The 72,089-nt window shown below is 34.6% G+C and overlaps 4 protein-coding genes and 2 long non-coding RNA genes across 7 annotated transcripts; 4 read left to right on the forward strand and 2 right to left on the reverse strand.

Annotated features, from left to right (window-relative positions):
- Positions 1-20,784: 20,784 nt before the first annotated feature.
- LOC140820183 (serine/threonine-protein phosphatase 7 long form homolog) lies at positions 20,785-22,898 on the forward strand. The gene is made up of 4 exons (XM_073180508.1): positions 20,785-21,543; positions 21,621-21,733; positions 21,818-21,905; positions 22,002-22,898. The coding sequence occupies exons 1-4, from the start codon at positions 20,785-20,787 to the stop codon at positions 22,896-22,898; spliced, it is 1,857 nt and encodes a 618-aa protein (XP_073036609.1).
- Positions 22,899-29,100: 6,202 nt separating this feature from the next.
- On the forward strand, positions 29,101-35,966 carry LOC140818996 (cellulose synthase A catalytic subunit 6 [UDP-forming]-like). Its single transcript, XM_073178976.1, has 14 exons — positions 29,101-29,624; positions 30,117-30,312; positions 30,628-30,836; positions 30,938-31,040; positions 31,130-31,280; positions 31,573-31,839; positions 32,132-32,477; positions 32,648-32,785; positions 32,876-33,001; positions 33,089-33,301; positions 33,380-33,653; positions 33,763-33,959; positions 34,057-34,407; positions 35,064-35,966. Exons 1-14 carry the CDS (start codon positions 29,547-29,549, stop codon positions 35,643-35,645), a joined length of 3,231 nt encoding a protein of 1,076 aa, XP_073035077.1. The 5' UTR covers positions 29,101-29,546; the 3' UTR covers positions 35,646-35,966.
- A 380-nt stretch (positions 35,967-36,346) lies between these two features.
- Positions 36,347-39,526, forward strand: LOC140819634 (uncharacterized). Of its 2 annotated transcripts, XR_012115250.1 has the most exons (5): positions 36,347-36,881; positions 36,962-38,659; positions 38,740-38,886; positions 38,948-39,013; positions 39,093-39,526. It is a non-coding gene; the product is annotated as an uncharacterized lncRNA (long non-coding RNA). The 2 variants fall into 2 exon arrangements; XR_012115249.1 differs by having other exon boundaries at positions 36,348-38,659.
- Positions 39,527-39,736: 210 nt separating this feature from the next.
- On the reverse strand, positions 39,737-41,352 carry LOC140820184 (uncharacterized). Its single transcript, XM_073180509.1, has 4 exons — positions 41,319-41,352; positions 40,556-40,695; positions 40,426-40,491; positions 39,737-40,346 (listed from the first exon to the last, which is right to left on the reverse strand). The coding sequence occupies exons 1-4, from the start codon at positions 41,350-41,352 to the stop codon at positions 39,918-39,920; spliced, it is 669 nt and encodes a 222-aa protein (XP_073036610.1). The 3' UTR covers positions 39,737-39,917.
- Positions 41,353-47,511: 6,159 nt separating this feature from the next.
- LOC140819348 (uncharacterized) lies at positions 47,512-48,131 on the forward strand. The gene is made up of 2 exons (XR_012115207.1): positions 47,512-47,632; positions 47,827-48,131. It is a non-coding gene; the product is annotated as an uncharacterized lncRNA (long non-coding RNA).
- Positions 48,132-52,469: 4,338 nt separating this feature from the next.
- On the reverse strand, positions 52,470-56,659 carry LOC140819631 (protein LIKE COV 2-like). Its single transcript, XM_073179800.1, has 7 exons — positions 56,434-56,659; positions 55,462-55,514; positions 55,262-55,371; positions 54,786-54,953; positions 53,571-53,668; positions 53,347-53,473; positions 52,470-52,924 (listed from the first exon to the last, which is right to left on the reverse strand). The coding sequence occupies exons 1-7, from the start codon at positions 56,572-56,574 to the stop codon at positions 52,824-52,826; spliced, it is 798 nt and encodes a 265-aa protein (XP_073035901.1). The 5' UTR covers positions 56,575-56,659; the 3' UTR covers positions 52,470-52,823.
- Between the last annotated feature and the right edge of the window lie 15,430 nt (positions 56,660-72,089).

A 72,089-nucleotide genomic window follows, 5' to 3' on the forward strand; every position in this document is an offset into this window, starting at 1 on the left:
GAAAGAAAAGCAAGATAATTGCACATATTAGAAGAGCGAGTAGATACTCCCTTCGATGGGCTACCAATGATGAGGTCCATGGGATGATCCTTGTGTGTAGTCCACTCCTTCGGAAGAGGTGCGTCCTCTTGATCTTTAGGAACATCATCTAGGCTTGTGGACTCCAACTTTTCGCCAAGGATATCTATATCATCATCATCAGAAACAACAGTTCTAGGCAAGCAAGGGTTAGTTTCATCAAATATGACATGAATAGATTCTTCAACTAGTAAAGTACGTTTATTAAAGACTCTATATGCTTTGCTAGAAGTAGAGTAACCAAGAAAGATACCTTTGTCCGATTTAGCATCGAACTTACCCAGGTTGTCCTTACCATTGTTGTGGATGAAGCATTTTGATCCAAAAGCGCGGAAGTAAGAAATGTTAGGCTTTCTCCCTCTCCATAGTTCGTATGGAGTTTTCTTGAGAATTGGCCTTATTGATACGCGATTGATAATGTAACAAGCAGAACTCATTGCTTCAGCCCAAAAATATTTTGGTAGAGAATGCTCACATAGCATGGTCCTTGCAATCTCTACTAGGGTCCTATTCTTCCTCTCAACGACACCGTTTTGTTGAGGAGTTCTAGGACAAGAAAAGTTCTGACCAATGCCTTTGTTTTGACAAAAAATTGAAAAATTTTCATTTTGAAATTCCGTTCCGTGGTCACTACGGATTTGTTTGATCAAAAGATTTTTCTCATTTTCAACCTTTTTGACAAAAATTTTGAAATGATCAAAGGCATCATTTTGTGGGCTAAAAACAATGTCCAAGTAAAACGTGAAAAATCATCTACAATGACAAAAGCATAAGATTTTCCTCCTAGACTAGTTGTCCTCGAGGGACCACATAAATCTAGGTGAAGTAATTCAAGGGGCATAGAAGTGGATACAAAATTTTTATTTTTAAAAGATTCCTTTGTGTGTTTACCAAGTTGACAAGCATCACAAAAAGAATCTAATTTTAAATTCAGCTTTGGCATTCCGGAAACTAGGTCAAGTTTTAAAAGTTTTTCTATGGTGCTCATCCCAACATGACCAAGTCGTCTATGCCAAAGAATGTTGTCATCAACATTTAATGTTACAAGGCTTTTTATTTTTGAAAAAGATGAAATCTTTAAATCGACCTTGTAAACATTTTCACTTCTATAACCTTTGAAACTAATGGTTTTGTCAGTTGTGAGTGATACAGTGCAATCGTGTGGTGTGAATTTGACTTCATAACCCCTATCGCACAATTGACTAATGCTTAGGAGGTTATGTTTAAGCCCTTTCACAAGAAGTACATCATCAATAATAGTAGAGTTAGATATACCGATTGAGCCGATGCCTTCTATGATCCCTTTGCTGTTGTCTCCGAAGGTCACCGATCCCTTTTCTTTTGGTCGAATGGATTGTAGCAGCTTCTTTTCTCCCGTCATGTGTCGAGAGCATCCACTGTCAAGATACCAAGTGCTCGATGACTTGTCTCCCCTTTGTCCCTACAAGGTTGAGATACAGTTTGATAGTTGGTACCCGTTTCTTTGGGTCCTTTGGGGTTAGTAGTAGTTGGGGATTTGGGGATCCATTTCCAATAACTATTCTTGTTGTGTTGGTGTCTAAGTTTCTTGCATTTAGGTCTTATGTGGCCTATCTTACAACAGTAAGTACATGTTGGTGGTGTTCTTGGTTTTGCCTTTGCGATAAGACTAGCGAAGTTGACTGATTTCTTTTCATATCCTAGACCTCCTTTGTCGAAGTTACACCTTTGCATGCTCAAGAGGTTTTCTAGTTTACCGCTACTCACATTGAACTTGTTGAAGGCTTTCTCTAAGTCTCTTAGGTTTGTCTTGAGCTTAGTGTTGTCATGCATCCTAGCTTCTAGTTCAGTTTTAAGTTGCTTATTCTCATTTCTAAGTGACTTAGCCTTATTGTACATACTAGTGTAAGCGGAGAGTAATTCATCGTAAGAGGGTACCTCGTCGTCATCCGAGTCGGTCAGATGATCTTCCTTCGCCATGAAGCATAGGGTAGACTCCTCTTCGTTGTCGCTGTCGCTCCACGTGGCTAGAAGGGCCTTTTTCTTGTCTTTGCTGGCCTTCTTCTTGGAGGGACACTCGTTTGCATAGTGACCCTTTTGTTGACAGTTGTAGCAGGTCACTTCCTTCTCAAACTTTTTGTCTTTCTTGTTGAAGTTGGAACTCCGCATGAATCTTTTGAACTTTCTAGTGAGGAGTGCCATTTCTTCATCGTCGCTATCTTCAAGTTGACTGGTCAAGGCGATCCCTTTCGCCTTTACTTTGTCGTCATCTTTCTTTGTCTCCTTCCGGGTAGATACTTCAAGTTCATGGGTCTTTAGGGTCCCATGAAGTTGATCAAGGTCGTAGGATGCCGCATCTCCCTTGTTGGATTCAATGATAGCCGTGCGCTTTGCATCCCATTCCGCCGGTAATGCTCGAAGGGCTCTCCTCCACACTTGTTTAGTTGGGTAGTTCTCACCAAGTTGGGCAAGCTCATTGATGATTTGGGTGAGCCGCCGGAACATGGTGTCGATATCCTCCTTGGGTTCCATCTCAAAGGTCTCGTACTTGAGTTGGAGAAGGTCTATCTTCGTTTCTTTGACTTGATTGGTTCCCTCGTGGCAAATCTCCAATTTGTCCCAAATCTCTTTGGCGGAGGTGCAAGCCGAGATTCGGTTGTATTCATTCATATCTAGAGAACAATGAAGAATATTCATAGCTTTAGCATTTTGAGAGATAAGTTTCATATCGTCCTTGGTGAAGTCATCCATTCCCTTAGGAATTTCCTTATTATCCACCGTTTTCATGGGGATATAGGGACCTTTCACCGTTATTTTCCAAAGGTCGTAATCGACGGATTGGATGTATAGAGATATTCTATTTTTCCAATATCCGTAATTAGTACCATTGAAAAGAGGGGGACGATTTGTGGATTGTCCTTGGGCATACTCGCTTGCTAGATTGGCCATTTAAAAGATTTTGAAAAACCTTGCTCTGATACCACTTGAAGAACCTAAAGGGGGGGTGAATAGGTTCTTTTAGGCCCTTTAGCGTTTTTAAAACGAGTTTGCAAAAATTGCAAGCGGAAGACTTGAGGGACAATCACAAATAAAATGAATGCGTAAAGTAAGTGCGTAAAATAAATGCGTAGTAAAGTAAATGCGTAAAGTAAAGAGGGATAGAGATGTTTATGGAAGTTCGACGAAGAATCGTCTACGTCTCCCCTTCTCGATGAGGATCGAGGTATCACTATATCGACTTGGCTTTAGGAGCTCCAAGCTAGCTTTTACAACCACGCCTCGATGCGTCTACTTGGCCTTGAGGGCTCCAAGGATAGCCACGAACTTTACAACCCACTCGGGAGTATTACTTTCACTCTTTTTCTACAACTCTTTTGATATTACAACTCTTTTAATCAACTCACACAAGAGAGAGTAGAAAGCTTTGTAAGAGACAAGAGAGAGTGGAGTGAATTGATTGAAAATGCATCCTCAAAGGCCTATTTATACTAGTCTTGGACGCCAAGGTTCGGATCTTCTGTTTATGCTTCGGAACGTCCGATGTGATTGAAATCAATTTCCGTAATTTTGGGATGACTTCGGATCGTCCGTTCTTGACTTCGTAGGGTCCGAACATATGCTTCGGAGGGACCGATCCAGCTTCGTATCTTCCGAACAGTTCTTTCAGACAGTGTATGACAGCTTCGGAAGGTCCGAACTCAAGTTCGTACCGTCCGAACATTCCCGCGTTTCCGGAGATTTGAAATCTTCAACACTTCGTAGCGTCCGAAATGTCCTTCGTAGCGTCCGAAATCTTACTCGATCAATCAGTCATATCAATTTGTCTCCGCATTGAAGTGATTTGATTGCTTGTGTTCGGAACGTCCGATCACGTCTTCGGAACGTCCGAACGCTCTCCTCGCAGCTTCCGAACAGCTTCTATTTTGCTTCTGAATTGCATAATTTCGGACCGTCCGAACCGAATGTCGGATCTTCCGAACGTAACTTTGTTCTTAATTTCCTGCATACCTCAATATAAAACATTAGTACATTTTTAAGCCAAGTTTTGGTATCATCAAAACAAAAACTTTGGGATATGTTACAGCATTAAAAACATTAATCTCATCCTCGAGATTTGTATGCGTTTAAGGCGTAACAGAACACAATTGCCAAGATGCATAATTATAGAGTTATATGTCTGTTCTAACATATCTGCCTTTTTTCGGAGCTTAAGCTTGATGATAATTTCTCTTCTCCCTCAAGAGCTATAGCAACCTTCATTTGTACCAAGATAGCTCTCGTCCTCTTTCTCCAGATTGAGAAACCGTCTTTCGATCAAATCTTTCAATGTCTACCTTGGTCACCCCCATTGGGGACATCTTCGTCGAATCCTAAGCCCGATGCTCTGATACTAGTTTGTTGTGAAACCATCCCAGAATTTCTCGACCAAGATGAATCCAAGAACTTGATCCAACACAACGGAAAGACTAATTAAGAGTCTTCATAAATGCGAGATTTATATATAGTGGTTCGGCCAATAACCTACATCCACTTCAGAACCAGAAGCAATAGATTTTATTATCACTCTCAATAGAAGCAATATATTTATTTATTTATTTACGATGAATAGTAAAATAATCTTGTTAATATTTCCGCTGAAATATACCATCTCGGGACTCGGTTATATAAATATCTGCAAATAAATTTTATTTCATATGAAATTACGTTATTATATTGGAATTAATCATATATAAATTAGAAACAGAAGATGTATATTTTTCGTTATAAAGAACTACTGGAAATACAACATGAAAAACGCATGCAAATTGGTATTTAGATGATGAATCATAGATTAATATTGTTAAAACCACCGTTGAAATATATTAATTATCTGAAATATATAATTATTCGCAAATAAATTTATTGCATATGAAATTACATTATTATTATATCGAAATTAACCATATATATATATATATATATATATATATATATATATATATATATATATATATATATATATATATATATGGAGTAGAAGCCTAATCATGATGATGCGGTGAAGGAGCATGGTGATGCTTCGGAGGCTCAGCATGGTGATGGTGAGGAGCATCAGCATGGTGGCCTTTGTGGCCGTGATGGGGTGGATGAGCAGGGTGGCCGTGATGCGGGGGATGACCGTGGTGGCCGTGATGGGGAGGATGAGCGTGGTGGTCATGAGGCGAAGGAGCATGGTGGTGGTCGTGGTGGAGTGGCTCGGACGTCGTGATTCCCCACACGATATCTTCATCTTCTAAGATTTGGTCATTTTCATTAGTGGAATCCAAAAACGTTAAATCTTGGTCATTAATGATTCGAGTGAGGCATGGAGTGGCAAAAACCAAGAGCCCAACAAGCAGCAACAGAGAATGGACACTTGACATGTTTAATTCTTTGACAATGTTTGTTGTTGCAAATGATGGGGATGTCGACCCCTTTTTATAGCCATGAACAAAATATAAATGAGTTTTTGAGATTAACTAAATTTATTTTTTTGCTTTGATTATTCATGCATTTGTTTCAAGATTTTAAAAAGTGAAAGAAAATCTAGGTGTAATTAATTTTATTTATACTGATAATATATTTATGAATCTTGAGCATTTATTAGAAGTGTAAGGAATTTTGACTTGTAATATAATCTTGATATTTTTAATCTCAACATAAATTAAGGAATCTGGATGATATTAATGTTATTCAAATATAAATGATATGTGAAATATTGAATAATAATTATTCAATATTATTGAATTTGAATGTTGAAATTTGAATTTAATTAATTATTTTCCTTTACAACTGTTATGATGTAATTTGTTGTGTGATTTCAAATTTCAATAGAGAAAACAAAGTGAAGCATGGGGAATTCTCGCTTCTATTTCTCCCAAAATTCGTTAAATATATATCATACAAAGTTTATTTCAAATATAGATAATTAATTTTCATAATAGAAACAAAACCAAAATAAGTTTTGGATAAATGAATTGAATTAATGATCTAATTATATATATAAACAAACTTAATTTAATATATATACGAAAACCTTCATAAATTAATACACGATAGATTAATAATTTCTCTAAAATAATATTTTTTCTCAGTCTCGACTTGGGCCAGTTTACTAAATTAATAATTTTGGTTAATTGATAATATGATCATTTTGTGGAAGAATCTTATATAAATCTATAATTATCATAAATTATCAATTATCTAAAATTATTTACATAACAAGAACATAGTAAAATATGATTTTTTTTTTATTGTTAATTTTTTCTTGAAATTTAAATTTAGTTGGATTTCATCTCCAACTTTTCACATTACATTCAAAAGTCCAGGTATTGTGTTCTCGAATTACAACAAGTCCTTACCCATTTTCACATATGTCACATATCATATCTCCGCCCTTGTCACCTCCATTGGTTACGATTAGCAAGTACAACTACTTCACCCACCCCCCACATCCCAACTCCTTGGTAGCCTCTAACCCCTCTACCATGGCTCGCCTCGACTACCAGCCCACCCTAGTGGACCAGTTCTCCGACTTGGAGACGGACCTGATCTCGCCGTTTGGTTAGACGCGTGTTGGTCTCGAGCATGTGACAGATCAACTTTCGGGGTGAGGTATCATTATTAAAATAATCATTAAAAACAATTAATATCACTTGATTATATATGTTTAGAAATATATAATTAAAATGAATTTTATTTTTTTATATTAATTCGAGGAATATGATACATGTATTGGCGAAACACAACGATTTTTTAATATAATCAAATTTATGCTTGGTGGATCGACAAAGTACTCTGGAGATTTTAATAATTTATGAATTTTATTTTATGTATTGATTACAACTTTTGTGGACTATGGCTCAAGTGAAGTAGATTCTGAAGTTTTAGTCTTGAAGAGAAGAAACGTCGATTTCGTTGGTAGGTATATTTATTTCATAATAATTAAAATTTATAATTACTTCTTACACAATGATTATATCCAATTTTAGCTCCTCTTATAGCTGTATTTTTGTATTTTTTAGGACAAGAATCAATGAGCTTCCTTGAGCCGATGGTTTAAGCTTATGAGCTAGGGGTCTCCTCCTTTGAGCGACGACACTTCAATTCTTACGGTTTTGCATTGCATCGATTTCCTTTGAGCTACTTTTCGAGCTTTTTTAGCTGAAAATTTACGTATATTGTTGAGTTTTTTTAATTAAAAGTTTAGGATATAAAATTCGGCTTTTTATCACATATGTGATTTGCTTCGGAATTTCGGGTCTTCACAAGATGGTTTTCCACATTCATTATTTGGACTGGAGGTTTGGACAATGAGAACCAAGACTCCAAAACATTTCGAATTAGGCGAAGTGCAAGGCCTAGATGGCACGCTTCGTGCTCGCCTCCCACAATATAAGATCTGAACCTGTTGTTGTTGGGAAATGGTATTGCCCCTTCATATTTGTCAAGCAAGAGAGACTAAGGGATCAGGTGGAAAGGTCGATGAACTATGGAATGACATTGATTTTCACCTGGTGGAAACTCAATGCTAATCGACATTTTTCTTGAAAATGAAGAATTTTTTTGTTAGTGGGATCAAGTTCACGTAATTTAGGAGGCGAAATGAGTTTTTATGTGATTTTAGTAATCGGATTATAGCTATGAGATCATTAATTTTTTTTATCATTTTTTATCAAATTGATGTTGGTGAAATAAATCATTTAAAAATTGGTGCATGCGTAAATCGACTAAAGTTGTATTTGAATTGATGAATGTATTCAAATATATTTTTGTTGTTTAGAGAAGAAATATTATAAACTTCAAATCAATTTAAATATGTTTACATAGTATTTCAATTAATTATGATGAATTTCAAATTTATCTAATAATGATGTCATTTCAAATACATTCTACTTTGTATTAATAATGTGTAAATATGTCAGATGCAGATTTAAGATTTGTACTCTTATTTACTCGAAATCTATAGATTTCAAATCCATCTTTCCATGTGTATATATATACCCTAAGGCATAGTTTGGTACACATGATAGGATAAACATGTGATATATAATATGAGGATAAATTAAGGATAAATAAGATGTATGATATTATATTTAATGTTTGGTATGATTTTAATAATAGTGATTAAATTTATATATTAGATTGTAATGACAAAATTAACCTTATCATAATAAATTTTATAATTTCAAAGTTGTTGCTTGAGTTCATATTTTTTATATGTTCATGCGTCGATAGTGCTTGCATGATTTATTTATTTTTACCTAATTTTATATATTATATAATATGATAATTGAGCTCTTGATTTTGTGAGTCAAGTCAAATATCAATTTTTAAGGTTAATCGAGTGATACTAATAATTTTATAGAGATTTATAAAAATTATTTATATAATTATCTCGAATTCATTTATATAATTATCATAGTATATAATATATAAAAATAAATAAAATATTTATTTGATTTTAATTTATACCTACTAGCATAGATTTATAAAAATCATTTATAAATTGAGGGTAATTAAGTCATTTGTAGTGTATTTTATCATTAGACTAAAATTATCACACCTAATAGAAGGGATAATTTATCCTTCTAAAAAATTATTTATCAAGGGCCCATGATATTATCATGAGCTTTTTAAAAATGTACCAAACATAGGATAAAGATGATTATTTATCAATCCCTCCCTTATCCCATGTACCAAACTATGCCTAAGTCTATTTACAATATACTGAATATCGGAAAGTATTACATTGAGATATAAAAGAAATACCACGAGTATACAATAAATTGCCATATTAGGAACTTTTGTACCATCTTTTGGTTGCAAACAAGATTTAGTTTCGTAGGAAAATCAAACGTTCAACAACCAGTCATACCGAAATTGCATAAGATTTCAAGAGTAGTTTCAGATTGGTATACTTCGATTCCTAAAAAATACTTAACATTGTCAGGTAATTTATGGAGAGAGATTGAGCAAGAAATTGTTTGAGAGTAGGTCTCTTGTGAGACGGTCTCACGAATCTTTACTGTTAGACGGTCAACCCTACAGATATTCACAATAAAAAGTAATAGTCTTAGCATAAAAAGTATCACTTTTTCATAGATGATCCAAATAAGAGATCTGTCTCACAAAATACGACCCGTGAGACCGTCTCACACAAGTTTTTGCTATTGTTTGATGTCGCAGTTAACTAAATTTCATATGAAATTACCCAGTAGATTTGATTTTTTAGTTTTGGAGCAAAACTTGTATATTAGGATAATAATATTGCGCTACGTTTGGTACAAGTGATTAGGTGGTTTATGGTTTTTTAACCCATATAATCCCATGTTTGGTAGGCTTTTTATTTAACCAAGTCAATCCCTCCTATAAATGATTAGGTTATATTAACTGGGATAAAATAATCATTCCTCACCCCCTAGAACTATTTATTCAACTCTTAATACATCTTATTTTTCCTATTTTACCCTTCTCATATATCCAAACTCACCTCCACTTCCCGCCCCCGACCGCAACCGCCCACCTACCACCGCTGTCGCCGGTCGACCACCGAAGTGGATGGGCAATTTTGTCAATTCATCAAAAAATTCTTAATTATCGCATTCTTAACAATCAAACCAAACATAATATTATTTTATCATTATATATTATATTTCTACTCAATCATTCTTTTTATCATTTCTCTCTTAATCATTTCTTAATTTTATCCTCCAACCAAACGTAGCATTGATATATTGTTGTCGATGAAATATATTATTCTCAAATATATATTCACGAATAAATTTATTCATATTAAATTACATTATTATTATCTCGAGATAAATCACGTATTGTATAGAAGCTTAAGCATGATGATGTGGTGGAGGAGCAAGGTGATGCTTCGGAGGCTCAGCATGGTGGTGGTGAGGGGCATTAGCATGGTGGCCTTTGTGGCCGTGATGCGGGGGATGACCGTAGTGGTCGTGATGGGGAGGATGAGCAGGGTGGCCGTGATGGGGAGGATGAGCGTGGTGGTGCGGCGAAGGAGCATGGTGGTGGAGTGGCTCGGACGTCGTGATTCCCCAAACGATATCTTCATCTTCTAAGATTTGGTCATTTTCATTAGTGGAATCCAAAAACGTGTTCGTGCCAAAATTGTGAAATAATTTGAAGATGTATATTTTTCGTTATCAAGAACTATTGGAAATACAACTAATGAAAAACGCATGCAAATTGGTATTTAGATGATGAATCATAGAATAATATTGTTAAAACCACCGTTGAAATATATTAATTATCTGAAATATATAAATATTCGCAAATAAATTTATTGCATATGAAATTACATTATTATTATCTCGAAATTAACCATATATATATATATATATATGGAGTAGAAGCCTAATCATGATCATGTGGTGGAGGAGCAAGGTGATGCTTCGGAGGCTCAGCATGGTGGTGGTGAGGGGCATCAGCATGGTGGCCTTTGTGGCCGTGATGGGGAGGATGAGCAGGGTGGCCGTGATGCGGGGGTTGACCGTGGTGGCCGTGATGGGGAGGATGAGCGTGGTGGTCATGAGGCGAAGGAGCATGGTGGTGGTCGTGGTGGAGTGGCTCGGACGTCGTGATTCCCCACACGATATCTTCATCTTCTATGATTTGATCATTTTCATTAGTGGAATCCAAAAACGTTAAATCTTGGTCATTAATGATTCGAGTGAGGCATGGAGTGGCAAAAACCAAGAGCCCAACAAGCAGCAACAGAGAGTGGACACTTGACATGTTTAATTCTTTGACAATGTTTGTTGGTGCAAATGATGGGGATGTCGACCCCTTTTTATAGCCATGAAAAAAATATAAATGAGTTTTTGAGATTAACTAAATTTATTTTTTTGCTTTGATTATTCATGCATTTGTTTCAAGATTTTAAAAAGTGGAAGAAAATCTAGGTGTAATTAATTTTATTTACACTGATAATATATTTATGAATCTTGAGCATTTATTAGAAGTGTAAGGAATTTTGACTTGTAATATAATCTTGATATTTTCAATCTCAACATAAATTAAGGAATCTCGATGAAATTAATGTCCATGAAATCTTGAATAATAAATATTTTGAATATCATCATTTTTTAAGTCAATATTTCGTTACTAACATATTTGAATTTGAATGCTGTAATTTGATTTTAATTATTTTCCTTTACTAATATTATGTTGTAATTTGTTGTTGATTTCAATAGAGAAAACAAAGTAAGAATGGGGAATTCTCGCTTCTATTTCTCCCAAAATTTGTTAAATTTATATCATTTATTTCAAATATAGATAATTTTCATAATAGAAACAAAGCAAAAATAAATTTTGTATAAATGAATTGAATAAATGATCTAATTATATATATATATATGTAAACAACCTTAATTTAATTAATATACTAAAACCTTCATAAAATAATATTATTTTATTAATACACGATAAATTAATAATTTCTCTAAAATAATATTTTTTCTCAGTCTCGACTTGGGCCAGTTTACTAAATTAATAATTTTGGTTAATTGATAATATGATCATTTTGTGGAAGAATCTTATATAAATCTATAATTATCATAAATTATCAATTATCTAAAATTATTTACATAACAAGAACATAGTAAAATATGATTTTTTTTTTATTGTTAATTTTTTCTTGAAATTTAAATTTAGTTGGATTTCATCTCCAACTTTTCACATTACATTCAAAAGTCCAGGTATTGTGTTCTCGAATTACAACAAGTCCTTACCCATTTTCACATATGTCACATATCATATCTCCGCCCTTGTCACCTCCATTGGTTACGATTAGCAAGTACAACTACTTCACCCACCCCCCACATCCCAACTCCTTGGTAGCCTCTAACCCCTCTACCATGGCTCGCCTCGACTACCGGCCCACCCTAGTGGACCAGTTCTCCGACTTGGAGACGGACCTGATCTCGCCGTTTGGTTAGACGCGTGTTGGTCTCGAGCATGTGACAGATCAACTTGCGGGGTGAGGTATCATTATTAAAATAATCATTAAAAACAATTAATATCACTTGATTATATATGTTTAGAAATATATATTTAAAATGAATTTTATTTTTTTATATTAATTCGAGGAATATGATACATGTATTGGCGAAACACAACGATTTTTTAATATAATCAAATTTATGCTTGGTGGATCGACAAAGTACTCTGGGATTTTAATAATTTATGAATTTTATTTTATTTATTGATTAAAACTTTTGTGGACTATGGCTCAAGTGAAGTAGATTCTGAAGTTTTAGTCTTGAAGAGAAGAAACGTCAATTTCGTTGGTAGGTATATTTATTTCATAATTAATTAAAATTAATAATTTTTAAAGTTATATAATAAAAAAATGTGAGAATGAAACATTACTTCTTTAAAAAAAAAGTTGAAAATAAAACATAAATTAAGATGAAAATTAAAGTTACATTAAGGAAACAATTATGAAAAACATTGAAAAATAAACCATATATTAAGATGAAATTAAAAGTAACATTAAGGAAGCAATTATGAAAAACTAGGCATTTTTTGGAATTGATTGGGTTAGATGTTGAACAATTTGAAATTCTCGTTGAGCTAATACCTCTCTGTATAATGAATTTAAGCATTGAAGTCTCTCTGTCATATTTTTTTAGCATGTAGGCCCATATATCTATGATGTGATGACACTTCAAAAATGATCATCTTCTTCTACAAATCAAAGTTTTCCCACAATTGTTTTCTTTAAATCCTACATTGCAAAAAAGAGTGAAAAACACTAAAAAAAACGTTGATGGGCATTTGGTGTAATTTTCTCATAGATATAGAGGTCTGTATGCCAATAAAATATAAGAGATAGACTTGATATCCCAGGGATGAACCCATCAAGATCCGGCCCAAACTCTCGGCCCATATCTAAGGGCCGCAGGTGAATGGCCCATGACAAGCCCATGTATTCTCCTATAAATACCAGGTTTGAGCGTATGATTATAAATTCACTATATTGTTTTCAACAGCACCCTTAGCTGGTCCTCCATACATCCTCAGTCACTGACTTGAGCGTCGGAAGGGCTACGCCAGGACACCCTCTCGGCCCCCTCTTAACGGTCTTTTTCGTGATTTCAGGCTCGGGACAATTTCAAAATCATGCGTCTGTACTAGTGACACTTGCTGGGAGCGGATCCTAAATTTCTCGTGAGTATCAAGACTGAAATACTCAAATTCATTAAAGACCTCAGGAAAGAATAAAGAAGAAAGAAATGAAATTGGTTCTTCAATCCAGTGACTTTGAGACGACAATTCATTCTCCAGACCCTTGACATTCGAAAACTGAAATCGGAAAATTAGCAACATGAAAACCGTAAATCAAGCACTAAAAAATTAATTTGACGAGTTGATTTAAGCCAATGGTGCATGCAAGCTGCATGGAAGCGATGCACTCCAGACCCTTGACATGCAGAAAAGAATTACCAGACAAAATAAAAATAAGTTTCCTGAAGCAGATGAAAAATCAACAATTTTTTTGGATCCAAATTTTTGTATAACTGAATAATTATAAATTGTAATGCATGCGATATTATAACTTCCATGGAGGGCTGGACTCATCTAAATGAACTTAATTCCCATTTAATTTAAACAACACGATAGCTCACGAGCTCCCATCGACAATGAACCGTCATGCGGCGCGTAAAGGAATAAACTAAAGAATGGAAAAGAAAATGAAATAAACCTTGTGGCGCATCACTTTGGTCAGGTCGAAACCATCAATCCACACGTGATAACAGTGACTGCTTCCGAACCCGCATAGAATCAACAATGAAAAAAAAAACGTAAAACGAAGAGAAGAAAAGAAGGAAAAAACTTAATCTAGCTCATGGAAAAAAAAAAAACTGATATTGAAATCCCAGGAATGGGCCCATCAAAATCCGGCCCAAATTCTCGGCCCATCCCTAATACATGTAGAAGACCCATGACAGACCCAGATATTCTCCTATAAATACCATGTTTGAACATATGATTCAGACATTGAATATATTATTTTTCAGCAGCTCCCCTTTTTATATCATCATTCTCTTACTTGAGCGTCGGAGGGGCTACGCCGGGACACCCTCCCAGTCCCCTAACGGTCTTCTTCATTATTTCAAGCTCAGGGCAAATTCGAAGCATGCGTCTAGATTAGTATCACTTTCTGGAATCAGGCCTAAAATTTCATGTGAGTATGATATATGAAGCAGTGAAAAAGAGCATGCATCCACAATAATTAACATAAAAAATAGTACAATAAATGAAACATCAACTCTTCGTCCGTTTAAGGCTATTCACGCAATTAATAAAGGTAATAGAAAATGCACAATTAAATACATAAAAAAAATAATAACTTAACACACAAACAAAATTAACCAAATATAGAATTAATTTGACACAATAAATCAAAGACAACACATTTAATTTAACGTAATTAATAAAAGATAACAAGATGACATTAACTCAACACAATAAATTAAAGAACGCAAATTTAATATAACACAATTTTTTTGAGAATATAAATATGATATTGTTTTAGACTACAAAGTTATAATATAACTGTCTGCACCACTAACGAAACTTGAGCGTGGACTCGAGATTTGCTTATCTCGAGCAAATAAAGTATAAAGAAACAACTAAATCTACCTAAATAAAAATAAAATAAAATTACCCGCAATCGACAAGACTCGAATTTGATACCAAGAAGTCTTAGAGCATCAATTTTAACAATTGGGTCAAAGCTTCATCGGTAATTTAACACAATTAATAAAAGACAAAATTTAGAAGACAAGGGCAATCTTGTCAAAACACAAATTTAATTAATCACACAATTAGTAAAGACAAAAAAATTAAATACACCGACAATGTGAAATTTAACTTTAAAACGTAATTAAAGAACACAAACTGAACTTAACACAATTAATAAAAGACAATTTAGAATACAAAGAACAATGACAAAAACTTGAGTAAGACGGTTTCACGAGCCGTATTTTGTGAGACGAATCTCTTATCTGGGTCATCCATGAAAAAATATTACTTTTTATTGTGAATATCGGTAGGGTTGACCCGTCTTACATATAAAGATTCGTGATCATCGTCTCACAAGAGACCTACTCCAAATACAATATAGACAAAAACAAATTTAGTTTAACGCAATTATTATAACAAATTAAAACATGAAATTAATTACAAGGACAATATGGACAAAACACAATTCAACTCACTCATTTGAAGATAGATTAGATTATATTATATTAGCATAAAAAGTCATAATCTAACATATTAATGACACTTCAAATATTTGAAAGTCAAAATCAGCTCTTGCATCTTCTAACGGATCATAGCACACGCGATACATAGTTTTTTTAAAAAAAATAAATGAAAGTTATTAATTTTTTAAAATTAAAATTAGAAGAGAGAAAATTGAATGTAAAGTAAAATGTAGTATGCATAATTGGATGATTAAAATATGTTTGATAATTATAAAAAAATATTACCATCATACTAAAGTTAGTTAATAAACGGAGTTTAACTTTAATATATAGTATATATTGTAGAAGATGATAACGATACAATTTAAATTATTTAAATCATACAACAGATCAAAAACCTAATTTTGGTTGCTCTCTTAGCATAAACAATATCGCAACCCAATAACATAAACAATAGGTTTAGTCAAACAAACTTTCATTAATATAAGCAAATTTTATTTATGTGTTTCATTAATAAAAGAAACATGCAAACAATTTTATAATTACTAATGATAATAATAAAAATATATATTTACTAGAATTGCACAAAGTACTAAAGGTGGAAAAGAAATTCATATGAATTTAAAAGGTGTGTTACTTTACAGATTACTTATAAATGATGTGATGTCCAATTTTAAGTTTTAATTTGGATGATTTCTCGGATTCGAAATTCAATTGTAACAAATTCATCTTTCCAACTCGAGAAAAAAAAAAGATAATTATTTTTCAGCGTTCATATTCTTATACACATCTATCTTTATTTTTTATGGGGAAAAATTAAAATAAACCAAATAATCTGAAGAATGGTCATGTACAATATAATCAACTACTGCCTAATTGTCCATTCACCTAACTATCATGATAATGATGATGATTATTATTATTATTATTAATATTATTATTATTACTATTATTATATTAGTTGGAGCCAATATGAATTATTAATCCATTTGGTCAATTAAATCCATCTATTTTTGTTACAAAATTAGAAATAATTAAAAATGTATGATTTGTGTGTGGTAAAGAACCAAGCCACCACATCAATGTGTTTAACAATATATAAGAAACCATGAAAAGTTGTTAAAACATGTTTTTTTGTCATGTTTTAAGAATATGGATCCTTTGAAATATCACAAAGATATTTCTTCACATAAAAAGCAAAAATTTGCGTGAAACGATCTCACGGATCGTATTTTGTGATATATTTCTTTTATTTGGGTCATCCATGAAAAAGTATTACTTTTTATGCTAAGAGTATTATTTTTTATTGTGAATATCGATAGGTTGACTCGTCTCACAGATAAATATTCGTAAGACTGTTTCACAAGAGACCTACTCAACATAATATATCCATATTTATAGTGAAAGGTAATACTTTTGCATAAAAAATAATATTTTTTCAATATTTGGCTTGGATAAGAGACCAGTCTCACAAAATTGACTCATGATATGTTCTCATATGAGTTTTATGTATATAATAGACCAACCAACCATATCAATTTCAAGAATTATTATTTTCGTTTCCCTCTCTTAAAATAGTAGGTCTCTTGTGAAACGATATCGCATATATTTGTCTATGAGACGAGTCAATTTTGTTCATATTTACAATAATAAATAATTCTTTTTCATGAGTGACCCGAATAGAAGATCACATTTACAAAACTAACTAGACTTTCTCACAACAAAAAATTTTTCCTCTTCAAATGAGTTGTACAATTTTTTTCACATATATTTGTATAGTTAATATGTATCATACACATGATTCATATTTGTCCGAATCACGAGTCGCTATATATACAAGTTGATACCCTTGTAAGAGCCCGGGTCATGGATGACCCGGAATGTCAAATGGATTCCCAAATTCGAGTGAGTCTGCAGATGAATTCTTCTGGAGCCGGGCAGGTGAAAGCCCATGCTCTACTCTCCGGGCAATCTTAGGCTCGGGCTCTTGTATAAATCTCCAGGGAGGCATTCTACCCGGCCACCTCGGTATGAGCACCGCACTCGAGTATACTAGCAGAATAGGATGTGGGCGACTGTCCCATCTCTGGCACCGTGCCGATGAGTTGACATGTCAGAATATAGGGTGTGCTCAGCCGTCCTACTATAATTAGTAGGTAGCACGGAGAACGAGGTCATCATTACTCCTCATACTATAAATATCAGGTTCTCTCTTTACATTTACATTGGATTCATCACACCAATATCACAGCCATCACTTGGCTACATTGGTTTTATTGCTTGAGTACCCTGCTGACTTAAGCATCGGAGTGGTCACGCCGGACACCCCTCCGGCGCCCATTCACGAGTTCCTTTCATTGTGTGCAGGTTACAGCTGAAGCCATATTACGGAGATATATCTCATTGCTCTTATTCCCATCATTATATTGATAGCAGATCCGGTGGAGCTCCCGACCCGGCTCACCCATTTCACCAGGATCGCATCACAAGTAATATGTTTTTTGATTGATTTTGATTGAGCATTAGTACATTTGCAACAAAGCTATTACATAATTAACTGTTTATTGTTTCACCAAAAACTATAGTTCATGTCTAGTTTTTTTTTTTGAATTCATAAAATAATTATAATATAGATACATATATGTGCACAATTTTTTTTAAAATAACGAATTTAATTGAAAAATCTATATATGTGCGTATAATCGTATGCATTGTTCGTTGTTATATTTTTATCAATAATAAATTGATAAATATGTGAATAAACCCTAAAGCGTACCCAAGATTTGTAACGTGAAGATCAACCCGATGGGTTCGGAGAGAAATTAAAATTAGAAATTTTCGAAAAAAATACGAAATTTTCTCGTTCTCTCTTTTTTAAAAAAATAAATAAAGATAATGAATTGCTATTGCTTTTCTTTTACGTGAATTCAACATTTAATAGGCTTCCTAGACTTGGAAATGTGTGTTGATGAAGCCACGGCAAATACACTAAATGCAAAGGTAGTGTGCCTGCACAATGCACGTTTGTGGGGCTAAGATAAGATACATGACTGACCCTTCAAGCAATTTTTACATAAAGTAAAATTATAGATATTCTTTATATTGATTTAAAAATATATTTTTACGACTATGTTGTTGGGTTCAATAATTGATCACGCTGAGATCAATAAAAATGTGATCGTTTGAGTTTTTATCCAACAACAGATTTAATATTTTGGTAAAACGATAAATAGTCGATCATATGTATAATATATATTTGTATTATATGAATGCAAAATCACATTGGAAATAATATTTGAAGTGAGAGTTTGAAATTTCCTTTCCATTTTATTTATATTTTTTTTTCTAATAATGTGGAATGAATTGAATATCCAAGGACATTATTTGTTGTAAAATTAGTTCAATATATGTTTCATTCTTTGTGGTTTTGATATTCTATATTGTTAAATTTCAGTCTTATCATGTTATTATTTGTTTTTGTGTGTGATAATTTTAATCTTTTTTCTGACGTAACATTGATGTGACATCAATGCAAAACTGAAATGTGTAACATACATCAACACTCCAGATGAAAAAACTAAAATCGTTAAACAATAATATTTATAATTTCAAGCCTTAAGTTTACATATTTTAAAAATTATACATACATGTTAAACTGTATTTTTGCTCATTTATGTTATATATATATATATATATATATATATATATATATATATATATATATATAACATAAATGAGCAAAAATACAGTTTAACATGTATGTATAATTTTTAAAATATGTAAACTTAAGGCTTGAAATTATAAATCTTCAATGTAGTTTAACCTATATAATAATAATAATAATAATAATAATAATAATAATAATAATAAATAAAGCAATCTTGAATTTTTTAATTGGCCACACACCGCGATTCAAGGTGCCAAGGGGCTGTAAATTCAGAGATATTGATACCTCAACCAGTGTCAGCTCTACTTGAAAAATGGGAGACATTGGTAAAATAATGAACAATTAAAACAATAATTATATAAGCATACATAGGTGTTTTAGGACTGTCTGAGTTGGTGGAGATCGCTTCGAGTTTGATAATCGTATCAATATTTTCTCAGATGAGTCTGTTATACATGATTTATTTAGTGTTAGTTTATCTGAAAAACGTTGTTTGCATGCTACTGTTTTTGCCCTCGAAGTTAGCCCGGAGGGTTAACTAAAGCACACCCAAACACAGATTCATTATAAGAGATAATATGATGATTTTTTGAAAAAATAAAATAAAATAATGGTTTCAATTTCGTCCTTTAGCTTTTGTCTGAAGTTGTATTGTAGGTCAAATGAAAAGAATCTTTGTAATATTTACCTCTCCACTGTGCCACAATTTCATTAAAGTCTTGGTTTTCTGACCAGTATATTCCAATTAAATACTGCAATTTCGTCTTTTATATGCAAATTTATCAATATAGTATGGTCAAATCGGAATACCAACAACACACGCGCACACATATACACACACATATATATGTATATATATATATATACAGTTTTGATATCTTGCACACCTATCGTGCACACCTATGTGAGCACCGATGAGATGTTACTCACCCATCCGTCTCACAAATACGATCTGTGAAACCGTCTCACACAAATTTTTGTCTTAAACAAAAGTTTAAACAATATTTTCAGGTGAACAGAATATAATAATTTTAATTTATTTTACTACAAAAAAAAAAAAAATCTACCGATAAAATTATATCACTTAATAAATTTTCTGCTGGGCAAACACCGGCTTTTGCTAGGTTAAACACCGGTCTAATACCATTATTTTTATAAAAATAAAATAAATAAAAAATCAAACATAATATATTATACAAATTATAATACTTTATTATATTTTATAAAACAAATTAGTGTATTTAAATTTTTACTATATACTAAAATTTAACGTATATGCATGCATATACATGTGTTGCTCATAGATACTAGTAATTTAGGGTTTTTTTTAAAAATAATTTAAAAATTAAAAATTATTTCAAAAATAATTTAAAAAAAAAAAGTTTTGCAAAAGTACCTCAAAACGTGCTTGGGAAGCACGGACGCTGCTCACGTGGAGCAGCGTCCGTGCTTTCTAAGCACGGAGCCGCGCCACTTGGAGCGTCCGCGCTTAGCAAGCGCGGACGCTCCTACGTGGACTAGCGTCCGCGCTTTGTAAGCGCGGACGCTGGTCCATGTGGCATATTATATATATATATATTTTTTTTATACGTTTTTTTCTATTTTTTTTCTCATCCTTATATTTAAATATCTCTTCCTCAACCTTATCACTATCCACGTGGCTCTGCTCAATTCGTCGTCTGAATTCCTTCTTCTTTCCTCCTCTTTTCATTGTCGTTTCATTTTTGCATTTTCAGTTTCTTGTTTACTCTGTGAAAATTTTGTGAGAAGAAATTGAGAAAATCGACAACGTAGTTCCTAATGGCAGCTAATCGAAGTCCAGAAGATCTCAGTGTCCTCTATTTACAAGCAACACATATGTCATCAACAGTTTCTTCGTTAACCGTAGATGACATTGTCAAAGTGAAGAGGTCAGATAATCTGATTTGGAAGTTATTTACTGAGAATTACATACATAATCGTGTACTTGTATACTTAAATCATATGGGTTTTTATGGAGTGTTATTATGTGGTGCCCAAATTTATGATAATCATTTGATTACTGCTCTTGTTGAACGTTGGCGACGTGAGACACACACGTTTCATTTTACATGTGGTGAAGCAACAGTCACGTTACAAGATGTCTCAATAATTTGGGGTCTGACGATTGATGGTGAACCAGTCACAGGAGTAGATGTATCACATAAAGTTGAGGAATGGCAACACATATGTTTGGATATGTTAGGATTTTTGCCGGCTTCAAAACATTTGAAAGGTGGTCATATGTCTATGACTGCACTATACGATCATTGTATGTCTAACCTTGTTACTGATGATAGTTTAGAAGTTGATGTGGTGAAATTTACCCGTTGCATTGCGTTAATGATTATTGGAGGGATAATGTTCCCTGACTATCAAGGAGGGTCTGCTCGACTATTATTTTTGCAACTGCTACGAGATATTGACAATGTGAAGTCGTATAGTTGGGGTAGTGCAGTTTTAGCATTTCTATACCGTGAGTTGTGTAACGCATCACGTATAGAGAAGACTACAATGGCCGGCCCTCTATATATCCTGCAGGTATCATTAATGTGATGTTAGTATAAAACACAATTTTTTTGTTATATTTGTTGAAGTATTTTAATTATTATAAGCAGATATGGGCATGGAGCAGGATTAAATGTGTTAACCCCGATCGAGATGGGTTAACTTTAGTTGTACCTCCCGTTGATCCGGATGATATTATTCCAGTTTTTCCATATGGTGCAAGGTAATAATAGAAATTATTGTGATAATGTAATACATATCTTGTATATTTGTTGATATGTATTTGTTTTGATTGTTATAATTGCAGGTGGAATGTTGGATTTAGTTACACACATTCGCCAACTCATGCTGTAAGAATTATAAGGGATTCTTTGGATCGTATGAATCATAACGAGGTATTATACGATTTTAATATTTACTAGTGATTAAATGAAGAATATTTTATTTTCGTTAAATGGATATTTGATTTAAATCTTTTTTCTTTTTTACAGTTTAATTGGATCGTTTACAAGAAGAATGATCTAGATGTGAAGACGATTATTGATTCGTACGAAAACAAAATATGGCGATGTGTTTGTCCCCTTATATGCTTCGACATCGTCGAGATGCATAGGCCTAATCGGGTGATGCGTCAATTTCGAAGACGTCAATCAATTCCAGTGGCTGCCGTGGACAATGATGATATGCATACTATCACGAGGATAGGACATCGTGGCACCGATTGGAGAGATTATCATAGACATTCGATTGAGTTGTGGAATAATAGGATGAGATATGTTGCTAAAGGGGTGCGACACGGGCGCTCGATGCAAACAGACGAAGACTACTTTCAATGGTATAATCGAATAACTGTGCGCACCATATCACCTGAAGTTACTGTAGTTGGTTTTCAACCTCATCCGTACAATACTTTTGTTGGACAACATAATGTGCAACAAAATTTTAGTACGCCTTCACCTTTTTCACATCAGTCTGCATTGGGCTGGGGAAGTGACATGGTTGGGCAGCAAAGTGGGTTTGCAGGAACCTCTACTATTAATCCATCAATTGAATTGAATGTTGCAGGAACCTCTTCTACTCAACCTGGTATTCTCAGTAATTTAGGATTTCGTAACTTTAGTTCGTTTGGTCAGCCGGATTTTCAGACTCCGTACTGGTCGAACACCCAAAGTTTTACGAATATGCTAAATGTTGGTCCTCATCATCTTGTGCATGACACTCGACCACCGAGGAATGTTATTTCACCAATCACTTTTCCAGGTTACTCGAACGAGGAAATTCCTGAACAGGTACGATTGCGTAGAGGGACGAGAAGACGCAATCCTCCTGATTGTGGGACCGGTAGCCATTTGTATCATTACAATTATGACGATGATTCTTCAACGTAAATGTAACTTTGTCATTTTTATTATTATATCGTTACCATTGATGCATCACCTAAATTGTATTATATGTACAAATTGTATATTGTTTGCGTAACACATCGTTTCATAAAAAGAGGCATTGCAAATGATTGAAATTACAAAAGTTTAAAGAAGTTGACATTGCAAAACAAACATTAAACGAACGAAAGGGAAAGTTGGCAATTGAAAAGAGGCATCAAGACTCGCTGTCCTCGCCTGACAGCTCAACATCCTCATCCTCATCGTACTGAAAATCATCCTCTACGGGTCGATGTGAAAATGTTGGTGGGTTAGGAAATGGCTCGTCTGAGGCGCTAGTTGCAGGGAAGCGCTGTGCAAGGACACGATTAAAATCATGCACATAATCAAACTGCTCGCGTGTCATCTGCCACTGTCTCCTCATCATGCGCTCTAGGTCATCGAGACGCTGGTCTTTGCTCTGTCCCGTCTCTGCAGGTGCCTGTCCTGCGTGCCGTGCATGTCTTGCGGGTTGTGTCTGTGCTCCACTCCCTGAAGCCTCGCCCGGACCACTCTGAATATGCCTCCGTCTTTTTTCTCCATGTAGCCTCCCATGAACTAAAATATCGCCTTTCTTGTGCAATACTGGCTCACTATCATCCCATATAACCCCAGCTAGGCGGCAGAGCTCTGTGATGGTTGAAGAATGGGGCATGCTAACTGTGGATGTGCCCTGTGCAGCCTGTAGAATCGAATTCATAATCACCCGACCTGCATCAACTTTTTTCCCCGTGACGATGCAATACACCAATGCTGCTTTCTTCTTTGTAACATCAGAAACATGGCCAGATGGCATCATCCGTGCTGCGACGAAATGGTACCAGTTATATGCCTCCCTAATCAAGCATGTCGCAGGAAATGTGACCGGGGCTCGCTGATTATTTAGCTTCCAAACTGTGCCGGGGTCACAAAGTGTGTTCATTATCGTCTCATAGGGATAGGGTTCTCTCATAAATCTTGTGTAATCGTCGTTTTCGTAGTCCGGCATCGAGTACAACGAGTTAATAGTTTTGCTGTCAAAGGCAACCATCTTCCCTCTTATTCTGACGTGATAGTCCTCATGCCTAACCATCAAGTTAGCGTAGAATTCCCGGACAAGTAACATCACAGCATCTGTTGGTGGCTTCACAAACTCAGCCCAATGCAAATGCTGAGCCAGAATTAAAGCATCAGCAATGGGGAAGCTCTGATTCATCCCTCTTTCTCGCTGCATGTTTTTCTCTTGCAATTTAGAATAATTTTCAGCTGCTAATGCATCCCAAAAACGGAGTCTATCAAAACTAGTGCGCGACAACTGACTATCCCTACATTGAACTTGCTTGCCTCTCTTCTTCGGCGGCATATTTAAAATCGCGCAAATAACCTACAACGTACAAGGCAAAAAGTCCAACTTTTAATAACAAAATCCCAATTGAAGCATTATATCGAACACGTTATATGCACAACTTCTATAAGCTTCTTACTTCATAATTTGACATTAAATTATTGAAACATTCAGAACAAGAATAATGTTACCTTATGTTAGAACCGAAATTGTATTGCACTTCGACCTGAAATGTTGGAGGAGTCGATTGAATTTTAAAGGGAGGAGAAAGTTGGAGGATGTGGTGATGTTAAGGAGGAGGGATAAGGGAAGGGTTTTTTTTTTTTAAATAATAGTAATCTAGCGCCGCGGCTCTAGATGTGTAGCGCCTCGGCGCCAGATTTGCGCAAATATGGCGCCGAAGCGCTTATGAACTAGCGCCTCGGCGCTTGCACACCGCTGGTGCAGCGCCGAGGCGCTAGATGTGTAGCGCCTCGGCGCCAGATTTGCGCAAATCTGGCGCCGAGGCCCTTAAGAACTAGCGCCTCGGCTCTTGCACACCGCTGGTGCAGCGCCGAGGCTCTAGATGTGTAGCGCCTCGGCGCCAGATTTGCGCAAATCTGGCGCCGAGGCCCTTAAGAACTAGCGCCTCGGCGCTTGCCCACCGCTGGTGCAGCGCCGAAGCGCTACATGTGTAGCGCCTCGATGCCAGATTTGCGCAAATCTGGCGCCGAGGCTCTTAAGAACTAGCGCCTCGGCGCTAGATTTGCGCAAATCTGGCGCCAAGGCGCTAGTTCTTAAGCGCCTCGGCGCCAGATTCACGAGAATTTAGCGCCGATGCGCATATTCAGTCGCGACGAGGCGCCATTTTTTTTTCCATGAAAATTTAAAATGCAACACTTAACTTACGCCAACGCCGTATGAGATGAAACATTTGTGAGTTAATATTACATAACAACTTAGTTGTTTACATATCAGACGTTAATAAAGATGACAAAAAGGCTTCAGCGTTGTTGTCTTTCTCTTGAACCCGGTGTGTCCATTTCATTTCTAATTCGAGTTGTCCTGTCTCTACCAACTCTTCTTCTCTCACGTCTAACAGGGTTGTGGTACAACTCGAAATTTGGAGAATCCCAGTATCGCTCATCTGCAAGTGGTTGAAATCTGCTCTCGTACGTAGCCAAATACTCAGATATGTTATACCATGACTGCACAAGTGTCGTGGGATCCAATGCGTGCCACTTAGCGGTGCAAATAGCATGAGAACATGGGATGCCAAAAAACGTCCATTTACCACATGAACAATCACTGGTTGATAGCTTGACGACCTGCATATGTTGGCCACGACTTGGTCTTCCTACAGTTGCGACCGAAGCAGTTTGCTCACGTACATCGTATTTGGCAACACGATGTTCACTAGATTTCCTCGCCCATTTCTCATACTTCCGACATGCGTAATCTGACCACAGTTGATTATCGTGAACCATACGCTCACCTCTTGTCACACGTTCAATAAAATATTGTACGCACCTCTGAAGTGTCAAATGCACTATGGCAGAGATTGGAAGTCTACGAGCACCCTTCAACACACTGTTTAAACACTCCGACATATTGGTTGTCATCACCCCACGACGCCAACCACCGTCATGAGCCAAACTCCATTTCTCTTTCGCAATTCCATCCAAATATCGATGTGCCAAAATGTTTTTTTGTTTTATCGCCTCCATTATTGCTTCAAACTTACAAATTTGATTCTGGGTGCCTGCCGCCCAACATAAGTCTTTCAAATGCACGTCTTTGTATTTAGCATTAAAGTTTGAACAAACATGTCTCAAACAAAAACGATGCACACCGTAAGGAGGTTGGAAATATGGTAGATCTGCAGTTGCTCGAACGATTCCCTTATGCCTATCAGAGATAAGACACACACCATTTTCTCCACGAACAACATGTCTTCCTAAGTTATCCAAGAACCATTTCCAAGAGTCAGTTGTCTCTTCATCAACAATAGCAAAAGCAAGAGGTAGAACCTGATTGTTCGCATCCAGAGTAACAGCGATCAACATTTTGTGTTTGTATTTGGTATACAAGTGTGTACCATCAACACTAATTATTTTCCGACAATGCCGAAAGCCATCAACACACGGCCTGAATGCCCAGAAAACATAGTTCAGTGTCTTACTCATTTCATTGTTAGATCTGAGATGCTTCCACTCGACAGCTGTTCCCGGATTATATTTGGACAAAGCACACATATATTTTGGAAGCAATTGAACTGAGCTCTCCCATGTACCATAAGCAATTTCCATAGCACGTTTCAAACTTCGCCATGCCTTCGTGTACGAGATTTGGTATCCATATTTATCTTTCACATTTTCGATGATATACTTAATCTCGTACGCAGGATCACAACGAACAACTCCCAGTAGAGTATGTGCCACCATATCACTGTTCAAATTCTTATGGTCTATACCAACCGACGTAGATATACATGTGTGCGGCCCGCCATATTTCGTTATTTTCCAATAACCAGTCTTCGCCTTGAAAGAAGCACGAAGTCCCCATCGACAAATTACCGTAGAAGAATTATTTTTGCAACGTAACTTCCACAAACTGCTTGTGCTATCCACGACTCGGTACTCACGCCTGGCAACTCGGACTGAATAATCTTGCACAGATGCAATCAGATCTTTCTTATCTTTAAATAACATATTAACGCATATTTCACCTCTATCCGGATTGTAATAGCTAGATTGCACTCCAGAAGGTACATCGACAGAATCAGACAGCTCTTCCCCATAAAATTTATTGAAAAACGATGGCACTTCATCAGTGTTTGGAAGAAATGGTACGGTCTGCCTCTGTAATGTGTCACGAGGTGGTTGTCGAGATGATGTCCCCTCATCAGGATTTGTAAAAGTCATCATTTCATCATCAACATTCACTTCTTCTTCTTCTTCTTCAGACTCGATGTACGAAACATCGGGTTCAGAATCAATCATCCAGATATCATCATTATTGGCCTGATCCGGACAACAAGCACTCGTATCTAATGTTGGATTCGGCCAATATGGAGCATTATTTTGTTGCGACGAGACATTGATATATTGATCCCAAGGCCCACTTACATCATCGAAACTCATATTGCCGAGTCCTTCCGTAACATGTGGAACATAAGTTTCTTGCTCCTGGAAACCACCATACGTAGACGTACCGGGTTGGTTATAGAAACCTGAATCGGATGCATGTGGAACATATGATTCAGGATCACCAAATCCAACATGATGCTCAATCGAATTTGATTCCACGTACAGATGCAAAATATGCATATTATCACATTGCATTATAAACTGTAAAGCATCGTCATCAACGAGATTGACTTGAATTTCATGCCAAGATGCTCTCTCCATGAATGAATACTTTGTTGACATTTTCAGAGAAAAATTTGCTGGATCAATTGCTAACATTTTATGCACAACTTCGGCTAACTCCATCAAATTAATAGATCGTAACACTCGTATCGGTCTAACAAATGGAATGCTATATTCAACCGATCCATTATCGCTAACAACATGACCACCAAAATATAAGAGTACGTCGATGTTAGACATTTTGCCAAATTTCTAGTGAGAAGAAATTTACGAGAAAACTGATAACTCATTCATTGAGTTTTTCATCATTTATATAGGAGAAAAAAGTGAGAATTTTTCAAATTTGAATTATTGTAGTTCACGTGAAAATTCAGATCTAAAGCTTTCACATGCAATGTTGGATGATGATAATAAAGCTGAAATGTTCGTAAGATAAGAAAGCGAGGAAAATGAGTGGATAATAGAAGTGGAACAGTACAAGTGGACCAGCGTACGCGCACGTAGGCTCAATCGAAAAAAAAAATAATATATTACTGAGAGGCCGTGCTTGGTAAGCACGGCCTCAGTACAAGTGGACCAGCGTCCGCGCTTACAAAGCGCGGACGCTGGTCCACGTAGGAGCGTCCGCGCTTGCTAAGCGCGGACGCTCCAAGTGGCGCGGCTCCGTGCTTAGAAAGCACGGACGCTGCTCCACGTGAGCAGCGTCCGTGCTTCCCAAGCACGTTTTGAGGTACTTTTGCAAAACTTTTTTTTTTTAAATTATTTTTGAAATAATTTTTAATTTTTAAATTATTTTTAAAAAAAACCCAGTAATTTATTTTATAAAAACTTCAAATTTATTTGGAGTGGGTATCTTTTCATATGGTCTCACGAATCTTTATCAATGAGACAACTCAAGTCAATCTATATTTGTGATGTCCGGGGCCGAAGAACGGTTTTTGAAAAGTTTCTAGACGAATGAAATATGAATGAACCGATCTTACACTGTAATAAGAGAGATTCTAAAACTATTAGAAGAACTTAAAATATTTGTTATGTACAACTCATATAAAAATGTGCATATTCTTTTCGAGAGTTAAACACATAAAAACTCTAAAGTTAAGCATGTTAGTACGCTAGAAAGATAAACATGCTAAAAAAACTCGTCTTATACAAAGAGTTAGTCAAATCTGATATATCAAATATTTATAATAAAAAATAATAATTTTAACATAAAAAAAATATTTTTTTTATTGACCATGATATAACGAAACAAAAGGATATCAAGAAATCTTTGATGATATATAAATAAAGTAATTAAGATTTCGCATTCTCACTCTCAGTTTTAGTATTCACTAACCAGACAGATTACATATCTTTACATATTTTGATCAAATCCATCAAGAATATTTATAGATTTTTACTGCGCTGAATCTTCAAATAATTCTCTTCAAAGAATAAAGTTTCACCCAATTTTGTCTTTGTCGATCTCTTCTTCAACCCCCGTGGCAAATGATTCTCTGATCCACACACTACAGCTTTTCCCCAGCTCACCACAAGGACACCCTTTTGTTTTTTTATCATTGTCGGGGTTTTTCTCTCAAGAGAAGAATAATATATACGTGTGTGTATATATATATATATATATATATAAAGAAAAACTCAACTCAACAACCCCAAGAATTTCTTTACAAAAAACCCACATTTCTTTTGTCCAAATGCATTGATATTTTGTTTTCTTTAATGTGTGTTGACGTTTCATTTTCACTGGATTGTTTAATCGGAGGGGGGCTTTGATCTTTTCATTTTCTTTTCTTTTTTTTTTCTCTCTTTATTTGATGTCTGAAAATGGGCTTTCATTGATATTGCGTAATTGTAGCCGTCTCTTTTGTTTGTCGATTGTAAAAGAGGTTATGTGATAGTGTGTGTGAGGGGAAGAGGAGTGCTTTTTTGTTTGTTGGGATGGCCACAGGAAGGCTTGTGGCTGGTTCACACAACAGGAATGAATTTGTACTTATCAATGCTGATGAAATTGGAAAGGTGAGTGCCCGAGAATTGTGTAATCGTGTTGGTACTTTGTTGAAATCTGACTCTTTTTAAGTGTTCGTGATCAAATTTCTGTTTCATCACTTTGGTCCACTTCAGTTTATGTGTTTTTGAGGGGTGAAGAAAGTTCTGCTTTAGCCTTGATATCTCTGTGTTCTTGCCATTTTGGTGTGTGGAAGCTCAGATCTTCCGAATTTCTTGAAAATTTTGCAGTTTGATGATGGAAACCTGCATCATTTCCACTTGTTTTTTCCCTAAAAAGATTGCCATTATTTTCGTTAATCTTGATACAATTTCTGCAATATCTAAATGACTTGCTTTCTTGACTTGGTTTTCTTTTCTTTTTCATTTTTTGCTTCTGTTCAACTTTTCTTGATTCAAGACCTCTTTAATCCCCCATTATTGTGCTTCAAAATGAGTTCATTAACTGTAAATCTTGAAATTTCTTGACACGATGCCTTAATCAGTTAATTGTTCTAACTTTAGGTGACTTCCGTCAAAGAATTGACCGGACAGAAATGTCAGATTTGTGGAGATGAGATTGAATTTACTGTGGATGGGGAACCTTTTGTTGCCTGCAATGAATGTGCTTTCCCTGTTTGTAGACCTTGCTATGAATACGAAAGAAGGGAAGGTAACCAAGCTTGTCCTCAATGCAGAACCAGATACAAGCGCATTAAAGGTTATTAATTCTTGTTATTTACTAGTTTTTCTTTAGTAACTCTCAAATATTACTGCTTTATAGAATTCAGTTGACTGACCATGAGACGTAATTTAATGCATGGGTGAAACTGGTTTTTTAGAGGGGGTGATCTCTGTTTTACTTAATTTAGATCTATTATTTTTGTCGCTTATTACATTCCAAATCTTTTAAAAAATACATCTTATGCGGGTACTAACTAACATATGATGGCAAGGGAAACAGTCTCCGCTCCCAACTAGTCTGTTTGGTTGCTTTTGGCTATAGTTTAATTCATAAGCCACTTCAAATTTTCAGGGAGTCCGAGGGTTGATGGAGATGAAGATGAAGATGAATTTGATGATTTGGATAATGAATTTGAAAGGAAAGATCCTTCGCAATTTTCGGGATCTGGAATTTACGGTCGCAATAACATCTGCCGGAGTGCTTCCGGAATTACCGATTCTTCGGACACGCACCCTTCTCATGTTATCTCCGAAATCCCTCTGCTTACTTATGGCCAAGAGGTATTTAGGCCTCAACAGCTTTTCTAGATCATTCGTTTTCGTGTATTTGTTAATGTTGTTTCGGTTTGCAAATCTTTCTGAAATATTGAGTCTTGGTGTAGGATGATACCATTTCGGCTGATAAACATGCTCTAATTATCCCTTCCTTTATGGGTCATGAAAGACGAGTTCATCCAACGCCCTTTACAGATTCTTCCATGTCCTGTAAGTTCTGTAAGTTCGACAATATGTATGTTTGTAGTTATTTTTCTTCGTTAGAACTTAGAAGTGTTATTCCCCTATGGACATTTCAGTGCAGCCACGGCCAATGGATCCTAAGAAAGACTTAGCTGTATATGGCTATGGTACTATTGCTTGGAAGGAAAGAATGGAGGAGTGGAAGAAAAAGCAAAATGATAGACTTCAAATGGTTGAGCATCAAGGAGACGATCCTGATTTACCCAAGTCGGTCCATTATTTCAGTTCCATTTTTCATACTTTGTAATTAGTAATACCACTTATGGCAACTTAGTGGTTTTGGTGGTTCAGCAAACTTTTTTTTCTTAGAAAATTACGTAGAATTTGAGTAATTTTGACTTGTAACTTTTGTATCTATTTCGTTTGTTTGTTGGAATTTATGGTTAACTAGTGTGTAACCTTTTGCAATTCAAGGATGTAAAACTAGTTTTATAGACTTTTATTTAATCATGTCTTTCTTTAATAGTATGGTACTAAATTCCCCTGACTCTATTTGCAGGATGGATGAAGGGAGGCAACCACTTTCTAGGAAGTTACCAATTTCTTCAAGCAAGATAAGCCCTTACAGAATAGTCATTGTGCTTCGAATGGCAATTCTTGGGTTGTTCTTTCACTACAGAATTCGCCACCCTGTTAATGATGCATATGGATTATGGCTGACATCGGTTATATGTGAGATATGGTTCGCGGTGTCATGGATATTCGATCAGTTTCCGAAATGGTTCCCAATTGAACGAGAAACTTACCTCGACAGACTATCTCTAAGGTATATGTGGTCGCTGTATTTTTTCTTTATTTGTTTTTCAGTATTTGTAATGCATCCCTCTTATCTGGGTTGATATGATTGAAGTTCTCGTAAGGTTTCTGCTTCATATTCTATGTAAAAAAGAACCATTTGACTATTTAACCGTATACTAAACTGCTTCTAATTCTTTGTTGATAAAATCATTGTAAATAAAGTGATCTTTTGAGCTAAATGCTTGTGTCCAAAATCGAGCTATATCTATATCTCATGCCTCTTATGATCTCAAGTTGGTATGGTTGAAATTCTGTGTAAGGTATGAGAAAGAAGGAAAGCCCTCTGAGCTATCTTCTGTTGACATATTTGTGAGTACGGTGGATCCCTCAAAAGAGCCTCCACTAATTACTGCAAACACTGTTCTTTCCATACTTTCCGTGGATTATCCGATCGACAAGGTTACGTGCTACGTCTCAGATGATGGTGCTGCAATGCTCACTTTTGAAGCTCTTTCTGAGACATCTGAGTTTGCCCGAAAATGGGTCCCATTCTGCAAGAAATTCAGCATTGAACCCCGGGCTCCTGAATGGTACTTTACTCAAAAAATTGACTATTTGAGAGACAAGGTTGAACCAACATTCGTGAGGGAACGTCGCGCAATGAAGGTGTTGTACTTTTTCCCTCTAGTATTTGCAAATTAGAATTTCCATCAAACATAACTGTATTTGGTTCTAGTTACTCGGACACCAGCATAATCTAGCCATTCTTTGAGTAAGTTCTGTTTGGGGTTAAACCTCGATCACTGAAATAGTCTGCTGCAACTGTTATCTTGCAGAGAGAGTACGAAGAGTTTAAAGTTCGAATAAATGGATTGGTTGCAATGGCGCAGAAAGTTCCCGAGGATGGTTGGACGATGCAGGATGGAACTCCCTGGCCAGGAAATTATGTCAGGGATCATCCTGGAATGATCCAGGTATTGTGAACATGTTCTTCATTTGTACCCTGAATATCATAATAGTGCAGATAAAATAAATTAGTTTTTGACCACCATTTTGTTTAATAGGTGTTTTTGGGTCAAAATGGCATCCGGGATATTGAAGGGAATGAGCTGCCTCGTCTTGTATACGTTTCTCGTGAGAAAAGGCCAGGATTTGATCACCACAAAAAAGCCGGTGCTATGAATGCTTTGGTAACTCTCATTCTTCTTTAATACGAGTTCATGTAATTAGATATTGAATTTATTATTTTCGTTATTCTTTACATTTTGTAATTTTAGATACGGGTGTCAGCTGTCATATCAAATGCACCATACCTACTTAACGTGGATTGCGATCACTATATAAATAACAGCAAGGCTCTTAGAGAAGCTATGTGTTTTATGATGGATCCTCAAGCTGGAAAGAAAATATGCTACGTCCAATTTCCTCAAAGATTCGATGGAATTGATCGGCATGATAGATATTCAAATCGCAACGTTGTCTTTTTTGATGTATGTATAGTCTTTTTCGGTGTTCATATTACAAGTTACGAATTTGTATGAGACTAATGCCATCCTGATTTCCAACAGATAAATATGAAAGGGCTTGATGGGATCCAAGGTCCAATTTACGTTGGAACTGGATGCGTCTTTCGAAGGCAAGCCCTTTATGGATATGATGCCCCTAAGAAGGCAAAACCTCCTGGAAAAACATGCAATTGTTGGCCAAAATGGTGTTGCTGCTGTTGTGGATCAAGAAAGAAGAATAAGAAAGGGAAATCAAAGGATAACAAGAAAAATATGAAGAGCAGGGAAGGTTCATCCCAGATTCATGCTCTCGAAAATATCGAGGAAGGAGTCAAAGGTGTGTAACAAAATATGAAAGCAAAGTATTGCACATATACAAAAACGTATCTTCGAATCTAAAAATGTGAGCTTTCTTCTTCTCGTAATTGCGTTCTTGTTTTTGGCAGGAATTGATGGTGAAAAATCAACCCTCATGCCCCAGGTAAAGTTAGAGAAAAAATTTGGACAATCACCGGTTTTCATAGCTTCAACACTTCTAGAAGAAGGTGGCATCCCCTCGGAGGCAACATCTGCATCACTCTTGAAAGAATCTATTCACGTCATTAGTTGTGGCTATGAAGATAAAACAGAATGGGGAAGAGAGGTATGCATCCAGATCTTGGTTAAAGTTCTTTTGTTACTCCAAAGGGCCCATATATACGAGATTTTACATAATGAGTTCCTGCTAACTGTACAATCAGGTCGGATGGATTTATGGTTCTGTTACTGAAGATATCTTAACTGGTTTTAAGATGCACTGTCATGGTTGGAGATCTGTGTACTGCATACCCAAAAGACCTGCATTCAAAGGGTCGGCTCCAATCAATCTTTCTGATCGATTGCACCAAGTTCTTCGATGGGCTTTGGGATCGGTTGAAATTTTGTTGAGCAGACACTGTCCTATTTGGTATGGATACGGGTGTGGTCTAAAACCTCTCGAGAGATTTTCATACATAAACTCAGTCGTCTATCCATTGACATCCATTCCATTGATTGCTTATTGTACCTTACCAGCAGTTTGCCTCCTTACTGGAAAATTCATTGTCCCTGAGGTAAGACCCTATCAAGAGTTAAGCTCTGTTTTCAGACTGTTTGCTGTTATGCCACCTTTTGGTTGTTTTCGCGTTGAAACCTCAAGACTGTTCCTAATGCAGTAACCTGTGATTAGGGGGGCAACCTCAAGATTTTGGTTGAAATGATACTCAGAATATTTTCCAGGACAAAAAGAACCTTTTTTAAAAAAAAAAAAAATCATGTGATTTTTTTCATGATTTTTTTTATTGGACATATGTTTTTCAGTTTTTCCATCTTTTCCCGTGATAGGACTAGAGCTATGCATGAACTTTATATCTTTTTTTTATACACGAATTCCGTGCACAATTCATTTTTCTTATTTAGACAACAGAGGATTGAGTATCTACGATCATACCAAAAAATTTAGCCGGTATTATCGGTATTATGTTTCGTCATGTGTTCAAAGAAAATGAATTGTAAGTTAGGGCAAATGTTGAGGTGCCACAATTACTCTCATTGTCTGCTGTTATTATTTTGTACAACTATCAAAGCGTGGTGTTTGTGTTGTAAGTAGTTTTGTCGCCATGAACTATACGACAGCGGGCAGTCATTACTACAGTTGGAGAGTCCCATTTCTTTCTTGCTATACATGGCATTTTAGCTTAACATACATATTTCTTTTTTTCATCAACAGATCAGCAACTATGCCAGCATAATTTTCATGGCGCTCTTTTTATCAATTGCTGTAACCAGTGTCCTAGAAATGCAATGGGGGCGCGTAGCAATCGATGACCTGTGGAGGAACGAGCAGTTCTGGGTAATCGGAGGCGTCTCATCCCATTTCTTCGCTCTAATCCAAGGGCTTCTCAAGGTCTTGGCCGGTGTAAACACTAACTTCACCGTCACATCCAAAGCAGCCGATGATGGAGATTTTTCCGAGCTTTACCTCTTCAAATGGACATCTTTGTTGATCCCTCCTCTGACACTAATGATCATCAACATCATCGGGGTCATAGTTGGGATTTCAGATGCCATTAGCAATGGTTACGAGTCATGGGGCCCACTATTCGGAAGACTTTTCTTCGCCATATGGGTCATTCTCCATTTGTACCCTTTCCTCAAAGGTTTTATGGGAAAACAAGACAGGGTTCCCACCATTATCGTGGTATGGTCTATTCTTCTTGCTTCTATATTCTCGTTATTGTGGGTACGAATCAACCCGTTCGTGTCGAGAGATGGGATCGTTTTAGAAGTGTGCGGGTTGAACTGTGACTAAATAAGTGGAAACATTTGGTTGTTTCGAGAGATTATACGTCGAAAAGTTACTTGGGAAACTCTCACAACGGATAGGTTTGGTGTAAATTCGTCCAGGTATAGTTGAAAAGGAAAAGGTTTGAAGAAGTAGATGGAGGATGATTTGTTGTGTAGATAACAAAAAAAGGGTCCAAAGCACACAATTTATATTTTTTTTTATTGATTCTTTGGATAAGTTATGCTGTGATAACCCTAAAGAAAATAAAATTAGTTTTTTTTTTCATATAAATTTTGTACCTCAATGATCTTTGTGCAATGATTTATTATTTGAAAATTTGTGTTATTTAATTCTGGTTTTTAATCAGTAATAATATTAATATTTGTCGTAATAAAACATAGGTATTCATTTTTCTTTTGAATCTTAAAATATATTTTCGTAGTTAGAGAAACACGACCATAAAATAAAATTCATCTTGTAAGTTCATATTTACATGTTCGTATAATATTTTATATAATATTTTATGTTAATTAGTATATATTTCAAATTCATACAACAAAATTATCATTTAAATTTATTATATTTTGAATTATTAATACATAAACAAATATGATGAAAATTTAAAATTTGATTTATTATTTCATCGCTAATTATAAAATTATACTCAAAATTCATGGATTTCAAATTCATATATTCAAATGTACCATGAGTTGAAATGATCAAAAGCTTATGTTTCTTTTCGAAGTTCAATTTTTAAGTCGGTTATCGATATTGAAAAGCTTCATCCATTTATCAGTAAACCATTGGATTCCATTCCAGTGGTTTTCTAGTAGTAAAATCAGAACATCAATAAGATCCATCAATTTCATAGGAGGATCGTTGAAAAATACCTCATGAAAACTTAAAATGTGTGCTCAGTCCCCAATTAATAAAATCATATGATGCACTCCCTAAATCAATTATTGATTAAATTTCTCTTTAATTTTTTTCCAGCTAATATTTAAGTAATATACGTAAACCGGACTTCTATTATTAAGATATTTTTTGAACCGGACTTCTCCATTATTTCTCTTCTATTCTCTCCACTGTTCGTGTGATAAAATCCTTCCCCCAACCCACGAAATCGACGCTCGTCTGAGAAAACCTAGCCGCTTTCTTCACCGATCGGAGAAACCCATCGGCCGAAAGGGTCTTCTGACTACGACGGAGAACCATTAGTAAGGCGCACGAGATAGCAAGCAGAATCAAGTGAGAAAGACCGTGAGTTTCTCCAATTTTTCATTTTCGAAATTTTTTATGTTTTTGTGGATCTTACAACGTTTGTTGTCGATTTTTTGTAGTTTATTCATTGCAGAACTTATTTTCATTGATCTTCGGAAACTGTGAATTTTTCCATTTTTTAAAAAATTATTTTCGTGTTCTGTCAATTTGTAAGAATGAGAAGAATTTTTTTTGTTTGGACTGCTGTGAAGGAATTTTCCCTCGTTGCCTCAGCGTTATCGCTGACTCTTGCATATATGTCTCTAAATTAGTGAAAATCCATTCATATTTTAAAAAAATAAATGTTATTTGCATAATCTAATGCCATAAATTAATCTATGGTTTGATTTTTGTTGGGGGAGTTTTCTCCCTTTCTTTATTAATAGATTATTTTTCTAGTTTAGTGGCTGATTTGTTTGGTGTGAATTTCATATACGAAGGTACGTGTATCATGATGTTATAAGGCTGGGGATGTTGATAAATTAATGGATTGTGATCAGGAGCAAGTAAGAATTGATATTTTCCGTAGTTTATTTCCCCATTTTACAATCTAATTTTTTGGATATAAATACAATGTTCTAAAAAGTGTAGTAAAAAACTTTTACATTAGGTATATCTTGTGGACCTCAGAAGAAGTGGATGTATAAATGAATGCTTCAAGAAATAGGATGATTTTTTGTATTATTTTGGATGACCTAGTTGCTTCCCTCTTGTAACAATAACCAAAAGGGATGCAAAAAATCTATGGTCATGTACATAATTAGTGATTGGTATTTGTTGTAATTTGACTGTTTGAAAAAATATATGGTCCTGTATACAATTATGATTTCAATTCCAAAATTAACTTTGATTGTATTTTCAAACTAAGTTATTTCGGTCGGTTGTACAACCATTATTTTTGTCGATCATGTACATCATCTCCTTGTTTTTTAATCTTTTTTGATAGGAAGGAAGTGTTTTTGTTTGCCTTGTTTTTTATTTTACTAAATTTTATGGTACAAAATATGTGGACTAATTTTATAAGTTTATGTTGTTTTTAATTCTGTATATTGATATTGTTACTTTTTTTCTTTTATGTAGAAATGATTAAAAGAAATTGATGAAAATGATGTTCATATGCAGAACAGAAAAGATGGAATGTCACGATGTTCTTCTACTTATTTTAGAAAAGTAATAAACAAACTTGAACCAAAACTGAATGAGAGGCAACGAGCAAGAATCATTGGTACTCCTTTTGGTAATTGGTTGAAGATGCCTAAACTGTCTATCTACAGTACCCGAGTTGATGTCATATTAAGGAGTTTCAACATTGACTCCCTCTCTTTTATCTTTGGAAAGGGCATCGTCATCCCTTTCACATCATTCGAATTTTCTATCGTCATTGGTCTACCTCATGGAGGCCAACCTGTAAACCAAGAGCTCGAAACAAAGTCGGATTTTTGTCACCCTATTTCGCAGGGAAGCTTATCAAAGCCACGAGGAAGTCGATTTCTGAAAATCTGTTGTTAATATCCGAATCAGATTATGACTAACATTTGGATGATTTTGTTAGAATGTTTATTTTGTTTGCGTTTAATTGCATATTATTTCCGCTGAGTACCTATTTGACTCCCCGGTTTGTATTTTCTTACATTGATGATTTGACCAATTTCTTTGGATATTCATGGGGAGACGTTGCACATAGATTTTAATGCGATAAAATTTCTGGACATATTGTGAAATCGGAAGGAGCATCTAGAAGAAAAACATACTTGGATGATTGTGTTGTCGAAATGATGGTGAGTTTGTATTATTTTTTGTAACTACTTGTATATAAAATTTTTGTATCATAATTTTTATTTTATCATTATTTATGTAGGTTTGGGTGTACGAAAAAGTTCCTTCCTTAAGAGTAGTATCCGGATCCCCGCGTACATATCCCCGTTTGTTCAAGTAGTGTGAAAGAAAGATTCCGTTAAAAGTTGAAGAAGCGGAGTTTTTGCTCAAAAGAATCACTTGTACGAAGGTATTTTGTTTTCAGATAATTTTTGAGTATTTCAAAGGTGATAATTTTTAATATTTGAAAGGTGTTTGACATCATTCCATTTGTTGAGGAATTGTAACTATTTGATCAGAGGGAGGAAAATGTAAAAGTATACAAATATATTCACCAAATGTATTTTTGGATGTATTAAGAATCAGTGTTGATTTATTTAGGTGTTGAATTTTCAGGTGTCGTCTAAAATGAAGGATGCAGAAACAACGTACAAAATTAAGAGATTGGAAAAACTTGTTGAAGACCAATTCAACGAGATTCAAATGCTTAAACAAATGTGTTGTCAATCTCATGGAATTGTGACAAAGAATGTTGTTGGTGGTCGGGTAGATTGTGAGGTGAATGTTGGAAAAAAAGACGACAATAATGTTTCGTTTGAAGATTTTGACATCGATTTAGGTGGATACAATGGATTCCATGATGTTGATGTCGTTCAAAATGTGATTAAAGGCAATGGTGTTGGTTTAACTGAGGTGGATGTGGCAGCAAATAAGGTTCACACAGAGAAGTCTTCGAGAGAGATAATAGATGAAAGTAATGATGTTAATTGTGTATCTAGCTCACAAAAAGACACAGTTTGTAATGTAATATCTTCAATTGTGAAGAATGTACTTACAAGAAATAATCGTGTGAAAAAGAGAAAGTCAGACATGTTTGTTACACCTCCAAGTTCCACCCCAAGACGTAAAACAAAGGCATTGTAGAATGCAAAGAGTATATTGTACTTAGTGATGAGGTAATAATGATTTTTGTTATGATTTGTTTAGAATTATTTCATTTATTTTAACTCGTCTTTATCAACTAAAATAAATGAAATCATTCTAAACAAATCATAACAAAAATAATAACAATTAATGTACATGATACCTCATCACTAAGTACAATATACTCTTTGCATTCTACAATGGCTTTTGTTTTGCGTCTTGGGGTGGAACTTGGAGGAGTGACAAACATGTCTGACTTTCTCTTTTTCACACGATTAGTTCTTGTAAGTACATTCTTCACAATTGAAGAATAACATTACTAACTGTGTTCTTTTGTGAGCCAGATACACAATTAACATCATTAGTTTCATCTATTATCTCTCTCGAAGACTCCTCTGTGTGAACCTTATTTACTTCCACATCCACCTCAGTTAAACCAACATCATCGCCTTTAATCACATTTTGAACGACATCAACATCATGGAATCCATTGTATCCACCTAAATCGATGTCAAAATCTTCAAACGAAACATTCTTATTGTCTTTTTTTCCAACATTCACCTCACAATCTACCCGACCACCAACAACAACATTCTTTGTCACCATTCCATCATATTGACAACACATTTGTTTAAGCATTTGAATCTTGTTGAATTGGTGTTCAACAAGTTTTTCCAATATCTTAATTTTGTATGTTGTTTCTGCATCCTTCATTTTAGACGACACCTAAAAATTCAACACCTAAATAAATCAACACTGATTCTTAATACATCCTAAAATACATTTGGTATATATATTTGTATACCTTTACATTTTCCTCCCTCTGATCAAATAGTTTCAATTCCTCACCAAATGGAATGATGTCAAAAACCTTTCAGATATTAAAAAAAATTATCATCTTTCAAATACTCAAAAATTATCTGATAACAAAATACCTTCGTACAAATGATTCTTTTGAGCAAAGCCTCCGCTTCTTCAACTTTTAACGGAATCTTTCTTTCACACCACTTGAACAAACGAGGATATGTACGTGGGGATCCGGATACTACTCCTATGGAAGGAATTTTTTCGTACCCTACATAAATAATGATAAAATAAAAATTATGATACAAAATTTTTAAATAAAAGTAGTTACAAAAAATAATACAAACTCACCGTCATCCCGACAACACAACCATCCAAGTATGCTTCTCTTCCAGATGCTCCTTCCGATTTCACAATATGTCCAGAAATTTTATCGCATAGAAATCTATGCGCAGCATCTCCCCATGAATATCCAAAGAAATTGGTCAAATCATCAATGTAAGAAAATACAAACCGAGGAGTCAAATAGGTACTCAGCGGAAATAATATGCAATTAAACGCAAACAAAATAAACATTCTAACAAAATCATCCAAATGTGAGTTATCATCTTATTCGGCTATTAACAACAGATTTTCAGAAATCGACTTCCTCGTGGCTTTGATAAGCTTCCTAGCAAAATAGCGTGACAAAAAATCCGACTTTGTTCCGAGCTCTTGGTTTACAGGTTGGTCTCCATAGGGGTAGACCAATGACGATAGAAAATTAGAATGATGTGAAAGGGATGACAATGCCCTTTCCAAAGATAAAACAGAAGGAGTCAATGTTGAAATTCCTTAATACGACATCAACTCGGGTACTGTAGATAGACAGCTTAGGCATCCTCAACCATTTACCAAAAGGAGTACCAATGATCCTTGCTCGTTGCATCTCATTCAGTTTTGTTCAAGTTTGTTTATTATTTTTTTAAAACAAGTAGAAGAACATCGTGACATTGCATCTTTTCTGCTCTGCATATGAACATCATTTTCATCAATTTTTTTTTAATAATTTCTACATAAAAGAAAAAAAGTGACAATATCAATATACCGAATTAAAAACAACATAAACTTCTAAAATTAGTCCACATATTTTGTACCATAAAATTTATTAAAATAAAAAACAAGGCAAAAAAAAAAACAGAAACACCGTCTTCCTATCAAAAAAAATGAAAAAACAAGGAGATGGTGGTACATGATCGACAAAAACAATGGTTGTACAACCGACCGAAATAACTTATTTTGAAAATACAATCAAATTTAATTTTGGAATTGAAATCATAATTGTATACACGACCATATATTTTTTCAAACAGTCAAATTACAACAAATATCAATCACTAATTATGTACATGACCATAGATTTTTTGCATCCCTTTTGGTTATTGTGACAAGAGGCAATCAACTAGGTCATCCAAAATAATACAAAAAATCATCCTATTTCTTGAAGCATTCATTTATAAGTTTTGTTTTGACCTTTATACATCCACTTCTTCTGATGTCCACGAGATATATCTAATGTAAAAGTCTTTTACTACGCTTTTTAGAACATTGTATTATATCCACAAAATTAGATTGTAAAATGGGAATTAAACTAAGGAAAATATCAATTTTTACTTGCACTTGAGCACAATCCATTAGTTTATCAACATCCCCAGCCTTATAACATCATGATACACGTACCTCCGTATCTGAAATTCACACTAAACAAATCAGCCACTAAACTAGAAAAATAACCCATTAATAAAGAAAGAGAGAAAACTCCGCCAACAAAAATCAAACCATATGTTAATTTATGGCATTAGATTACGTAAATAACATTTATTTTTTTAAAATATGAATGGATTTTCACTAATTTAGAGACATATATGCAAGAGTCAGCGAGAAGGCTGATGAATGAGGCAACGAGGGAAAATTCCTTCACAACAGTACAAACCAAAAAAATTCTTCTCATTCTTACAAATCGACATAGCATGAAAATAATTTTTAAAAAAATGGAAAAACTCACAGTTTTCAAATATCAATGAAAATAAGTTCTCCAATGAATAAACTACAAAAAATCGACAACAAAAATTGTAAGATCCACAAAAACTACAAAAACATAAAAAAATTTCGAAAATGAAAAAAATGAAAAATCGGAGAAACTCACGGTCTTTCTCATTGATTCTGCTTGTTACCTCGTACGCCTTACTAATGGTTCTCCGTCGTTGTCAGAAGACTCTTTCGATCGATGTGTTTCTCCGATCAGTGAAAAAAGCGGCTTGGTTTTCTCAGACGAGCGTCGATTTCATGGGTTGGGAGAACGTGGATTTTATCACACGAACAGAGGAGAGAATAGAAGAGAAATAATGGAGAAGTCCGGTCCAAAAAATATCCTAATAATAGAAGTCCGGTCTACATATATTACTTAAATATTAGCTGGAAAAAAATTAAAGAGAAATTTAATTAATAATTGATTTAGGGAGTGAAAACAAAATAAAATTGGATTTAGGGAATGTAGCATATGATTTTATTAATTGGGGATAGAGCACACATTTTAAGTTTTCATGGAGTATTTTTCAACGATCCTCCCTAATTTCATTGCCTCTCTTCTCCAAGAAAAAGATACTAAATCCCCTAGATAATTCCATTGCCTCTCTTCTCCAAGAAAAAGATACTTTACGACTCGTGGTCCCCCTACCTCCTCTACGCAGCATTGCTCCGTCTTCGTCATTGCCTCCTGTAGGAGTTTGGTCCGTGTCTTCGTCACATTGTAGACTCGAACCAACTATTGGTCGTCGTCGTCGCCTCTTTGGTCTTTAAAAGGTATTCTCTTATTCTACTAGAGCCCAAAAAACATGGGGTGTAGAGAATTGGTAGTCTCTGTCGGACTACTAGCTTGTGCCAAAACTTATTTTAAACTTGAATCTATCAAACCTATTATGAGTTGAATATTTTTCTAAAATTATATACATTATTACTTTTGTTTTAAATTAATCATCATTATTATTGTTATTATCTCCATTCTTCCATTAACTAAAAAAATGTAAATTTCAAATTTTGAAACAATATCGTACATCGAATTTTTCGATATGATAATAATATGAAATGTGAAAATTATTTATACGAAATATCAAAACAATATATAAAAATTTAAAAATATATAATATTCGATATTAAACGTATATTTCGATATCCAACCCTCAGAATAATGCACAATTTCGATATAATCGATATTCTAGTTATATATTTTCCGAGTTTATACACATCTAGTAAATCCGAATCCGATCCAAACAGTATTAAATAGGATCGAAGATTGCATGTTTTAAGGCTCAAAATACATAAGGGAGTAATTTTTTCATTTTCCCCACGCAAAAGTCGAGAATTTTCCCTCCGAAAATCAATTTAATTCAGGAGAAGTTGAATGTTTGAAAAAAATTCACGAAAAGCTTTTTAAAAAATTGAAAATTTCGAACAAGAGGATGAAGAAACCTGGAATCAGAAATCTCGTGTGGAAAATTGCCGCTCACCGCACCGCCGGCGCTGTCGCCGGAAAATGCTACGTCTGCAAATTTGGAGAATTTCATCATTTTACCGATTTTTTCTTGCGCCAATTAAAAGTAAAACAAACGGGAAATTAGGAAACGAAGAGCAAAAGTGAGGGGCAAGATAAATGCAGGGAAATTGGAGAGGAGCCATTGCTCGACGGCGGAATCATAGCGGGACTGAAAGGGGGATTTTATAAAGAGTCTGCCCTAATTTCCCGTAGTGGGCTTTATAAAATTTGTTTGGACCGGCCAAATGAACCGAATTTGTGCATTAACAAACCCTACGCCAAATGCTCCTTCAAATTGGAGCTGTGTGGTGTTTACCGTGTAGTTTTGCTGTTGTTTAAAAAAAATTCAAACTAAATTATCATATGCACATGCAGTTGGTTATTATTTTTAAAAATAATCACGCTTTTACATGTAAAATTAATTTTATTGCTTTGATCGATTTTTCGAGAGGTTGCGGTGGTTTGCGGGTTTTTTTGTGATTGATAAAACAATAATCAATATTAAAATATTTGTGGTAAAAAAAAACTATAACAAATACGACAATAATTTGAAGAATATGTAAGAAGAAGATATGTTTTTTGAGGAAGAATTTTTTTGAGAGTTGACCTAAATGGAATAAATTTTGTTGTTGGGAAAAAAAAAAAAAGAAAAAGAACCGCACCATGTATTCTAGTACATGTTGTGATTTATGATTATCATTTTTCAATAGCCGTTTTTAGAAGAAAAAAAGTCGTGGTACAATTCAATATACTAGCTACTCTGCACACGCGGTGCGTGTGTGTACAATTTTTTTTTATAATTATTTATGGACTAAAATGAAATTTGACAAATTATCGAGGTACTAAAGTGCTATTTGAATAATTGTAATAAAAAAATAAAAACAAAAATGTTTTTTGAAATTAAAAAAAAAAACAAAAATGTAATTTTGATATCAAATAGGGGCAAAATAAGGAAACAAAAAAACAGACCAAAGACACCAAAAACAGTTATTCTAATATGCTTAGACTTAATAAATAGTAAAAGATGAATTGTTTAAATAAATAAAAAAACAGTAAAATTTTATATTAAAATGAATGCCCTAATATCTATACTATCTTCTTAGAGTAACTATCTTATCAGACACCAAAATATTTAATTCTATAATTATATTTTTTATCCTACTAAAAACCTTCTCAAGTCACTCCATATTTTATATAGAAAAAAATATAAACAAAACTTCTCTTTTAAATTGAACAAGTCTTCTAAATTGAAAATAATTTTTTTATTAATTGTTTAATATTATTTGATCAAAATAAAAATAATAATAACACATGTAATCCGTGTGCATCTTTTAGTAATCTCTACTATTTTATTAAGAATGAGATGCACATAAAAACTGCCCTGCGGACACCAACTTTTGTATTGACCATTTTGCCCTTTTCATTCATCTCAAAAATCTCTCTCTCAAAGTCAATCCCTATCTCCAACAAACCGTTCCACACAACAACCACCCAATCACACAAAGTCTCACTCATTTCCCTCCTTTTTCCCCGTCCTCTCTTTCTTAAATATTCTTTTTATTCTTATTTTTTCTTCGGTTTCTGCTTATGGCTCTGTTTTCAGAAGGATTAGTGAAGGTTTGTTATCTAAATTCTCGATTTTTTTTTTGGCTTGATTAAGTTTATTTGATTGGCCTCTGTGTTTTTAAAAAATATATTTTAGAAATTTGATGATCGTACTATGTTTGTCGTATGTTTTTTAAAAATATATATTTAAACTTTGGGATCTCTTGCTTCTCATGGATCAAGTAAAAAACAATTTACTGTCATGATATTGTAAAATCATAAAAGTTTATTATATTAGACTCATATATTCATGACACAAGCAACGCGTGTGCTTCGATGTCTAGTTATTATTAAGTTTAAGACACCTATAACAATTAATTTTGATGACATGATCTGTGTTTTGATAAACCGAAAAGAACTCTTTTTACAAATTACAAAACATTCTATTTTTGTTTAATAAAAAAATGTCATGAAACTTATTTTAGTGAATTGACGTCTAATCATCCTAATAAAATCTTTTCGATATTTTGAACTTTTAAATAAATATTAAAATCTTTCCTATCATGATTTTTTTTAAAAAAATATAATCTCATAAATTCACAAAAAAAATTATTTAACAATAAATTATTTTAATATATATGCATGTACCGCGTGCGAAGGGCACTAGCCACTAGTCTAACATTAATTCACAATAAAGTTTTTTTTGGAGTGGAGATCGTCTCACGGATCCTAATCTATATTCACAATAAAAAATAATATTTTAGCATAAAAAATAATTTTTTTCATGGATGACCCAAATAAGAGATCCGTCTCAAAAATACGACCCGTGAGACCGTCTCACACAAATTTTTGTCCTTTTTTGTTGCTAATTTATTATTAAAATTTATGGTTAGGATGAAATTTTGATGATTAATGTATTATTTTTTGAACTTTTTGTTTTATTGTGTATTTACTAGAATTAAAAACGTGTCTAATGCTGAACGAGTTTCAAAGTTCCAACAAGAACGCATTTTGGGATAATCAAGGACAAGTCCAGGTCCAAAACTCGTCCGTACTTGCTCCGTTGCCATGCCTAACGTAAAACGAAAACAAATAGGCTGGATAACTAAGAATTACTATTTTTAGAGGAAGGAAAAGAGGAAGGCCTCGCCAACACTCAAGATGAACCTGGATGATCACTTCATGCCCTCAATGGATGGTGGGTGACAGGACATTCGGATGAGAAGCACAAAGTTTCCGAAATAAAAATTATTTTCCAAATAAAGTTTTGTCCAAAAAGATTAATGCGATCAAAAGACCTTACTGGACCCGACCACACACGCGTGTGTTTCATTGAGATATGAAACGAAGAGCAAAAGCGAGGATCAAGATAAATGAAGGGAAATTGGAGAGGAGCCATTGCTCGACGGCGGATTTTAAAATTTTTCTTATGTTTTTTATATATTTTTTTTGTTAGAAAAATAATTTTTTTAAAAAATATTATAATTATCTTCATGTTTTATGCCTTGTCAAATTTCCTTCGATGGATACTTATAGCTACTTTGTAGCGCATTGCTTAGTTTCATGAGACCCATACATATATATATATATATATATATCGCTACAAAGATGTGTCACCAAATACTAAGATTTTTTATAGTAAACTAAGGGTGAGTCTATGATACATCCGTAGTAGATCTCTCTATGTGTTTGTATTAGATAATCGACTGATAGACTTTATATTTTTTGTTTTTAAATGAAACAATTGACTGATCATCTTATATAAAACAAAAACCGTGACATCTACTTTCGGTGTAGTATAGATTCACCCGGTAATCAATCATCAATATTCACATAAAGTGAATTTGAAAACATTCTTTCACAAACATCCATTCACAGAACTTCCAAGCTCAAGTTGGATCAATACATAACATTTAGCGAATCATGTACCATACATAAAGCCTGTCCCATGTGTCTGAGAAAAAAAGCCAAAAAATGCATCTCTAAAAGTCTTGTTAAAGATTATTGTGATGCAGATCGCTGAGAATCTTGTTGCATATCCTGCAGCCAAGAACGAATAAAACCTATCAACTTCAGAGTTCGACGTGTGATTGTTGTTGATATTTTCTTGATTAGGGGTATCATTTGCATGATCGGTGTTGCAACGAATTTTTAGCGGAAGGTCACACAGATTGTTTCCAATGAAGCTAGAATCAGGAAGACTTTGGAGTTGATTGCTTTCTGGTACTCTTCCTGTTAAGTTGTTGAAAGGATAGATCAAGAAAATTCTAAGAAGACAAAGTTGAGATGTTGTCCGAAATTTCACCAGAGAGAAAGTTCCGTGAGAAATCAAGAGATTCCAACTGAGACATGTTACCAATGGTTTCAGAGATCGATCCTTGCAGGCGATTATGTGACAGCATGAGTGACCTTAATACCACCAACTTTGTCAACTCCTCGAGGATCTCTCCCGAAAAGTTGTTCTTTGATAGGTCGATATTTGTAACTAAGAAAAGAGTTGAGTCGTAATGCAATACATTTCCTTTTGCATGGACAAATCCGCTATCTAATAAAAAAGAAGACCAAGAGAAAACCTCAAAGACACTTATTTTTCCAACCATCCATTGCTAGTCATCACAGTGAAATTATTGAAACAATGAGGTAATATCCCAGAGAGATTATTGTCTGACAAATCCAATATTTGAAGAGATCTCGGGTGGTAGAGTTGTGGAAGCAGTTTTCGACTCAACTTATTTGAACGTAAGATGATAATTCTCAAATTTGACAAACGTATTTTCAACCATTTCGGTACATCTCCAACAAATTTGTTGTATGAAAGATCGATTTTGACTAATTGTGGGCAATTTTGCAATGAAGAAGGTATTTTTCCAGAGAAACTGTTATTATACAACTTCAATGATGATAATGAACTAAAAAGTCATATGAATTTTGGGATGGTGCCTGACATCTTATTGTTTTCGAGATTCAAGTAGCGTAACATCTCAAACTTCATGAGACAATCTGCTTTTTTTTCCAGATAATTTGTTTCCTTCAAAATTACGAATTTTGAGCAACGATGAACCACAAAAAGCTTGTGTTATCCCTCCTGAAAATGAATTGTTTGAGAGATCTAGCTATTAAATTTTTACTACTCGAGGCAGTGGGCCACTGAATCTGTTTAAACTCAAGAGTGTGTCCAGGGGAAAACTATTTTTCAAATAAGTAATATTGCCACAAAGCTGATTATGAGAAAAACCCAGTGACACACCAATTGACCAAAACAAACTAAGAATATGATTAGAGATTAGTCTAGTACCAGAAAAGTCGAGAACTTCAATGTGCTCCTTTTTTGTCTCGAGCCATATGGGTATCTGGTAAGTGCCTAAGCTCCACAATTGGGCCAACTTTCAAAATGAAATGGTTCCCGGAAGCTTCAAAAAATTTTAATTTTGTAAGATTTGAAAAATGGTTTTCCTTAATCATCATTTCCATTGGCGTGTTACTGGATCTTTCTTATAATCAACTTTATGAGAATATTATTGATTTGAAAAATGGTTTTTCCCGTGACACTCTTGAGTTCAAACAGATTTAGTGACCTATTGCCTCGAGTAGGAAAAATTTAATCACTAGATCTATCAAACAATTCATTTTCAGGAGGGATAACACAAGCCCTTTGTGGTTTGTCGTTGCTCAAAGTTCTTAATTTAGAAGGAAACAAATTATCTTGAAAAATACCAGATTGTCTCATGAAGTTTGAGATGTTACGCTACTTGAATCTATGAAACAATAAGATGTCAGACATTATGCCAAAATCAATAGGACTTCTTAGTTCATTATCATCATTGAAGTTGTATAATAACAGTTAGTCTGGACAAATACCTTCTTCATTGCAAAATTGCTCAAAATTAGTCAAAATCGATCTGTCATGCAACAAATTTGTTGGAGATGTACCGAAATGGTTGGGAACACGCTTGTCAAATTTGAAAATTCTCATCTTAAGCTCAAATAAGTTGGGTGGAAACTGATTCCACAACTCTGTCACCTGAGCTCTCTTCAAATATTGGATTTATCATAAAATAAGCCCTCTAGGATATTGCCTCAAATTCACTGTGATGACTACCAATGGACGGCTGGAAAAAAAATGTCTTTTCCGAATATATCAGGCAAGTGACATGAAAGTTGGTTGCCCAAAAGTTGTAGTGTCTTCATAGCTCCTCTGTCACAGTTAAGCATGCTTCCAATATATCTTGCATTTCTCCCTCCAATTTATTGGATGATAAGTCCAAGTTTTTTGTGACTTTTTTCTCGAAAGCTGATTTCGGGATAAATCGAGGAATTTTAAGGAGGTTAGATTGGCTACGGATTCAGAAATTGTTCCATGCAAAAAGTTTTGTACCAGGTTTGCAAACTCAAGATTGTTGCACAGGTAAAGCCAATTTGGTATGACTGTATCGAATCTATTCAATGAAAGATCAACGTTCTCAAGCTTGGTGGTGATGCTACTATTTGGTACAGGACCGCTGAAATCACACTCTCACATTTAGAAAAATGAGCATTTCGAAAACTATTGATGAAAAGATCAAGAATCGTGAGAGAAAAAAAAATTGACATGGTCTAAAGGAGCAATCATACCATCGAAAAATTAGCAAACATTGTTATTATTTGGTCCGAGTGAATCCGATCCAATTGTGTCCGGTAAACTAATTTTGTTAATTACATGAATAAAAAGAGGAAAAAAAAACAAACACGAAGATTGAATGTTTTAAGGCTCAAATACATAAATGGAGTTTTTTTTTTTTCATTTTCCCCACGCAAAAATCGAGAATTTGCCCTCCGAAAATCAATTTAATTCAGGAGAAGTTGGATGTTTGAAAGAAAATCACGGAAAGCTTTTTTAAAAAATTGAAAATTTCGAACAAGAGGATGAAGAAACCTGGAATCAGAAATCTCGTGTGGAAAATTGCCGCTCACCGCACCGCCGGCGCTGTCGCCGGAAAATGCTGCGTCTGCAAATTTGGAGATTTTCTTCATTTTACCGATTTTCTTGCGCCAATTAAAAGTAAAACAAACGGAAAATTAGGAAACGAAGAGCAAAAGTGAGGGGCAAGATAAATGCAGGGAAATTGGAGAGGAGCCATTGCTCGACGGCGGAATCATAGAGGGACTGAAAGGGGGATTTTATAAAGAGTTTGCCCTAATTTCCTTCGGTGGGCTTTATAAAATTTGTTTGGACCGGCCAAACGAACCGAATTTGTGCATTAACAAACCCTGCACCAAATGCTCCTTCAAATTGGAGCTGTGTGGTGTTTACCGTGTAGTTTTGCGGTTTTTTCACAAAAATTTCAAACTAAATTATCAAGTAAAATGTAAAATATTATTATATTTAAATTGATTCGAAAAAATAGAGATAAATGATTTTTCAAATATAAAATATAGTTCAAATCATACAAAAAAATATAGATAAAACAATAATCAATATCAAAATATTTGTGGTAAAAAAAAAACTCTAATAGATACGACAATAATTTGAAAAATATGTAAGAAGAAGATAAGTTTTTTGAGGAAGAATTTTTCTTTTCAGAGTTGAGGCAAATTGAATAAATTATTTTAATTGATTCTGTTATTTATATATTATTAGCACTTTAAGCCAAATAATATGACCAACGATTTAGACGAACCAGTTTGGTGCAATGTTTGGCAACAAAAAAAAAAAAGAAAGAATCGCACCATGTATATTAGTATACGTTGTGATTTATGATTATTATATTTTAATCGCGATTTTTAGAAGAAAAAATCATTGTGGTACAATTCAATATATGAATTGTTTTAATAAATAAAAAAATAGTAAAATTTTGTATTTCGTGATTTCAAAGATATATAAATAATACTTATATTTTGTATTTATTGAATTATTAATAATATTATTTTATATTTGAAATTATATAATACAATTACTTAAATCAATAATATAAATTAATAAAATTTTAATGTAATATTTAATTAAGTAATTTTTAGAATAATATAGTGATTATAAATAACATAACAAGGAATATTCGTTTAATATTTTTTTTTAAAATTGAGTTTTAGAGTTGATAGGTTAGAGAAGAGTTATATATTTGGTGCAAAATTGTGCTATTTTGAAGTTAAAGTTGCATTAAAACAATGCAATGAGTGGGAGATGACAAATAAGCTGGATAACTAAGAATATGCTCCGTTGCCATGCCTAACGTAAAACCAAAACAAATAAGCTGCATAACTAAGAAATACTATTTTTAGACGAAGGCCTCGCCAACACTCAAAATGAACCTGAATGGTCACTTCATGCCCTCAATGGATGGTGGGTGACGATAAAGGACATTAAGATGATAAGCACAAAGTTTCCGAAAAAGGATTAATATTGTCAAGAAACCTCACGGGGCACGGCGCACCGCACGCGCGTGTGTTTCACCGAGACGCAACCTATATCTTGAAAAAGGGACAATTTGGGTGGACAAAAGAAGCAGAATATGCCTTCCCAGCCTTAAACAAGCAATGGTCTGTTTTTGATGCGGTGTTGAATCAACAAGGAAGACCAATAGCGTTCATGAGCTAAGCAATGTGTTACAAATCAAGCATGGTCCATATATTGTTCAAACTTGGAGTCCATACTTGTTAGGCAGAAACTTCCACTTACATACTGACCAACTAAGCCTTAAATATCTGATGGAACAATGTAAAACTCCTCCGGAACAACAAAAATGGTTGGCTAAACTGCTGGGATATGACTCTGAGATGTGGATTATCAAGTGGGCGACCTGGTTTTCCTTAAGTTGCACCTCTATCGACAACGGTTTCCGAAGAGCTTCAATATGTTATAATTCGTTCAAATTTATGCTTGGAAAATATGACAGAATATCACAAGTTTATAAAATTATTGGATACACAATTTCTTGAAGTTAAGGAACATCATGTTGTATTTTAAATTGAAAGAATAGTAGAAAGTAAAATGTCACTCTCTCTTTACATATACAGAACACAAAACTAGGGAGTCGAGAGTAGTAGACTTGCACATTTCATCATGTGACCGAACAACATACATGCTCTGGCTGTAGTTTAACTTACAAGATTAAATAAATTAAAAAAGAACTCTAAATCAAACAAAAGCAATAGTTTTAGAACAAACCATCCAAATGGTTACCCTGACTATGTAACTCATCATCTGCTATTTGGATTGCTAAGAGTACAAGTTTGAGGACGATCATACCCAGAATGAAGCTATATTTGTCCTTGGATTTGAGTGTCTTCGCGCGTTATGTTCCAACCTACTACATCATCCTTTCAAGGCTAATCCGATCATTTTGACGAGGGATTCTTTCCATAGGAGAAATCACCTGAGGCATTGACATACCCACAGAAACAATAATCTCTGCCAAAAATGAGAGAGAAATTATCAGTAAAAACTCACAACTGGAACATAACCTCGATACTTGACAATAAATCAAAACAAAAATGCTGGAATTGATGTTATGTTCAGGTCGAGAAAATCATCATCCCCTATCCCACAACCACTAAATCCCTCCCAATTAAGGTCCCAGGATTCTAAGTAATATACCATATAATATATTGAAGGTCGCTGTATTAGCATGCAGGACCGTCCTAACCTAAGTGCCTTTAGCCAAAATTCTTAATTCAAAGCACGTTTAACGACTTATAAGAACAAACATGATAAAATCCTAGGAGAATCATCCTTTACTTTCCATGTAAAAGGCTTACATTAAAAAAAGAATTCAGGCCAATCATCATATAAATGAAACTGTGGGTTACTCTCACGAATATTAAAATAAATACCTATCCCTTCTCTGATAGACAGATTGGGCCTAATAATCTCCTCGGAGTTCACTAGAAAGATGTCTCCAATGTATAAATGATTTGTCGGCACGTAAACGGAGCATAACTCTTCATCCCCATCATCTCTCTGCAGTCAAATGAATCACATTCAATTCAATTGAAGTAACAACCAAGAAAATGGAACCCAGTTATGATCAGCACTGTCAGGTGTATATTGCATGCACCTGAAGAATCACTGATGACGTAATAAAACCCAAAGCATATTCTCCAACACGAGGATGACGGATTATGGCAACTTCCTTGAATGCAGTTGTGTTCTGATCTGACATTCAGAAACATATGTTTTATAAACATTCAATACATGAACAAGTTGAGACAGTATAAACTTTAATGCCTGAACTCTGAAGGTCAAGATCATACAGCGATTATTTTGTACTTTTGTCTAAAAAATCGAGATTGTGGTAATTTAATATACTATTTATCCAATACAAAATAATAAAGGTAATTATTGTCATACCAATATTATAAATTTTATTTTCAACATATGAAAGTTTTTTTATCAATGATTATTATTTCTCTAAAACTTAATGCTGAAAGTTTTTACAGAAATGCTTAAAATTGAATCGAGCTCGACTTAGCTAGCGGATCAACAAGACTTGCACTTTTATGGCGATCTAGAATGCAACAACAAAAAGACATGTTTGGAATTTCGTCTCTGTAACTATTGTGTTCGTGAACATAAACAAAATTTACCAAGCTTGATTAAGGAACAAAAAGTGCAAAACCAGAGGTTTATCCCAATAATGTCTGAGAACTTATAGTGAGAAGCAAAAAGAAAAAACAATTACACAAAACTAGCTTTGGCATGTACAGAATTATCATGTACTGAACTTCAAGCACCTACAGGTAGGCAAAATGAAAATCTACCATTTGTAACAGTTTTTTTAAAAAGAACCCATTTGTGAAAGTTCAACTACAGGTAAAAGGAAAATGAAATGAAGGGAGCCAACACCTGACAGACTAATTGACTTAAGGAAGCTATCTTACAAAAGCAAATCACGAAATCAAAGAATGACCCTGATAGCTAACCAAGATTAATACATTCTAGGCAGTGCGCACCTATTTAATGTGTTTCCTAACTGGTAAGGTAACAGTTCACGATTCTCTCCTATGGTGGATTTGGTATAAAGTAAGTCGCCGCAAATAACTCACATTACCAGTTTTCGAAACTAAGGCCGAAGTAGGAATAAATTGAAACGAGCAAGGAATGAATAAATACTGAAAAATATCAGTGTATATGACAAAAAGCAAATTACCAGAAACAAGTATCTTTGTTTTCCAGAGTATGTTTCTTATAAATAATGCCTCGTGTGACCTCATTATATTTTATCAGCAACTAATATTTCACAAAAGTAAAAAAAACAACATAGAACGGATACCTGGAGATATAGCAGAACTAATTTGCTTTGAAGCTGAATATAAATGTTTTACAAACGGCATTCGTTTTATAAACCATTCTCCAATCAAGAAAACGGTTGCACCCAACCACGATGAAGCAAATATACCAACAAAAAAAATAAAGATTATTGATGTAATGAACCCGAGGCCTGCAACAGACAAATTTTAAATTAAAATAATTAGACCAAAATAAATCAGTCTTACAAACAAAATTTCCTGTAAATAAAAATGTGATTCCTGACTAAAAATACAGCAAAAGGCGATATGCATAAGATGCCATCTAATGGAATGTCTACTGAAAGGACCCGAGTTGACCTTGGCCTAAATAAATGTTCCGTTTCATTTATTTATAAATAAAAGAAAAACTTAAGCATTATTTTATCCATAATTTTGAATTTATGAAGCAAAAATTAAAAAGAGGAATATAGGATAGTAAGATCAGTATTTGATGGCTTACCAAATATTTCAATGCCGAGTCTTTCATAAATAGGACTGAAGAAACCATCAACAAACTGAATAAACCACCACGTTACAAAAAATGTAACAGCGACTGGAAAGAGAACGACACTGCAAGTTAAAAACAGCAGAAAAAGTAAGTACACGAAAACATGATAAAGGACTGAAAAAGAGTTCTTAAAATTCAAATAATCCAAATACCATCCAGTCATAAACTTCTTCGAAACCCAACTCTGAAGAACAGCATAGCAAGCCTGATCAAGCACTTAAGTTAGATCCACATAATGTGCTGATAAAATGAATGGTTGCAGCGTAATAAAGATGGTTAAAATGCAAAAAAAACAAATGGTTTCCGAATAAAGGATCACTATTAGCATGAATTCTGTTTGCAATCAATAAATGACCCGTGAAGTGTAATCAAACAAATTATGAGGGATACGAGCATAACTACTTAACACATAAAAAGGAACTTAGATAATAAAGGAATGCTATGTGCTAGAAGACTAGAACTATCACCTATAATGGAAACTAGTTTTCACACATCTTCTAGGTTTAAGTACCACCAGTGAATTAAAAACCGAGGCCCTGCACTCTTGCTTTCATCCTCAGGCTCACAGAGAAAGGTTCCCCAATATCCCACATCACCACAGTAATTTATCTTCATAAATTATCACTTGTTCCAGGGGAAACCACGCGTTTTTCTCAGAATATTTTTATAGATTGTGAGGGTTTATGAGATTTTTATCCTTAGAGGCATCAAAGTGCACATCCTTGGTCAGAAACTTAAGACAATTCATTCAATCCAAAGACGGCTTCTCTGAATTACTGTGTTTTAATAGTTACCATATCAGCAATTTGTCATCACTTCAACTACTACCTATGCGTATGGAGAAAAAAAGGAGATCCACTGACGCTACAACACGTGTTTATTACCTTAATCTTCACTCAACTCAGCTAATAAACCCAATTTTCGTTGACGATTTAAAAACGGTACGCCAAGAATCCAATGTAAACCTTACATCATATACGCTCAAAATTCCCCAAAAATCGAATAAGAAAAGCAACAAATACTCCAGCCCATTTCACAAAATCTACAAATCTAATCACACCGAGCCAGAAAACCACAAAAAGAAGCTGACAGATATAAGCACGAGGTATGAAAAGTGCGCAGACCTTGCGAGTGGAGGAATTGTTGGGAGAATGAGAAGGGGATTTGAGGAGATCGTCTACGTCTTCGCTTTGACGCGTAGAATTCGTGGAGCTTGTCAATGCTACAGTTGAATCCTTCCGACTGCTGCTACTCTCTTCCGCCATCAATTTTCTCCACTCTCCCGGCCGAAGACCTCTGAGAATTTCGAGATTTATTAGGAAAGTTACAGTCTTTTGCTAAACAATTATCGTTTAGCCACTCAGCATTTTAATAGCCTTCTAATAAATAGTAATTTTTTAAAAAACGATCTCATTAATTTTTATCTATTAGACATAGTTTAAACATATGATAAAGAAATTAATGATAAATAAGATATCGGATATTATATTTAATGTTTGCTATGATTTTAATAAGAGTGGTTAAATTTATCTATTAGATTGTAATGATAAAATTAACTTTATCATAATAAATTTTATAATTTCAAATTTTTTGCTTGAGTTCATATTTTTTATCTATTCATGCGTCGATAGTGCTTGCGTGATTTATTCATTTTTACCTAATTTTATATATTCTATAATACGATAATTGAGCTCTTGATTTAGTGAGTCGAGTCAAATATCAATTTTTAAGGTTAATCGAATGATACTAATAATTTTATTGATATTTATAAAAATTATTAATATAATTATCTCGAAGTCATTTATATAATTATCATATTATATAATATATAAAATAAATAAAAATATTTATTTGATTTTAATTTCTACCGACTAACATAGATTTATAAAAATAATTTATAAATTGAGGGTAATTAAGTCATTTGTAATATATTTTATCATTAAATTAAAATTATCACACCTAATAGAAGGGACATTTTATCCCTCTAAAAAATTATTTATCAAGGGCTCATGATAATATCATGGGCTTTTTAAAAATATACCAAACATGGGATAAGTAAAATTATCATGGGCTTTTTAAAAATATACCAAACATGGGATAAGTAAAATTATTTATCAATCGCTCTCTTATCCCATGTACCAAAGTATGCCTTAATATAAAAATAATATTTTTTCATGGATGACCCAAATAAAATATTCTTCTCACAAAATAATATTCTCAATACGATCCATGAGACAGCCTCACACAAGTTTTTGTTTCTATAATAAATTAAATTTATAAGTGATATAATTAAATATATTAATTATATACAGTGTCCTGTGAAATCATTTGATAAAAAAAATATTTATTAATTTTTGATATTTCGAAATTTTGAGCATATATAAATAAAAAATTATAAATATTATTTATTAATTTTTCGTGTTTCAAAATTTTGAGCACATATATTTTCTTATTTTCGAATATTATATTAAATATATGCTCTTTCGTATTTGTAGAATATGTGTATTGGACGTATGAAACTAATAATAATAGAGTTTTAGATATATAATTAACTCTAATTAAATTTATGAAGATTATATTAAAATGGATGAATTATTCTTTAAAAAAATTCCATTTTACTGAGATTTTTATATATTTCTTATTTCGAGTAAAAAACAAAAGCTAATTGGAGAAATCTGACAATTTAAAAAAAAAAAAATAAGATAATGGTAATACATAAATAAAATTGTATTTCATTTGCTTTGTCTGGGTTTGACTTTTCAATTTTTATTTAGATTTTGGTAATTATATTTTCAGTTTTCTCTAATCATAATCTTGGTTTGAATTTTTACATTTTTTATTTATTATGTAATACGTCATTTATATACAATTAATGGAATGGGTGGATGTAATGGAAAAAATTTTTTTTTATTAGATTCATTAGTATTAGCCAACTTGCAACGACTATGGGCAGCAAGCTGGCCTAACACGAGACTCAACTCATGTCTATCAGTCTATGCATCATTATTGGTTATGGGTCGTGGGTCGGTCCAATATGGGTCGCAGTCCACGCTCATTTACTGTCACTCATAAAATATCTCATAATTGGAAAGTGGTTTCTTTCGTCTCCTCTAAATATTTAAGCCTGAAGGTATTGAGTTCAAGTGTTGGAGAAGACGAAAAAATCTGCTTTTTAATGATGAGATATTCTATTAATGAAGGTGCATGGACATAAGCCGTACGACCAACCTACAGCTCATAACCAATAGTGATGCATGGACATGAGTTGAATGTTGGGCCAACATACGACACATTGTCGTTACAAAAAGAGTGACTAAAAAATTAATATAATTTATATTGACCTATAGGAAAAAAAATATCAAAGCTTATTAATAAATTATTTGGATTTTTTTTTAAAAAAAACATATTATCAAGATCAAATATGTGGAATTACATAACACCGGCTCTTAAAAGTGATATATTACCAAAATTAATTTAATTTGATTGATCGTTTCAATCTAATATTCGTACACTCACAGGGCCATATTTCTTATTTAATACATGAAAATCATGCATCCAATTAAATATACAAATATATTTATTAGTGACGGGAAAGACTCCATTATTTTAATAAATGTACTCCACTCCATCTTTACTTTTCGTTCGATAATAATAATTTTTTGTTGATTGCTCATTTTCTTAAATAAATTTGTTAATGACTCTCAATTCTTGAATCAAATTATCAAAAACTTTAGTTACTTAAAAATTATAATTAAATTTTTCAACGTCTATAAATATAAAATAAAATACAAAAAAAAATATTAAATTTGTTTTAAACGAAAATAATTGCTACTTTTATTTCATCTTAGTATATGTATTGTTTCTATATTTTTTGAACAATTGATGTGTTGGATCATGTTAAGTTTTGGTGATGCGGTGGAGAATCTCGATCAGTAAACTCCGCGAATTTAGATTTAACTGTGAAAATATCCTTAAAATGGTTAAATTTTTATTTCGGAAGATATAAAGTTAAGAAAATGTTTTGAAACATTAAAGTCAAATTAAATATGACTGTTTGATATCAGTATACTAGACATTCAATGCAACATATGATTTCTGGTAGAAGACAAAAAACAAAAGACACATGATACTGAGTACGAGCAAATTTTAGCCGTTCAAATATGAACGTTGTAAGTCATATATGTAAAAATAATTTCAGAGTCAGAAATCACTCTACAATATATGATCAATAATATCTGATTCATTAACTCCAAGTTCAAGAAGGTCAACTGAAAGTTGACAAGCACACACTTCAAGAAATTATAAGATCATTTGAAGGATCATTATGTGTTTTGCTAATTATTACTCATTATCAATCTCAAGCTTTTTACTCTTAAGTGTGAGTTGTTTGTAATTGTGAGAACCAGTCCTTCCACAAGTATCTTAATTGTTTAATAAATATTTTGTAGTATGAGTTTTGGTAGGCATTTGTGTAAGTCTTGTCGAAGTGGACTGTACAAAGTATTGTAACAATCAAAGTCTTCTAGTGATACATTTTGAAAATAGAAGAAGAAGAATATGCGTAGAAGTGTTTTGTCTTAGAACTTCCAAAACCAAGTCTGTGTGTGTTTATTTTCCAGCAACTTGTATTCTTGCTCGAAAATAGAATTTTTCGAAAATTATGTATGTTCTACAATGTCAATTTAGTAAACAAGTAAGATCAACTTTAAGAATAAGGGTAGTAAATTGACATATTGTTGCTTAAACTTATTGCATATGGATTTATTTGCCACATCCATAATGTGCTTAGGGAGAATGAAATATATCTTGGTAATTATTGATTATTATTCTAGATTTACATTAGTAACATTATTGAGTGGTAAAGATCATAAATACTCTTAGTTGATTAAATTTCTTTGGAGTATCCAAAATGAAAACTTTCTTTTGGTTATTAGAATCAGAAGTGACCGTGGTACTGAATTTCATAAGAAAAAAGTTTGGAAGCTTAATTCGCAGATCAAAGAATTCATCATTTGTTTTACCAGCCAGAACTCCTCAACAAAATGGTTTTGCTGAATGAAGAAAAAAAACCCTAAAAGAAGATACTCAAACTATTCTTGTTGATTCAGGTATTTCATAACGATTTTGGGCATAAGCAGACAACATTGTCTTCTATACTAATAACTAAACAGTTAAAAACTAAAAAATAATCGACAAGAAAGACGAAAAACATCATATGAAATATGGAATTAGAGTAAGCCAAATGTTTCTTATTGATAGAATCGATTATGGGGGTCATCGTTGAGCTACAATAGCTCGGTTTTTGAAATATTGAACACCGATAAATTAAATCGAGTTTGGTGTTCAAACCAAGCGGAAACCACTCGAAATAATCCTTCGTAGAAACCGATTAAATATTTTGTAAAGTATTTAAAATATATGCAAATTGAATGAGTAAAAAAAATTTTGATTGAAGCATTTTATCAAACATTTGGTATGAAATATTTTGGTATTTGAAAAACACATAAAATGCTTCGAAAATACATCCTTGAAACTATGGAAAGTAATAAGTAAATGCAATAAACAAATAGACACGAATTATTTTATGGATGTTCGGAGACTTCAAATGCTCCTACGTCACTCCTTCTTACCCTTGGAAAGGATTCACTAGAAGACTTTGATTTATACAACTCTTTGTACAAACCCAATAAGCTAGGACTTACCCACTGTCTAAACTGAACTCCTAGCACTCAAGATTGTAGGCAGCACCTCACAATCAGCATATTTTTTAATGTCTCATATACAAAAACTACAAACACATTGTTTTACGTCTTTGTGTGAAGACTCACTCAACCAAACTTTGAAGTTCAACTCTCTTGTATATGTGTGAGTGATTGTGTGTGAGGAATTTATCATTTACAATGTACATTTCAAATGTATCCCCACACAATGGCTTGTGCTCTCAACTGATTTCTTCATGCTAACTGGCCATGCTTTGAATCCTCTTCAAAAGCTCTTGTTTGATATTCAAGATGTTATATTTATAGGCTTCAACAATGATATATACGTTAGATATAAGAATATGACTGTTTGAAAAGTTTCTGTACTTTTTCTGCAATTGCAATGGTCAAATCCGCCTTGTTGGACATTTTCCCGACTGGTCAACTCAACTGGTCGTTCAGTTCAACTTGTCAGCAGCTGGTTCAGTTCAGTTCAGTTTGTCAGCTGCTGTTTCGGTTTAGTTCAGCTGGTTCAGTTGGTCTGGTTCAGTTCAACTGGTTCGGTTCAGTTTCAGCCGGTCTGGTTCAGTTTCAGTTGATCAGCAGTTGGTTCAGTTGGTTCAGTTTCAGCTGGTGTGCTGAAATCAGCCTAACTGATTTCAGTTTGTACAGAACCATTAGCTTCATTGTCATTTATCAGCATCTTAAGCTTCGATTCAGACTTTGACTTCTGAATATGATTTGTATATATTTGTCTTATCTTTCTAACGCATACTGAATCGCTTCAATAACCGAGTTGAGATATATGACCAAAATACTGCAACTGCTCAAACCCAATTGATTGCTGTTTTCGTGTGATCAGTTACAATCAGTTACGATCAGTTCGACCTAGATAACATCCGATTTTTCCCAACTGACGTGACATACGACTTGTTCCAAATTGAGTTTTCTGATTAGTCTAGCTGACGAATTGTCATTTGGATCATTCGGTTGAGAGATATCATCAAAATATCAAAGCTTCCCAAAAATTCAGTTTGTGCAGAATTCGGTTTCAGTTTGCTTCTTATGTTTGCAACTTCACACGTGAGTAAATATATTAAAAATACAATAACGAGTTTTGTTAATATCAAAATCAAGATTGCGAACATGAAATGTTCCAACACTTATTTTCACATTTTTGGATGTAAATGCTATACTAATTAAAATTGTAAGAATCATTTAACTGCTTTTGATTCTAAATCGATGGTGATATTTTTCTCGATTTTCTACTATCAGTAAAGTCTTTAGAGTGTTTAGCCAGAAAACCTTAAATGTTGAAAAAACACTAGATGTGGTTTTTTATTAATCTTTTAGTACTCATAATCAATATAACTTGAATTATTTGAGCAATAGAATGAAAATCATTCATATAAACAAACACAATGAGGATATAAATTTTACTAGAAGATCAATTTAGTCTCATGAGACTGATGTATCTGAGCTACAATCAGAAGCCGAAATCGGTAAAGCACATGATCAAGTTACTGAAAACCAAGCTGATCAAGAAGTTCACGATGAGATACAAATGCAAAACAATGATGATTTAACATTAGTGGATCCATTTTCAGAACCATGTTATAGGTGGAGTAAGACTCACCTTCTCTCATTGGTGATTGGTAACCTCTGTGGTCCTTTGAGAATTAGAATACAAATGTTAAATCAATATATGAATGCTAATTTTATATCTCAATTAGAACCTAAAAAGATTTATGAAACTTTTGTTGATTATAGTTAGATAGATACCATGCAAGATGAATTAAATCAATTTAAAATTAATAATGTTTGGTATCTAGTACCTAGTACCAGTAGTCAATCTGTAATCGACACTATATGGCTATTTATAAATAAATTGAATGAATATGGTATCGTCATAAGAAAAAAAGGGTAGATTAGTTGAACGAGATTTTAGACAAGAAGAATGTGAAACCCCGATTTTTTTAGGAGATAAGAATTTCGTTGATAAGCCTAATTTTGGGATAAATAAACTAATATCTATGATTTGATATGATACTGATACCAGATAAAGATCTAAGATTTGATATGATATTGATACGAGATAAAGATCTAAGATTTGATATGATAATTATCCTAGATTTAAATTTTGATTCAAATTTTAAACACAAGGATAAAACACGATCAGGATAGCAGCCAACCCCTATAAATAGGAGAGCCATGCCATTAGAAATTCACACCTCCATATTTTCGAAATTTCCTCTCTAGTTCTCCAAGGAATTTTAGATAATTAGCTCTCTTAGTGTGCCGGGTATCGAAACTCTGAATCAGTACAGATCCAGGCTCAGTTTCGAAATCCTATCATCACCAGATCTCTTTTTTCGAATTATTCAGGGTAAGTGGGTTTTTGTTATACTATAATTCGCACACTTGTCCTTTGTAAGTGCGCTTTTGTTATGTATATATTCTTTCATAAGTGAGTTTTTGTTGCCATACCTTTTCTTTGAAGTGTGCTTGCGTTTAAAAAAATTATAATTTATGTATGAATCTCTCTTCAGTTTTTGAAAGTTCATTCGAGCATAATTCCTTGTTCATGATATTTTTTTTCAAGATTTGTCAAGTTATAATGTTCAAAGCACTGTTAGGATTCGATTGGATATGAGAAATGATTTTCGAACTATGACCCTTATACGGTGGGATGGTAACCGTTGTACGGCCTCACTTCATAGAGGATTAACATATTGGACATGGCCTCACTCCTTAGAGGATTAACATATAGGAGACCGATATCAGAAAACCATGGAAATGAGATGACTTTCAGTTCTATATGAGTATGCTAAACAAGTATGATGTACGAGTATGATATGTGATGACATGTTATGATTTTGAAGTATGAGTATTTGTTATTATTCAAGTTACAATATGCTATGTAAAATTTGAATTCAAGTATATGTATATATTGTTTCATATCTCGAACGACCCCCACTTACTGAGTATTTCTCAAAATACTCATCCCTTACTTCCTCCCCACCCAGATAAGAACGAATAGCAAATGGATGAAGATAAGCAAGATCAATTTTGGGGATTGTAGAAGATCTTGGGTTATTCCAGAAGTTTTAAGGCTTAGTTTATGTTTATCGCTTCCGCACTATTAATATATTTTCAATCAGTTTATTTTGGTATTCAAGTTGTAAATACGATTCTTTTGTTGATTATGAAAAATAAACTGGTTTTGGTATATATTGTACTGCGATGCTTGTTGTTTGACGATTATGTGATTGTTGAGCAACGTCGGTGTCGACTAACCCTGGTCTCAGAACGTGACAAAAAATATTAATGTTCTAAAAAAAGACAAAAAATTCAAATATTGTTATCTCTCATCTAACAGACTTTTAGAATCGTTTGTTTGTTAATCTGGCTAGTGTCCAAGGATATTCATTGCCTCGTATTATTTTTAGAAAGAATACAGAGGACATGTGTCATTATCGGCCAATTAAGTACAAATGTGTTGTTCCAGTGTTTGAATCGATGTCTATAAACAGAGCAATACATATGACATTTTGGACTACAGATTCTTTGCCCATTCAAGATTATTGAAGCTTACAACAACAATATCTTCAAGAAGATTTATCCGAAGCTGTTTGCACACACTATAGAGTTCTTTATCAGATCATTAAGGATCGTATTTGTGCACTTTATTTTACTCACTCATTATCTTGTGTAATCGAACTGATTTGAGTAGTGGGTAATTTTGTAAGTTGTTAGAAGCTTGTTTCTAAACAGATTATTTATCAATATTTGAGTTTACGAAGAGTTTCAATTCAGTAGGGTTTTGATCGAGCTGAAATATGCATAATGGTTGTATCGATCAAAGTTTTCTTGCAGAATCTTTCTCACAAAAGGAGGAGAGACATAAAATCTTAGTCTTCAAACTTTCGGAAACAAATCTTTGTTGTTTAACTTGATGTTACTTGCTTTATTCTCTACTAAACCCTACTTGTTTTACCTAGCCAAGTAGTTATATTTGTTCACTGAGTTCAGTAAGCTTTTTCCGCGCAATCTTTTAGCTTATTTGTTTGCTGAACCTAGCCTTTTTCAAACCATCTTGAACTTATTTATCCCAGTTCAATTTTACTTTTCGCAAAAGAAATATCATATTTTTACAAGTGTTTATTCATCATCTCTAACAACATTTCTGATCTTACAGGACCGAAACACAAAATAACGATTAACAAATTAATAAATCATTTCTTAAGCAACACAAATATCTTTTTTATTCTAAAAACAACTATTAATTATTTATCTCATATAAAACAAGTGAGAAAAAAATCGTTTATTAGGGCATAATCCAAAATACAGTATAAGAATATTGAAATATGCAAACAATAAATTACTTTAGAAATTCTCAACACCAAATTTTAATTATTAAAAGTAAAAGATAATGTCTAAATTCTATTACCTGAATCAAATGTTACTTCAAAATCCAATTGAAGGAGAGGATAAACATTGAAATTTCTTTTATAGTCATTCAATATAAGATTAAGAAAAATAATTTTTTTTTAGTTAGTTATATGAAATATCATTGTAATGCCCGAGATTTTATATCATGTTAATCTGAATTTATTGAGTATGAATTAATATGATTCTAGCTGGGCCATTCCGAGATCAATTGGACAAATACATGGAAGATATAATTTTAGGCCGAAGGGTTGGCGCCCGGGCGGAAGTCTTTGACCGCCCGAGCGCCATTGAATAAACAAGAAACCCGAATACTTCGCGCCCGGGCGGAATTTTTCATCCGCCCGAGCGCGATGCAATATAATGCGAGGGCCGTGAGTTCTCCGCCCGGGCGGAACTTTATGTCCGCCCGAGCGCGAGACGTGGTTTATGAAAGATTATGCCACGTATCTTATGATTGCATGGAGTATATATATATTGCTTCTTCAGTACTGAATTCAGAATAAGAAATCGACATCTTACTCAACAATTCGCAAGTTTTTCCCCGTGGCTTAGAAATTTGATTTCGCTTGATCCATGTATCAGATTTTGAATCCGGACACGGTTCTGTAATCCTATCGACGTAGGCTACAACTGACGTAAGTTTTGCTACTTTTTGACATGCTTTGGAATTATGCTATTGTCAGAATTGAATAGGATTCATATATGATGTTCTTGATATGTTAGACATCGTAGAATCGAAGTCAGATTAAGAAACGGATCGATTATGGAATTGTTATGAATTTTCTGGGGTATATTGATTTATACCGGACAGATTTGATTTACGGTTGAATTTCGGATTGTGTTGGATATGGGTTATGGATTATATCTGTTATCTAGTGATGTTGTATTGACGGGGATATTGAGTTTGTACCGTTATGCCGATGATTTGAATTGAATCAAGATTGATCAGATTGTTATTGATTTGAAAGATATATTGACATGAGATTATTGATATTGTCATTGCCAGACAGACTGTGAGTTCAAGACTTCGATTGAGCCAGAAACCGACGAAAGAAAGGTATAAGTCAATGTGGTATTGGGAGATCGACTTGAGTCGGATTAGACTTGAGTTTCTCTAAATCACATACTTTACTTTATTGCATTGATATTTGCATTGATTTGACTAATGTACTTGTTTTCTTGAATTATAGATAGCAGGTATAAGATGAGTAATCTTGTGACGGAAGTTCCTGATAGTGGTGGAATCGCCACGGGAACATTGCACAATGTCTCAAGATAATGATATTAGCGATAGAGCTACAGTCCATGACGGATAGGTCAGGACACCGGATGTTGGTTATATCGAGTAATTAGGATTGGAATTCTTCTATTACGGAATTCGATATAGGAACACCATATTTGGTTATAGTCGAGTAATAGGAACATAGTTCCTTCTATTACGGAATTCGATATAGGAACACCACATTTGGAAACCGGGATCCCTAGACTAGGATTGAGTCTAGTCTGAATGATTGTTTATGTTTCAGATTTTGATACATATATTTGTTACCTGATTACATGCTTTATATTTGTTTATATGATTGCATGTTTCGTTGATTTATACTGGGATTTATTCTCACCGGAGTTATCCGGCTGTTGTCTTGTCTGTATGTGTACATGACAACAGGTGGGACAGGATCATGGTCCAGGAGATGAGGAGAGATCGTGATAGAGTGGAGACTTGGGACTTGGATGTATATAGGGTTTTGACACTGGATATTTAGATGTTGAACCTTAGTTTATTTTGAATGCATGCAGTACAGGACTTGTATTGTATTTTATACTGATATGTATATTAGTTTGATTCCACTACGTTCCGCATTTAAAAAAAAAAATTTAGACCATGTTTCTAATTGATTAATTAGTCCCAATGATGATTAAGAACTTGATTAGCGTCCGGGTCCCCACAACAGGTGGTATCAGAGCGATAGATCCTTGAGATTGAGATAGGAGCTAGTGAGCGGGGTAGAATGTGTTTTCTTTCCTGCTTTTGATTGCTAGCATGATTTACTGCTTTATAATGCATGTTTATCTTTTTATCTGACTTGATTTGAAAACATGTGTTATTGAGAACGAATCAGAGCCGATTCTGGATCAGCAGTAAGATGATCGGAGGAGGACTGAAATAGAACTTTGGGTTGGGGTTGCTAATCCTTTTGATTTCCGATATGCCTCCGAGATGAATACCAGAACAGGGGAGTACATCGAATCCTCCCATGGATGTGACTCCTACCCCGATGGAGAAACTGTTGAAAAGATTTCAGTCTTTTCATCCACCAACTTTGAAAGGTACGAAGAATTCCGTGGAATGTGAAAGTTGGTTGGACGATATTGAAGCGATGTTCGAATCTTTGGAATATACTGAGGAAAAGAGGGTGAAACTGATCGGACACCAGTTGCATGACGTTGCTAAACACTGGTGGATTACGACGAAACGGGCATTGGAACAACGAGGTACGGCCATTACCTGGAATGTGTTTAAGTCTGAATTTTGTCTACGGTTCTTTCTAGTATCTTATAGGAAGAACAAGGGAACCGAGTTCGCAAACTCTAGACAAGGCCAGTTAAACCTTGAGGACTATGTGGCTAAGTTCTCTACACTGTTGAGATTTGCTCCCCACGTAGCTGAACATGATGAGGCCGTTGCGGACCAGTTCATAAATGGCCTAAATCCTGAAATCTTTACCTTGGTGAATACCGGGAGGCCAAACAATTTCACCGATGCCTTAAATAGAGCTAAGGGAGCCGAAGCAGGTCTGATGAGACAGAGAGAGGCTTCGTTTGTGCTTCCAGTATCTGGACAGCAACAACCACCTCCTCGATTTGAAGGTAGGCAGCAGCAGTAGCAGGAAGAGGGATTTCTTGAGGGCTAAAGGGAAGCAATTCAAGAAATCGGGAACTAGCTCGTCCAGTTCAAGTGGCTCTAGACAGACCGGTCAGGGCCAGAGCTATACAGGACCGTACTGTGGTACTTGTGGAGGGAGGCATTCCACAGATCAGTGCCGAGGAGTGATTGGCAGCTGTCGTATTTGTGGACAGCAAGGACACTTTGCTCGAGTGTGTCCCCAGAGGAGTGCCCAGGGATCACAGGCAGCTGAGTCATCGGGATCAGTAGCTCAGGCAGGTAGACGACCATCTGCCGTTCATACTTTTCAGCCAGCACCGCCTACTCAGTCACAGCAGAGGCGAGGAGGGGGCCAGACAGTGAGCCAGCCTCCGAGACAGCAGGCCAGAGTTTTTGCTTTGACCGAGGAGCAGGCACAGGATGCACCTGATGATGTTGTGGCAGGTAACTGTTTTATTTCTGGTTATCCTGCATATGTACTGATTGATACTGATGCATCTCATACATTTATATCTGAGCGATTTGCGTTGATGCATTCTTTGCCTATTGAGTCATTGTCTGCAGTAGTGTCTGTCACGTCTCCGTTAGGAACAGGTTTGATATCAGTAAAATCTGTTAAATCGTGTATACTGCAGTACGATGGGCATACGATTGAGTTAGACTGTATTGTGCTTGGTTTATATGATTTTGATTGTAATGTCGGTATCGATATGTTGACCAAGTACCGAGCTACAGTCGATTGTTTCCATAAGATTGTTCGATTCAGACCTGAAATGGCTGAGGAGTGGAAATATTATGGTAAGGGTTCTCGTGCTAGAATTCCTTTGATATCTGCAATGAATATGACTCGATTATTGCAGAAGGGAGCGGATGGATTCCTGGTATATTCAGTTGACTTGCTGAAATCGAGCCCATCATTGGCGGATTTGCCAGTGGTGTGTGAGTTTGCTGATGTCTTTCCAGATGAGATTCCTGGATTGCCTCCGATTCGAGAGATAGACTTCAGCATCGAATTAATGCATGGAACAGTTCCGATTTCTAGGGCTCCATACAGGATGGCACCGATCGAATTGAAAGAACTGAAAGAACAGTTGGAGGATTTACTAGCCAAGGGGTATATCAGACCGAGTGTATCTCCTTGGGGTGCTCCAGTACTGTTCGTGAGGAAGAAAAATGGGTCGATGAGACTTTGTATCGACTATCGGCAGCTGAACAAGGCGACGGTAAAGAATAAATATCCATTGCCTCGGATAGATGATTTATTTTATCAGTTGCAGGGTTCATCTGTATATTCCAAGATCGATCTGAGATCTGGATACCATCAACTGAGAGTCAGGGACTCTGATATCTCTAAGACAGCATTCAGAACCAGGTATGGACACTATGAATTTATTGTCATGCCATTTGGTTTGACGAATGCACCGACGGTATTTATGAGATTAATGAACCGCGTCTTTCAGAAATATTTGGATGATTTTGTTATCATATTCATTGATGATATATTGATTTATTCAAAGAATATGATTGAACATGCTAATCATCAGAGGACTATGTTGAGAATTTTGAGGGCAGAGAAACTGTATGCTAAATTGTCGAAATGCGAGTTTTGGCTGAAACAGGTTGTGTTTTTGGGTCACATTATATCGGGAGACGGTATATCAGTTGATCCCAGTAAGGTTGAAGCCGTGATTAGTTGGCCGAGACCTACATCTGTGCCAGAGATTCGCAGTTTTATGGGTTTGGCAGGATATTATCGCCGATTCATTAAAGATTTTTCGAGTATTGCCAAACCGATTACGCAGTTAACTCAGAAGAATGCTCCGTTTATTTGGTCAGAAGACTGTGAATCCAGTTTTCTGGAATTGAAAAAGAGATTGACCAGTGCGCCTGTGTTAACGATTCCTTCAGGTACTGGTGATTTTGTTGTTTATTGTGATGCATCTCACCGAGGATTGGGTTGTGTTTTGATGCAGCGGGGGCATGTGATAGCTTATGCCTCTAGACAGCTGAAACCCCATGAAACTCGTTACCCAATTCATGATCTTGAATTGGCAGCCATAGTCTTTTCTTTGAAGATATGGCGACATTACCTCTACGGTGAGAAATTCGAAATCTATTCTGATCATAAAAGCTTGAAATATCTGTTTTCGCAATCAGAGCTGAATATGAGACAGAGGATATGGCTGGATTTACTGAAAGACTTTGATTGTGAAATCAAGTACTATCCAGGGAAATCCAACGCAGCAGCAGATGCGCTGAGTCGAAAGGTATGTGCACTAACCTTATCGACGATAGGTGTCTCGAATTTGATGGAAGACTGCTGTTTGTCTGGATTAGCTTTTGAAACAGATTGTCAGCCTCTGAGATTATATACAATTCAAGTTGAACCAGAATTGATAGTGAGAATCAAAGAGGCACAGAGAAGTGATCAGAACGTACATAACTCGATTGCAATGGTCAGAGCTGGACACCAATCGGAATATCAGGTGAGAAATGGCATTTTGTATGTGAATAATCATCTTGTTGTGCCGAATGTTTCAGAATTGAGACAGCGGATACTGACAGAGGCACACAACAGCCGATTTAGCATTCATCCTGGTGGCAGGAAAATGTATAATGACTTGAAGACACAATACTGGTGGAAACAAATGAAAGCGGACATTGCTAAATTTGTAGCCAAGTGTCTGAATTGCCAACAGGTGAAGGCTGAAAGAAAGAAGCCAGGAGGATTGTTGCAGAGTTTGTCCATTCCTGAATGGAAATGGGATCACATTTCCATGAACTTTGTGACGCAGTTACCGAGATCCTCCAGAGGTTGTGATGCGATTTGGGTCGTGATTGACAGATTGACCAAATCTGCATGTTTTATTCCATACAAAATGACGTATAGATATGATCAGATGGCCGATATCTATGTCAAGGAAGTGATTAGACTGCATGAAGTGCCGAAGTCGATTGTGTCAGACCGTGATCCTCGGTTCACTTCGCACTTCTGGCAGAGTTTGCAGCAAGCTCTCGGTACGAAATTACATTTAAGTACAACATATCATCCACAGACTGACGGACAGTCAGAGCGTACGATCCAGACATTGGAAGATAAGCTGAGAGCTATAGTACTTGATTTTAGCACTAACTGGCAAGATGCATTGCCACTTTGCGAATTTTCGTACAAAAACAGCTATCAGACGAGTATTGAGATAGCCCCATTTGAAGCGTTGTACGGAAAGAAATGCAGATCCCCTCTTTACTGGGATTGTATCTCTGAAGTTCCTGAGACTGGACCTGATATGATCAGAGATATGACTGAGAAAGTGAGATTAATTCAGAAGAAAATGAAGGTAGCTCAAGACCGACAAGCCAAATATGCCAACCTCAGACGACGACCGTTGGTATTTGAGGTAGGAGGCCGAGTATTCCTGAAAATTTCGCCTTTTAGAGGAGTTGTCAGATTTGGCAAGAAAGGGAAACTATCTCCACGATACGTTGGTCCTTATGAGATTCTTGAAAAGATAGGAGATCGTGCCTATCGACTCGCCTTGCCGCCTTCATTATCTGGAATACACGATGTCTTTCATGTATCGATGCTGCGGAAATATCTCCCTGATGATTCTCACGTGATTCAACCAGACGAGACCGAGCTGGATGAGACATTGAGTTATGTCGAGAAACCGATCCGGATTATCGATCGTAAAGAAAAACAGCTCAGAACAAAGACGATTTCTCTTGTGAAAGTTCAATGGACTCG

The sequence above is a fragment of the Primulina eburnea genome, chromosome 18, assembly GCF_022965805.1.
Source record: "Primulina eburnea isolate SZY01 chromosome 18, ASM2296580v1, whole genome shotgun sequence".
In the NCBI taxonomy this organism is placed as follows: Eukaryota; Viridiplantae; Streptophyta; class Magnoliopsida; order Lamiales; family Gesneriaceae; genus Primulina; species Primulina eburnea.

Coding starts and splice junctions, on each gene's coding strand:
- LOC140819631 (XM_073179800.1), bottom strand. CDS start 56,574: ATGGCGGAAGAGAGTAGCAGCAGTCGGAAGGATTCAACTGTAGCATTG. Junction 55,372..55,461: donor AAGAAGTTTATGACTGGATG/GTATTTGGATTA, acceptor TTTAACTTGCAG/TGTCGTTCTCTTTCCAGTCG. Junction 52,925..53,346: donor GTCTATCAGAGAAGGGATAG/GTATTTATTTTA, acceptor CATTTTTGGCAG/AGATTATTGTTTCTGTGGGT.
- LOC140820183 (XM_073180508.1), top strand. CDS start 20,785: ATGGCAGCTAATCGAAGTCCAGAAGATCTCAGTGTCCTCTATTTACAA. Junction 21,734..21,817: donor GTTTTTCCATATGGTGCAAG/GTAATAATAGAA, acceptor TTATAATTGCAG/GTGGAATGTTGGATTTAGTT. Junction 21,906..22,001: donor ATCGTATGAATCATAACGAG/GTATTATACGAT, acceptor TCTTTTTTACAG/TTTAATTGGATCGTTTACAA.
- LOC140820184 (XM_073180509.1), bottom strand. CDS start 41,352: ATGCAACGAGCAAGGATCATTGGTACTCCTTTTG. Junction 40,696..41,318: donor GATCATTGGTACTCCTTTTG/GTAAATGGTTGA, acceptor TTATTTATGTAG/GGTACGAAAAAATTCCTTCC. Junction 40,492..40,555: donor AAAGAATCATTTGTACGAAG/GTATTTTGTTAT, acceptor AATATCTGAAAG/GTTTTTGACATCATTCCATT.
- LOC140818996 (XM_073178976.1), top strand. CDS start 29,547: ATGGCCACAGGAAGGCTTGTGGCTGGTTCACACAACAGGAATGAATTT. Junction 30,837..30,937: donor TGCTTACTTATGGCCAAGAG/GTATTTAGGCCT, acceptor GTCTTGGTGTAG/GATGATACCATTTCGGCTGA. Junction 31,041..31,129: donor TACAGATTCTTCCATGTCCT/GTAAGTTCTGTA, acceptor TGGACATTTCAG/TGCAGCCACGGCCAATGGAT.